The sequence below is a fragment of the Barbus barbus genome, assembly GCF_936440315.1.
Source record: "Barbus barbus genome assembly, chromosome: 32".
NCBI lineage: Eukaryota > Metazoa > Chordata > Actinopteri > Cypriniformes > Cyprinidae > Barbus > Barbus barbus.
Window position 1 is genome coordinate 9395442 of NC_136760.1, and position 72089 is coordinate 9467530.

The 72089-nt window shown below is 38.6% G+C and overlaps 2 protein-coding genes and 1 long non-coding RNA gene across 4 annotated transcripts in view; 2 read left to right on the forward strand and 1 right to left on the reverse strand.

Moving 5' to 3' along the window:
- The first annotated feature begins 12010 nt into the window (after positions 1 to 12010).
- LOC306852258 lies at positions 12011 to 22284 on the forward strand. The gene is made up of 4 exons (XR_013782569.1): positions 12011 to 12323; positions 13059 to 13158; positions 13399 to 13483; positions 19761 to 22284. It is a non-coding gene; the product is annotated as an uncharacterized lncRNA (long non-coding RNA).
- Positions 22285 to 35769: 13485 nt separating this feature from the next.
- mylpfb (myosin light chain, phosphorylatable, fast skeletal muscle b) lies at positions 35770 to 40813 on the forward strand (the record flags this gene model as incomplete). Its single annotated transcript, XM_079388494.1, has 5 exons — positions 35770 to 35859; positions 36500 to 36680; positions 37299 to 37377; positions 37477 to 37525; positions 40709 to 40813. Exons 1-5 carry the CDS (start codon positions 35824 to 35826, stop codon positions 40811 to 40813), a joined length of 450 nt encoding a protein of 149 aa, XP_079244620.1. The 5' UTR covers positions 35770 to 35823.
- A 25217-nt stretch (positions 40814 to 66030) lies between these two features.
- The window catches only part of med1 (mediator complex subunit 1), a 174010-nt gene continuing 167951 nt past the window's right edge, over positions 66031 to 72089 (reverse strand). For both annotated transcript variants that reach the window (XM_079389357.1, XM_079389358.1), the window contains exon 16: positions 66031 to 70460. In XM_079389357.1, coding sequence (XP_079245483.1) covers positions 66719 to 70460 — 3742 coding nt within the window. In that variant the 3' untranslated portion in view covers positions 66031 to 66718. The remainder of the gene's footprint in view (positions 70461 to 72089) is intronic.

Here is a 72089-nt window from a genome sequence, read left to right on the forward strand (position 1 = left end):
CAGTGAGAAAAAGTTGTTTTATGCAATTTTAAGAGTAAAGGCCAAGTACAAGAAATATGTTTCTTTCTTATCAAAGAAATGTTTTTTGAAATGCAGAAGATAGATTTTCATTTGTTAGAGCTTTTTTGCAGAGAAAGTCATTTTTGAGCTCCAATGCACAGAATAACTAGTTTAGAGCTTCTAAGAACACTAATGCTGTGTATAGAGCAACTGAGCAAATGAAGAGAAAGCAAGACCACAGATGCTGAAAAGCTTCTTTCTCAGTGAGAGAAAGTTGGTTTATGCAATTTTAAGAGTAAAGGACAAGTACATGAAACATGTTTCTATTTCATGACATTTAATGTTATTTCCAATACAGAAGACAGATTATCATGTGTTTGAACAATTTTGCAGAGAAAGTGTTTTAAGAGCTTCGGTGCACAAAATCACTAGTTTAGAGCTTCTAAGAACAATATTAATGCTGTGTTTAGTGCAACTAATCAAATTAAGAGAAAGCAAGACCACAGATGCTGAAAAGCGTCTTTCTCACTGAGAGAAAGTTGGTTTATTCGTTTCAAGAGTAAACCTCAAGTATATGAAACGTTTCTTTTTCATGAAATGATATATTAGCAATGCAAAAGACAGATTTTCATGTCTAAGAGCTTTATTCTGCAGAAGAAAGTGTTTGAACTCCCATGCACAGAATCACTAATTTAGTGTTTCTAAGAACACTAATGCTGTATTTAGTGCAACTGAACAAATGACGAGATAGCGAGGCCACAGATGCTGAAAAGCTTATTTCTCAGTGAGAGAAAGTTGGTTTATGCAATTTTAAGAGTAAAGGTCAAGTACAAGAAATATGTTTCTTTCTCATCAAATGAAATGTTTTTTGCAATGCAGAAGACAGATTTTCATGTGTTTAGAGTTCTTTCGCAGAGCAAGTCATTTTTGAGCTTCGGTGCACAAAAACACTAGTTTAGAGCTTCTTAGAACTATACTAATGCTGTGTTTAGTGCAACTAATCAAATTAAGAGAAAGAAAGACCACAGATGCTGAAAAGCGTCTTTCTCAGTGAGAAAAAGTTGTTTTATGCAATTTTAAGAGTAAACCTCAAGTACATAAAATGTTATTTTCTGAAGAAATGAAATGTTATTAGCAATGCAAAAGGCAGATTTTCGTGTCTAAGAGCTTTATTTTGCAGAGAGGGTCAGGTTTGAACTCCAATGCACAGAAACACTAATTTAGAGTTTCTAAGAACACTAATGCTCTGTTTAGTGCAACTAAGCAAATTAAGAGAAAGCAAGACCACAGATTCTGAAAAGCTTCTTTCTGAGTGAAAGTTGGTTTTGCAATTTTATGAGTAAAGCTTTTACAAGAAATATGTTTCTTTCTTATCAAAGAAATGTTTTTTGCAATGCAGAAGATAGATTTTCATTTCTTAGAGCTTTTTTGCAGAGAAAGTCATGTTTGAGCTCTAATGCACAGAATAACTAGTTTAGAGCTTCTAAGAACACTAATGCTGTGTATAGTGCAACTGAGCAAATGAAGAGAAAGCGAGGCCACAGATGCTGAAAAGCTTCTTTCTCAGTGAGAGAAAGTTGGTTTATACAATTTTAAGAGTAAAGGTCAAGTACATGAAACGTGTTTCTTTTTCATGACATTTAATGTTTTTTCCAATGCAGAAGACAGATTTTCATGCGTTAGAGCAATTTTGCAGAGAAAGTGTTTTAAAAACTTCGGTGCACAAAATCACTAGTTTAGTGCTTCTAAGAACAATACTAATGCTGTGTTTAGTGCAACTAAGCAAATTAAGAGAAAGCAAGACCACAGATTCTGAAAAGCTTCTTTCTGAGTGAAAGTTGGTTTTGCAATTTTATGAGTAAAGCTTTTACATGAAATATGTTTCTTTTTCATGAAATGAAAAATTAGCAATGCAAAAGACAGATTTTCATGTGTTTAGAGCTCTTTCGCAGAGCAAGTCATTTTTGAGCTTCAGTGCACAGAATCACTAATTTAGCGTTTCTAAGAACACTAATGCTGTATTTAGTGCAACTGAGCAAATGAAGAGAAAGCGAGGCCACAGATGCTGAAAAGCTTCTTTCTCAGTGAGAGAAAGTTGGTTTATGCAATTTTATGAGTAAAGCTTTTACATGAAATAAGTTTCTTTCTCATGAAATGTCATTTGCAATGCAGAAGATAGATTTTCATTTGTTAGAGCTTTTTTGCAGAGAAAGTCATGTTTGAGCTCCAATGCACAGAATAACTAGTTTAGAGCTTCTAAGAACACTAATGCTGTGTATAGTGCAACTGAGCAAATGAAGAGAAAGCAAGACTGAAAAGCTGAAAAGCGTCTTTCTCAGTGAGAAAAAGTTGTTTTATGCAATTTTAAGAGTAAACCTAAAGTACATAAAATGTTTCTTTCTGAAGAAATGAAATGTTATTAGCAATGCAAAAGGCAGATTTTCGTGTCTAAGAGCTTTATTTTGCAGAGAAAGTCAGGATTGAACTCCAATGCACAGAAACACTAATTTAGAGCTTGTAAGCATACTAATGCTGTGTTTAGTGCAACTATGCAAATGGCTAGAAAGCAAGGCAACAAGTGCTGAAAAGCGTCTTTCTCAGTAAGAGAAAGTTGATTTATGCAATTTTAAGAGTAAAGGTCAAGTACATGAAACATGTTTCTTTTTCATGACATTTAATGTTATTTCCAATGCAGAAGACAGATTTTAATGTGTTAGAGCAATTTTCCAGAGCAAGTCATTTTTGAGCTTCAGTGCACAGAATCACTAATTTAGCGTTTCTAAGAACAATACTAATGCTGTGTTTAGTGCAACTAAGCAAATGAAGAGAAAGCAAGACCACAGATTCTGAAAAGCGTCTTTCTCAGTGAGAAAAAGTTGTTTTATGCAATTTTAAGAGTAAACCTCAAGTACATAAAATGTTTTTTTCTGAAGAAATGAAATGTTATTAGCAATGCAAAAGGCAGATTTTCGTGTCTAAGAGCTTTATTTTGCAGAGAGGGTCAGGTTTGAACTCCAATGCACAGTAACACTAATTTAGAGTTTCTAAGAACACTAATGCTCTATTTAGTGCAACTAAGCAAATGAAGAGAACGCGAGGCCACAGATGCTGAAAAGCTTCTTTCTCAGTGAGAGAAAGTTGTTTTATGCAATTTTAAGAGTAAAGGTCAAGTACAAGAAATGTGTTTCTTTCTCATCAAATGAAATATTTTTTGCAATGCAGAAGACAGATTTTCATGTGTTTAGAGTTCTTTCGCAGAGCAAGTCATTTTTGAGCTTCAGTGCACAAAATCACTAATTTAGCGTTTCTAAGAACACTAATGCTGTGTATAGAGCAACTGAGCAAATGAAGAGAAAGCAAGACCACAGATGCTGAAAAGCTTCTTTCTCAGTGAGAGAAAGTTGGTTTATGCAATTTTAAGAGTAAAGGACAAGTACATGAAACATGTTTCTATTTCATGACATTTAATGTTATTTCCAATACAGAAGACAGATTATCATGTGTTTGAACAATTTTGCAGAGAAAGTGTTTTAAGAGCTTCGGTGCACAAAATCACTAGTTTAGAGCTTCTAAGAACAATATTAATGCTGTGTTTAGTGCAACTAATCAAATTAAGAGAAAGCAAGACCACAGATGCTGAAAAGCGTCTTTCTCAGTGAGAAAAAGTTGTTTTATGCAATTTTAAGAGTAAACCTAAAGTACATAAAATGTTTCTTTCTGAAGAAATGAAATGTTATTAGCAATGCAAAAGGCAGATTTTCGTGTCTAAGAGCTTTATTTTGCAGAGAAAGTCAGGATTGAACTCCAATGCACAGAAACACTAATTTAGAGCTTGTAAGCATACTAATGCTGTGTTTAGTGCAACTAAGCAAATTAAGAGAAAGCAAGACCACAGATTCTGAAAAGCTTCTTTCTGAGTGAAAGTTGGTTTTGCAATTTTATGAGTAAAGCTTTTACAAGAAATATGTTTCTTTCTTATCAAAGAAATGTTTTTTGCAATGCAGAAGATAGATTTTCATTTCTTAGAGCTTTTTTGCAGAGAAAGTCATGTTTGAGCTCTAATGCACAGAATAACTAGTTTAGAGCTTCTAAGAACACTAATGCTGTGTATAGTGCAACTGAGCAAATGAAGAGAAAGCAAGACTGAAAAGCTGAAAAGCGTCTTTCTCAGTGAGAAAAAGTTGTTTTATGCAATTTTAAGAGTAAACCTAAAGTACATAAAATGTTTCTTTCTGAAGAAATGAAATGTTATTAGCAATGCAAAAGGCAGATTTTCGTGTCTAAGAGCTTTATTTTGCAGAGAAAGTCAGGATTGAACTCCAATGCACAGAAACACTAATTTAGAGCTTGTAAGCATACTAATGCTGTGTTTAGTGCAACTATGCAAATGGCTAGAAAGCAACGCAACAAGTGCTGAAAAGCGTCTTTCTCAGTAAGAGAAAGTTGATTTATGCAATTTTAAGAGTAAAGGTCAAGTACATGAAACATGTTTCTTTTTCATGACATTTAATGTTATTTCCAATGCAGAAGACAGATTTTAATGTGTTAGAGCAATTTTCCAGAGCAAGTCATTTTTGAGCTTCAGTGCACAGAATCACTAATTTAGCGTTTCTAAGAACAATACTAATGCTGTGTTTAGTGCAACTAAGCAAATGAAGAGAAAGCAAGACCACAGATTCTGAAAAGCTTCTTTCTGAGTGAAAGTTGGTTTTGCAATTTTATGAGTAAAGCTTTTACATGAAATATGTTTCTTTCTCATGAAATGTCATTTGCAATGCAGAAGATAGATTTTCATTTGTTAGAGCTTTTTTGCAGAGAAAGTCATGTTTGAGCTCCAATGCACAGAATAACTAGTTTAGAGCTTCTAAGAACACTAATGCTGTGTATAGTGCAACTGAGCAAATGAAGAGAAAGCAAGACCACAGATGCTGAAAAGCTTCTTTCGCAGTGAGAGAAAGTTGGTTTATGCAATTTTAAGAGTAAACCTCAAGTACATGAAACGTTTCCTTTTCATGAAATGAAAAATTAGCAATGCAAAAAGACAGATTTTCATGTGTTTAGAGCTCTTTCGCAGAGCAAGTCATTTTTGAGCTTCAGTGCACAGAATCACTAATTTAGCGTTTCTAAGAACACTAATGCTGTATTTAGTGCAACTGAGCAAATGAAGAGAAAGCGAGGCCACAGATGCTGAAAAGCTTGTTTCTCAGTGAGAGAAAGTTGGTTTATACAATTTTAAGAGTAAAGGTCAAGTACATGAAACATGTTTCTTTTTCATGACATTTAATGTAATTTCCAATGTAGAAGACAGATTTTAATGTGTTAGAGCAATTTTCCAGAGCAAGTGTTTTAAGAGCTTCGGTGCACAAAATCACTAGTTTAGAGTTTCTTAGAACAATAGTAATGCTGTGTTTAGTGCAACTAAGCAAATGAAGAGAAAGCGAGGCCACAGATGCTGAAAAGCTTCTTTCTCAGTGAGAGAAAGTTGTTTTATGCAATTTTAAGAGTAAAGGTCAAGTACAAGAAATATGTTTCTTTCTCATCAAATGAAATGTTTTTTGCAATGCAGAACACAGATTTTCATGTGTTAAGAGTTCTTTCGCAGAGCAAGTCATTTTTGAGCTTCAGTGCACAGAATCACTAATTTAGAGTTTCTTAGAACAATACTAATGCTGTTTAGTGCAACTAAGCAAATGAAGAGAAAGCAAGACCACAGATGCTGAAAAGCTTCTTTCTCACTGAGAGAAAGTTGGTTTATGCGTTTTTAAGAGTAAACCTCAAGTATATGAAACGTTTCTTTTTCATGAAATGAAATATTAGCAATGCAAAAGACAGATTTTCATGTCTAAGAGCTTTATTCTGCAGAAGAAAGTGTTTGAACTCCAATGCACAGAATCACTAATTTAGAGTTTCTAAGAACACTAATGCTCTGTTTAGTGCAACTGAGCAAATGAAGAGAAAGCAAGACCACAGATGCTGAAAAGCGTCTTTCTCAGTGAGAGAAAGTTGTTTTATGCAATTTTAAGAGTAAAGGTCAAGTACATGAAACATGTTTCTTTTTCATGACATTTAATGTTATTTCCAGTACAGAAGACAGATTTTCATATGTTAGAGCAATTTTGCAGAAAAAGTGTTTTAAGAGCTTCGGTGCACAAAAACACTAGTTTAGAGCTTCTAAGAACAATACTAAATTCTGTGTTTAGTGCAACTAAGCAAATGATGAGAAAGCAAGACCACAGATGCTGAAAAGCGTCTTTCTCAGTGAGATAAAGTTGTTTTATGCAATTTTAAGAGTAAACCTCATGTACATAAAACGTTTCTTTTTCATGAAATGAAAAATTAGCAATGCAAAAGACAGATTTTCATGTGTTTAGAGCTCTTTCGCAGAGCAAGTCATTTTTGAGCTTCAGTGCACAGAATCACTTATTTAGCGTTTCTAAGAACACTAATGCTGTATTTAGTGCAACTGAGCAAATGAAGAGAAAGCGAGGCCACAGATGCTGAAAAGCTTCTTTCTCAGTGAGAGAAGTTGGTTTATACAATTTTAAGAGTAAAGGTCAAGTACATGAAACATGTTTCTTTTTCATGACATTTAATGTTATTTCCAATGCAGAAGACAGATTTTAATGTGTTAGAGCAATTTTCCAGAGCAAGTGTTTTAAGAGCTTCGTTGAACAAAATCACTAGTTTAGAGCTTCTTAGGTCAATACTAATGCTGTGTTTAGTGCAACTAAGCAAATGAAGAGAAAGCAAGGCCACAGATGCTGAAAAGCTTCTTTCTCACTGAGAGAAAGTTGGTTTATGCGTTTTTAAGAGTAAACAAGTATATGAAACGTTTCTTTTTCATGAAATGATATATTAGCAATGCAAAAGACAGATTTTCATGTCTAAGAGCTTTATTCTTCAGAAGAAAGTGTTTGAACTCCAATGCACAGTATCACTAATTTAGAGTTTCTAAGAACACTAATGCTCTGTTTAGTGCAACTAAGCAAATGAAGAGAAAGCGAGGCCACAGATGCTGAAAAGCTTGTTTCTCAGTGAGAGAAAGTTGGTTTATGCAATTTTAAGAGTAAAGGTCAAGTACAAGAAATATGTTTCTTTCTCATCAAATGAAATGTTTTTTGCAATGCAGAAGACATATTTTCATGGGTTAGAGCTTTTTTGTAGAGAAAGTGTTTTAAGAGCTTCGGTGCACAAAATCACTAGTTTAGAGCTTCTAAGAACAATACTAATGCTGTGTTTAGTGCAACTAAGCAATTAAAGAGAAACCTAGGCAACAGATGCTGAAAATCTTTCTCAGTGAGAGAAAGTTGGTTTATGCAATTTTAAGAGTAAACCTCAAGTACATGAAACGTTTCTTTCTCATGACATTTAATGTTAATTACAATGCAGAAGAAATATTTTAATGTGTTAGAGCAATTTTGCAGAGTTTTGCAGAGATTTAAGCAAATGGACAAGAAAGCAAGGCCACAGATGCTGAAAAGCTTCTTTCTCAGTTAGAGAAAGTTGGTTTTGCAATTTTATGAGTAAAGTTTAAGTACATGAAACATGTGTTAGAGCCACTTGACATCCTCTGGCGGATCCTGATGGGAGTTGTCACAGACAACGGCGATGTGGCTTTCTGGAGACTTTCGATGACATGCAAGATTTTCAGGGACGTTGTCAGCAAGCCCAAATTCAGACAAGAGGCCCACTTTGTATGGCTGGACAGTAAGTTCTTGAAATCTAAGTTGTGAGTACTGTAAAAGGTACTTGGACGGAAAGACAGATTCTCTCATCTATTTCTATCTGTCTGTCTGTGCAATCTATCCATCTATCTGTCTGTTCTTTCTATCTATCTGTCTGTCTATCCATCTATCTCTATCTGCTATGTCTATCTGTCTGTCTGTGTCTGATAGACTGTATTGCCTTCAAAACTTCCAGCTTGAAAACTACTTTGAACTTCAAACTGAAAACCTTCAAACTTTTAAAACTATTTCAAACTTCCAGGCTAGGCTTTCTCAAGCCAACCTAAAGTTTGTCTTGATAAACTTTTTTTTTTCAACTAGTTTATGTTGTTCATAAACAAAGTAAGTCTCTTAGGTACTTTACAGACTAAGCCAATAACACTCAAACATATATTTGTCTAACATCTTCCTATAACATGTTTAAAATATTTTAAAAAGAAATTGTATGACTCTGTACTATGTTAATGCCTTTCTTCAAAATGATTCAATATTGTTTGTTCTGTATATTATCTAAATTAGGTGTTGTGAACTGGAGTGCATTTTCCAAACAATATCAGCAAGAGTTCCGGGTGCCCTACTCATTGACTCAGTGCTTGCACTGCACTGCAATATACAAGGACTGCCCACCTGGGTATGTAGGTGATGGCAGAAGGGGAGTCCTGTGCGGATTTTATTCCGATAAAGAGGTTGAGGGCTATTGCTCGGTTGATTGTTTTTTCAATGATGGAGGGGAATTTCAAACTGAGTAGAGTGTGTGTGTGTGTGTGTGTGTGTGTGTGATATACACATATGTGATTATCTGTATGTGTACATATTTCTTTTGCATAATTATCTTTGTTTTGAAATAAAAGTTATCACTGTTATGAGTTTGGTTTTTTGATTTGGCATGCATAATATGGGATACAGAGATTGACAATGCACTGTATGTAGTTGGTTTAACTTCGAACTACTTTATTGGAATAAATGTTTTATAATAGCCTATATAATGCACAAAAATAAACAATTATTAACTATTACAGAGAAATGATTAAAATAAGAAATATATAAGGTGCCATTAATGTTTACAGTAATTTTGTAATTTAGTGAAATGCAACAGAATAAAACAATTTTATTAAATAAAATACTACAGATATTACATCATATATACTCTGAAATTCAAAGTTTAGCTTAGATCAGGCATAGTTCAAACTGGATGTGCGCTGTACTCCTTTTTGCTGCTTTCATTATTACTTTAGAGTTTTTCTAATACATTAACATTTTTTTAAATGTCAAATTTGCGCATGTGTTTTAAAGACGCGTGACGTCAAAACAAGAGACGTCAGCAAGTAATGCGCATGCGCTGTTCTCCGCGATATGGCGCATGCGTGGTAACACATACGTGACATCACCGTGCTACAGTCTGCAGCGAGGAGTACTTGCAACTACTAAAAAAAAAAAAAAAAAAGTACTTGCAACTACTGGCAAGCAGTAAACTCCGTCTCTCGCTGCGGGTTTCACTGTTTTCAGGTAAATTTAGTCCCTAACATCACACAAATATTACATACAAACGTTCCTGACACGTTTCTTACTACTTATTGACATGTTTCAATTAAATATTTATTTTATAGAAATGGTTTAGTGTCTTTGAAAAAGTCCGTTAGCATCTTAGCTGTTTTCAGGAAGGCTAACGTTAACTCCATAGACTGAGCTCTTGTTTATCAAACTCTGGGGTTTTAATCAAATATTCGTGTGTATAGGGGTAGTTGACAAATAAAAATTGGACTGTGTTCTATGGTGTGACATAGAAAAAATGTAGAAAAGAAAAACTACAAATACTTGAGAAAAATGTATCTTCATTCTTAGAGTTACAAATAGCATGAGAGAAGATTATCTACAATGTTAGAGTTTATTTTTATTTTTTTATTTTTGCTGTCACACCATAGGACACATTGATACGTCAACTACCCATATGAGAGATTTTGATAGCTCTGTAAAGGTTTTGCTGGTGATTTGTCAATATGCTATTGGAAAAGGCTTCTTTACTGAATCAATGACGTCATTTACATGGAGAGTGTAATCACTGAAAACAAGTTTTGATATTTCATGGTAAACAAATATTAATAAAAATTGTTCTGTGATTTCAGGAGGACAGAAAGAAACTACAGAACAGAAGGGAAGCGCCAAAATTTCAACATTTCTGAAGGGAGCTAGAATGTTTAATGTTCACAAATAGATTTAATATCGTGCTAAACAATAACAATTAGTTTCTCAGATATAAAATATCCTTTTTTTAATGGTACAAAGTACATCCTTTTGTAGTTCACAGCATATGTGAGTCTATGGCTGCAGAATCATAACAGCTTCTATAAAATCATACATACTAGACTATATGACTGCAAAATCATAGTTGTTTTTTTCCCAAACTGTAATTCCAGACTACAGTGTTTGAATATGATGGACAATTCATTGTATTTAAATTTCTTACGGCACGATGATGTTTTCATGCTCTATATAAAACAATAAAAGTAATATGAGAGTACATTGTAACATGATGAATGCTACGAGTCTAAGTATGTTTGTTTATTATTAATAGTCTTCTCTGTTCAAAAATAGATTTAAATAACATGCTAAACAATAATAAATAGTTTCTCAGATATAAAATATTTTTTATAGTACAAATTACATCCTTTTGTGGTTCACAGCATACATGAGTCTATGGCTGCAGAATCATAACAGCTTCTATAAAATCATACATACTAGGCTGTATGACTACAAAATCATAGTTGTTTTTTTTTTTTTCCCAAACTGTTGTTTTCATGCTCTATATAAAACAATAAAAGTAATATGAGAGTACATTGTAACATGATGAATGCTACGAGTCTAAGTATTGTAAGAAGAACTGGTCTTAAGTCTGAACGCACACATCTAACAACAGACATCCTGACGCCGTATGGAATGGACATCTTTTTCTCCTGGGCCATAAAACCAGGATCTAATGAAGAAAATTCACGTTTGGTCATTTTGAAAGAAAACAGAACTCATATTCCTGGATTCTAATTTACGTGGCGCCAGAGACTCCCCTGAATCTGACTCCGCTGAGCGCCGTAATTCAAAAAGTAATCCTGAAGAAGACTTTTACGACCTTGCGTATCAGCACATTCCAGGAAAACGCGCCTTTTCTGGGGTGCTATCGAAACAGACAAAGAGAGCCACAGCTTGGCTTAAGGATATTGTGTGTTTAAAAGGGAACAAAAGTTGGTAACACTTTATAATAACGTCCAGTTATAAGTCATTTATAAGTGATTAGTTAATGATTAACTAATCATTTACAAAACATTCATAAGCGATTAATAAGTGATATGCTAACAATTTGTGTATGTTTTGTTAATTCATTTAAAAGTCATTTACAAGTAATTAGTTAATGATGAACTAATCATTTACAAAACATAACTATACATTCACATATGATTAAGTAATATGCTAACGATTTATAAATCTGTCATAAGTTATCTTTATAAATAGCATCATGAAATAATTAAACACATCCTTAATGGTTAATAGTTAATAGTTAATATATTATTAATCACTTTTACAAACCTTCCAGGTTACAGGTTGTTTGTGAATATATATATATATATATTTACTCACACACGACTGGAAACCATAAAGTTTGTAAAACATTTACAACTGATGATTAGTTTACACTTTAGATTAGGGGATGCAGAAAGCTTTGTAAATGATTTATAATGTTTATTGAGATAATAGTACAATGTTAACATTTCAATGATCTATAAGTGATTAATAATATATTAACTATTAACTATTAACCATTAAGGATCTGTTTGATTATTTCATGATGCTATATTTAAAGATAACTTATGACAGATTTATAAATTGTTAGCATATACTTAATCATTTGTGAATGTATAGTTATGTTTTGTAAATGATTAGTTCATCATCATCTAATCACTTGTAAATGATTCAAACCTTATTCTACAAAACATAGATAAAAATATTAACATATCAATTATTAATCATCTATGAATGCATAGTCATGTTTTGTAAATGATTAGTTCATCATTAGCTAATTACTTGTAAATGACTTTTAAATGAATTAACAAAACATACACAAATTGTTAGCATATCACTTATTAATTGCTTATGAATGTTTTGTAAACGATTAGTTAATCATTAACTAATCACTTATAAATTACTTATAGAATCCGAAAAAGGAAAGAATCCGATTGGATCGAGCGCCCGGAGGCGGATCCCAAATTGGCCCGTTAAAAATCGGATGCACAACTGAAAGTTCGGGTTGGAGTTGAAAACTGAAAAGGAGGCTCACGCACGCCTCGCTCGTCTCTCGTTCTGCTCACGCTGCAAAGCGCTTCTGGCCTCTAACATCACGGCAGGGCATTGCAACAGCGATCAAAGTTAAACTTCAAAGAAACCAACACCTGACGCTAAGAGCTAAGAAAGACTTCCTGAGAGCGTTGTTCGGTCATCACGAAGCCATCCAACCACTGAAGAGTAATCCAGTGACGACGAACTACGAGCAGCCAATCCGCGCACGGTCCGTCGCAGACCCGGACAGAACTGAACTCGATTGGAACACAGACAGTAAGATAACATCCCTTGAATCTACTGGAAACTGGTGATATATCTATCTGTTAAGAGTAAAGATAAAATACTTCTGTGTCTATGAGTTCCCTCAGGGTGAAACGAGCATTAAGTTAGAACCTAAGACTCTCTTCAGATCAGAACAATTCATTGCAACGAATGTGTTTATGTCTTTTGTTTTGTGTTGTCTAGTCAGTAGTGTGTTAGAGTAGTGAATAAACTTTGATTTTATTAAGAAATCTCTTGTCTGTGCTATATGATTTTGCAGATCATAATTATTTGCCCAAGATCGCGTTTACCTACGCTCAGCTAAGAAATAGATAACTAAAGTTAACAATTTGGTTTATTTAATCGTTGGCCACGAATGAAATAAAGTGTTAAGAGATAACTTGCTGTTATTAATGCTTGCTGGACAAGTCGTTAACAAGGCATAAGTTGGACATTCTGATTAATATCAATTAATCATATGAAGATCGAATCTTAAGAGTGATTCCCTAAAAGCTAAAATAAATAAAAATAATAATGTGGGATATTAATTATTCCTACAGTATGTTTACAACACGTTTATTATTAATAGCCTACTCTGTTCAAAAATAGATTTTAATAACGTAATAACAATAATAATTAGTTTCTCAGATATAAAATGTATTTTTTTGTGTACGATAGTACAAAGCATGCATGAGTCTATGCTCACAAATGTTTTTTTTTTTGGTTGTTTGTATTTTATTGAATCAGGTACCTGAACCACAGATGAATCCTGATGACTTTCTTCAAGATGTTTTCCTCTGAGAGCGCTGTACCAACATCAGATGGTCAACTACACTGATATTCTATGGTAAAACAAGATCCTTGACTACTGACTGTTTTTTTCTTCTTGAATCCATGGAAATAAGTAAATGTCAGGTATTTGTTTCACTTGTTGAACAGAATCTGTTGCAGAAATGAGTTAGTCTGTTCACATCTCTGTGGTTAGATCAGTGTGCACAATAATGTGTCTTTGACCTTCATTATGTATGTTTTGATTATACTGTGTTGTAAATAAAATACAAATAATTTAAAAACCCCATTTTTTCAGTCTCCTCACACTCTCTTACCTGCCTCAGTCACAGTCACACTGATGGGCCATTATCAGCTTTAGGGGAGGGCCCTTTGTCTCTCAGGTGAGAATCACTTAATATGCAAGGCTATTACCACTCCCTCACATATTGGCTTTCGATCACAAAACATGTCTTTAAAAATTTAAATCAATATATTGTTTTCTGTGAATGAGTAAGCTGAATGATTTTCACATAATTGTGAAGTAAATATTCTAGCCTAGAAGACTGATTACACAAAAGTCTTATTCAGGACGATTTAGTGTGGCTTTTATGGCCTTATTTCAGCTAAATTGTTTTCCCCAAAACTTACTAACCACGCATAATATTTTTTTTCTAACAAATGCAAACATGTACATCCACCTTGGTCACATATTATTGTAGCATAGTTTGTGCTGAATACAAAAAAAATACATGTTGGTCAATAGTATATTATAAGTAGCTGAAATAAGCACACATATCAGGGCATGGCAACACATCTCAAGGGCCCCAAAATTACCTCAGACCCCAGAGGGTTAATTTGTTTCCACTGAAAACAAAGCAAGTGTTTACTGGTGCCTCCATGTCCCGCAGAGCGCGCTTTAGCTTCCACTCTCCGCACAAACTTAGATATAGGCTAGCACACATTATTATTATAGCGCAGGTTTGACGTTTAAACATTGTTATATACTTGAACTGTTTTAGTATATCTATAGATTTTATTTTAGGCAAGTAGTGATATGAGAAGGCTAAATTGATCAAACATAGACTATGATCAGCTCATGCTGCTGGCCGCTTGGTCGTTACTTTAAAAAAACAAAAACTTATAGGCTATTTAACAAACAAATGCCCCAAACGTTTTTCTAAATTAACTTAATAAAAAAATAAACGAAATATAATAATGTTGCCATTACACACAAAACTGAACTATTTTAATAGCCGAAACAGTAGTATAAACTGTTTTAGGGGAAGGGGGAAAAAAAAGACGGTCTCGGGTTGGACTCGGGCCGGTAATTCTGATAAGCTGTACGTCCAGGTTATAAAACCTAGCAAATGTGGACGGCGAGGCCCAGCCGACCTCCGCACAATCTCTGTAATGGACACACCGCTAGACCACGCCCATGAGGAGGCGATGCGTCTAGTAGAATGGGCATGTACCCCAATGGGGCATTGTAGGCCCAAAGAAGAGTACGCCAGCATAACAGCATCCACTATCCACTTAGAGAGTCTCTGCTTCGTGACCGGATGCCCTTTGGCGCGGTTACCGAAGCCAACAAAGAGCTGTTCCGTATGCCTAAAGGAGGCGGAACGCTCAAAGTAGATCCTCAAAGCTCTGACAGGGCATAAGGATAACTCCTGGACCTCCTCAAGAGGAGGAAGAGCGGAGCGTGTAATGACCCGAGCTCTGAACGAAGTCGAAAGTATCTTGGTTACGTAACCATGCCTTGGTTTCAGGACGACCTTGGAGTCATTGGGTCCAAATTCCAGGCAGGCAGGGCTAATAGAGAGTGCCTATAGGCCTCCTACTCGCTTAACCGATGCTAGTACTAATAACAGAGCAGTCTTCAGCGACAGTGACCGAAGGTTCATAGACTGTAGCAGCTCAAAAGGAGGGCCCTTCAGGGTCCTCAATACAGTGGGCAGGTCCCATGTAGGGACGGTAAGGGCCCGAGGTGGATTCAGCCTCTGGGCTCCCTTTTCAAACAGACAACAGAGTTGTATCTGCCCACCGATTGACCTGCTATAAGGGCATGAAAGGCCGCTATAGCTGCTACGAACACCTTGAGTGTGGAAGGGGAATGTCCTTTATCCAGCAGCTCCTGCAGGAAGGACAGAACCACCGCCAACTCAGAGGTAGACGGGTTTTCACCGCGGTCTAGGCACTCAGTGGAGAAAACAGACCACTTAAGGGCATAGAGGTGTCTCGTAGACAGGGTTCTAGCCTCAGAAATGGTGTTTAACACTCGCTCTGGTAGGCTAGTAGGCTCCCGTTGAGTGGTCAAAGGTGGAGAGCCCACAGCTCCTCCGTTCACCTGGGAGAGGAGATCCCGTCTCAGGGGCACGGGCCAGGGGGCTGCTGCCAGCAGCTGAGTCAGCTCTGACAACCAAGGTTGGTTTTCCCACAAGGGGGCCACCAATAGAACCTTGTGTCCTTGTTCCCTGATTCGGCTGATGACCTGTGGAATCAGGGTGATCGGGGGAAATATATAAAGGAGGAGGTTGGGCCAATCGTGGGCCAACGCGTCCTTGACCTTTGAATAATAAATTGGGCAGTGAGAGCTGTCTTTGGAGGCGAAAATATCTATTCGGCCTTGCCAAAGATCTTCCAGATCATCCGAACCGTCTGCGGATGGAGCATCCACACCTCTGAGGGGACATTGCTCCGAGATAACACATCCCCTCCTTGGTTCAATCTGCCCGGCAAGTGCGCCACTCTCAGCGAGCGCAGGTTGAGCTGAGCGAATCAGCACATGGCGTCCTTTTAGGTCTGGCAGGAAAAACTGGCGGGCTCGACATACTGCTAGCATCTGCAAGCAGTTGATGTGGAAGCCCCTCTCCGCTTCGACCAATGGCCAAAGGTCGGTTTGCCTTCACACAGCGCCCCCCAACCTGCGTTGGAGGCATCTGTCATGACAATTTTCCTGTTGCAGATCATTTCCATAACCACACCCCTCTCCATCCATTGTGGGTTCTTTCAGGGGGCCAGGGCTGTCTCACAGGCCCGGCTCACCCTGATATGCAGGCGTCCATGACACCATGCGTGGGATGGAATCCGCAGTTGGAGGGGCCGCATGCAAAGCGGGCCCAGCTGTAGCATTGGTGATGAACGCTTTGAGAGGGCGAGGGAGGCTGCTCTAAGTGGCTGAGGAAGATGGTCCTGTGTGAAAGTAACTCCACCTCTGACTGGGCCAGAATGAGCCAGTCGTCGAGGGGGTTGAGAATGCAGATTCCCATCTGTCTAGAGGGGAAAGAGCCGTATCCATGCACTTCGTAAAAGTGCGGGGGGGCCAGAGACCATCCAAGGAAGGACAGTGTACTGATAAGCCATTCCCTCAAAGGCAAATCGCAAGAATCAACTGTGATGGGGGGCTATCTGGATGTGAAAGTATGGCCTTTCAGGTCCAGAGAAAGAACCAGTCAACTGTGTGAATTAGCGAGAACGACCTCTTTATGAGGGCACGATTCTGGTGTTCTGAGACCAAGGATCGGCTGTCCTCCTCTTCGGAGACAAGGAATGGGAACCCGACTCGCTCTGGGCTGGAAGGACCGTTTCTACGGCGCCCTTTGCCAGCCAAGTCATCACCTCAGAGCACAGGACGTGTCCTTGCTCTGAACAAAGGTGGGAACCACACCACTGAAGCGTGGGGGTCTCTGAGCGAATTGCAGTGATTAATCTCAGTTTATTATCCCCATAACCCAATCTGACACTCCGGGGATGGCCTGTCTTATCAGAATTACCGGCCCGAGTCCAACCCGAGCCTGTCTTTTTTTTTTTTTTTTTCCCTTCTCCTAAAACAGTTTATACTATTGTTTCGGCTATTAAAATACAGGTCCTTCTCAAAAAATTAGCATATTGTGATAAAGTTCATTATTATCTGTAATGTACTGATAAACATTAGACTTTCATATATTTTAGATTCATTACAACACAACTGAAGTAGTTCAAGCCTTTTATTGTTTTAATATTGATGATTTTGGCATACAGCTCATGAAAACCCAAAATTCCTATCTCAAAAAATTAGCATATTTCATCCGACCAATAAAAGAAAAGTGTTTTTAATACAAAAAAAGTCAACCTTCAAATAATTATGTTCAGTTATGCACTCAATACTTGGTCAGGAATCCTTTTGCAGAAATGACTGCTTCAATGCGGCGTGGCATGGAGGCAATCAGCCTGTGGCACTGCTGAGGTGTTATGGAGGCCCAGGATGCTTCGATAGCGGCCTTAAGCTCATCCAGAGTGTTGGGTCTTGCGTCTCTCAACTTTCTCTTCACAATATCCCACAGATTCTTTATGGGGTTCAGGTCAGGAGAGTTGGCAGGCCAATTGAGCACAGTAATACCATGGTCAGTAAACCATTTACCAGTGGTTTTGGCACTGTGAGCAGGTGCCAGGTCGTGCTGAAAAATGAAATCTTCATCTCAATAAAGCTTTTCAGCAGATGGAAGCATGAAGTGCTCCAAAATCTCCTGATAGCTAGCTGCATTGACCCTGCCCTTGATAAAACACAGTGGACCAACACCAGCATCACTGACAGTGGGTACTTGACACTGGACTTCAGGCATTTTGGCATTTCCCTCTCCCCAGTCTTCCTCCAGACTCTGGCACCTTGATTTCCGAATGACATGCAAAATTTGCTTTCATCCGAAAAAAGTACTTTGGACCACTGAGCAACAGTCCAGTGCTGCTTCTCTGTAGCCCAGGTCAGGCGCTTCTGCCGCTGTTTCTGGTTCAAAAGTGGCTTGACCTGGGGAATGCGGCACCTGTAGCCCATTTCCTGCACACGCCTGTACACGGTGGCTCTGGATGTTTCTACTCCAGACTCAGTCCACTGCTTCCGCAGGTCCCCCAAGGTCTGGAATCGGTCCTTCGCCACAATCTTCCTCAGGGTCCGGTCACCTCTTCTCGTTGTGCTGCGTTTTCTGCCACACTTTTTCCTTCCCCAGACTTCCCACTGAGGTGCCTTGATACAGCACTCTGGGAACAGCCTATTCGTTCAGAAATTTCTTTCTGTGTCTTACCCTCTTGCTTGAGGGTGTCAATGATGGCCTTCTGGACAGCAGTCAGGTCGGCAGTCTTACCCATGATTGCGGTTTTGAGTAATGAACCAGGCTGGGAGTTTTTAAAAGCCTCAGGAATCTTTTGCAGGTGTTTAGAGTTAATTAGTTGATTCAGATGATTAGGTTAATAGCTCGTTTAGAGAACCTTTTCATGATATGCTAATTTTTTGAGATAGGAATTTTGGGTTTTCATGAGCTGTATGCCAAAATCATCAATATTAAAACAATAAAAGGCTTGAACTACTTCAGTTGTGTTGTAATGAATCTAAAATATATGAAAGTCTAATGTTTATCAGTACATTACAGATAATAATGAACTTTATCACAATATGCTAATTTTTTGAGAAGGACCTGTATTTTAATAGCCGAAACAATAGTATAAACTGTTTTAGGAGAAGGAAAAAAAAAAAAAAAAAGACAGGCTCGGGTTGGACTATCTTTTGAATAGACTAGAGCACTTTGTTGGAATTAGTGGAAGTGCCTTAGCATGGTTCAAATCGTACTTATCTGACCGCCATCAATTCGTAGCAGTGAATGAAGAGGTATCATATCGATCACAAGTGCAATACGGAGTACCTCAAGGCTCAGTACTAGGGCCGTTACTTTTCATACTTTACATGTTACCCCTGGGAGATATTATCAGGAGACATGGTGTTGGCTTTCACTGTTATGCTGATGATACGCAGCTCTATATTTCTTCGCGGCCCGGTGAATTATCGGACCTAAAAACCCCACATGTAATAACCTAGAACACTAACACTTGACGGCTGCTCTGTCAATTCTTCTTCATCAGTTAGGAAACTAGGTGTGCTGTTTGATAGTGTTTGATAGCAATCTTTCATTTGAAAGCCATGTTTCTAGCATCTGTAAAACTGCGTTTTTCCATCTCAAAAACATCTAAATTGCGACCTATGCTCTCAACGTCAAATGCAGAAATGCTAATTCATGCATTTATGACCTCAAGGTTAGACTATTGTAATGCTTTATTGGGTGGTTGTTCTGCACGCTTGAGCAATAAACTACAGCTGGTCCAAAATGCAGCAGCTAGAGTTCTTACTAGAACCAGGAAGTATGACCATATTATCCCGGTTCTGTCAACACTGCACTGGCTCCCTATCAAATATCGTATAGATTTTAAAATCTTGTTAACTACTTATAAAGCCCTGAATGGCTTAGCTCCTCAGTACCTGAGCGAGCTCTTATCACATTATAGTCCTCCACGTCCGCTGCGTTCTCAAAACTCTGGCCGTTTGATAATACCTAGAATATCAAAATCGACTGCGGGCGGCAGATCCATTTCCTATTTAGCACCCAAACTCTGGAACAATCTACCTAACGCTGTTCGGGAGGCAGACACACTCTGCAGTTTAAATCTAGATTAAAGACACATTTCTTTAACCTGGTTTATAGATACACTAATACGCTTCTATTATTCAAATCCATTAAAGGATTGTTAGGCTGCATTAATTAGATCAGCTGGAACTGGGAACACTCCCCATAACACACAATGTACTTATTACATCATAAGAAGAATGGCATCTACACTAATATTTGTCTGTTTCTTTCTTATTCTGTTTCTCAGTCCGTGTCCGGATCAGATGGTGAATCGACGCCGGGAGATGATGTCTCCCTGATGAGCCCTGGGGACATGATGTCTCCCTGATGAGCCCCCAGTGAAGACCTCGACTTAAATACAATAAAACTAAAAGTAAAAGAAAATAACTAAAAATATAGCTGCAAGCAGCAATTTCGGGGCCAAGCCCTTTGACAGTTTTTCACATGCTTGAACATTAGAATTTTTCATTAGGAACTTTTTGAAATTTACATTGGTTCAGCACTTCCTCCACTTCCTTCACACTGAATTTAATTTATCACTCAAGGATATAGCCTTTTGCATTACACAGTATATGCTGCTCATTGACTATGGTTTGTTTAAGTTTATAGAGACTTCAGCTGTTAACGGTAGAACTTAAGCAACTGGCTCCAAGTGACACAACATTACACGCAATTTTATAAAGATGCAGTCTGGCCATGTGCCAACCGGGATTCGAACCCACAACCTGAAAGGTCCAGGGCCATTGGCTTAGCAGAGTGCGCCACTCGATCGCTGCACATTTGACAGGCTGCTGAGGAGAGGTTTAGGTGTGAAAATTAGCTGACAAAAAGCTATTTAGCATTTTAACCAGCGTAACACGTAAAGTAAAGTTAATTGTAAAGCAGCTTATGGTTAATTTGATAGCAGAAGAGTCACATTAAACAGAATGGTAATTGTTTAGCCTGTAACTTATACTAGTAATCTTAGCATTCTACTAAGTCAACAAACACAGACAAGGTCATCTTCCGAGAGGTATTTCTCGGGAACTGTAGTGAATATCAAAAATCTGTCCAGTCTTTTCTGTGCGGCTCGGTCCAAAGATCGTATGATCAGATTTTGGACAAAATTGAACTAAATATGTAGGAAGAGTAGCAAAAACACTTTTTCATTTGCTCCAATATGGTGGACAGACAACATGTTGGAAAATGAAAAATGAGACATCGTCAGAATCGGCATAACACAGGGAACGAAATGACATAAAATGACACCTTTTGGACAACTTTTTCAAAAGTTATATGTTTTTGTTAGAATAGTTATATCTCTGGAACACGGTGGCGCTGTCTTCAAACTTCTGGGGAACCTCCGGGACATGGTGTTGTTGATCCCTACCAATTTTTGTGCCGATATGTCAAATGGTTCAGAAGATATTGCAATTTGTCAAATTTCAAAATGGCGGACACATGGTCCAGACAATCCTGGCAAAATTGACATCCTCTTATTCGGCATGACCTAGGGAATCCATAGACACCAAGTGTATAATTTTCTGAATGACTGTTCAAAAGTTATAAGCGAAAATGTGAATTTTTGGTATTTCCTGACCCATTGGTGGCGCTGTCCCCAACTTTGTTATGGACCCTCAGATCATGGGGTTGATGAAGCGTACCAAGTTTCATTTCGATTGATCAAAGTTTGGCCGAGATACAGCCTCTCGGCCAAAATAAGTAAACAATAAATAAACAATTATCTCCTGGCCAGAGGAGAACTGGTCCCCCGACTGAGCCTGGTTTTTCTCTCAAGTTGTTTTTTTCTCCATTCTGTCACAGAGGGAGTTTTGATTCCTTGCCACTGTCACCTCTGGCTTCCTCAGTTGGGGACACTTAATTTCTAGTGATTATCGTCAATTTGATTTCGCAGATACTATTTAAACTAAACTGAGCTAGACAATGACATCTCTGAATTCAATAATGAAATGCCTTAACTGACAATTGAGAGTTTAATCTTATTTTTATACATTACTGACACTCTATCCTCCAATTTGATACTGTTTAAGTGCTTTGACACAATCTGTATTGTTAAAAGCGCTATATAAATAAAGGTGAATTTACTTTTATTTTTAAAAAGCTGTTTTCTCTTTTAATACATTTTAAAATGTAATTTATTCCTGTGATAGAAAGCTGAATTTTCAGCAACCATTATTCTAGTCTTAAGTGTCATATGATCATTCAGAAATCATTCTAATATGCTGATTTAGTGATTAAGTGAAGTGAAAGTGAAGTGAAGTGTGAAGTGAAGTGACATTCAGCCAAGTATGGTGACCCATACTCGGAATTCGTGCTCTGCATTTAACCCATCCATCGTGCACACACACAGCAGTGAACACACACACACCGTGAACACACACCCGGAGCAGTGGGCTGCCATTTATGCTGCGGCGCCCGGGGAGCAGTTGGGGGTTCGGTGCCTTGCTCAAGGGCACCTCAGTCGTGGTATTGAGGGTGGAGAGAGCGTTGGACATTCACTCCCCCCACCTACAATCCCTGCCGGCCCGAGACTCGAACCCGCAACCTTTGGATTACGAGTCCGACTCTCTAACCATTAGGCCACGACTTCCCCACAAAGATTTCTTATTGTTATTAGTGTTGAAAAAAAGTTGTATTGCTTAATGGTTTTGTGGAAATCATGACTTTCAGGATTATTTGATTAGAAAGTTATTTGACTGAAACTGAAATCTTTTGTAATTGTTTTACTGTCACAAATGAATGCATTTTTCATAAATAAAATATTGATTTCTAAAAGTATGACCACCTGAATATTTTAAAATACATAATATACATAAAATATAAACATTTTCTCTATGGATAACTGGACTTAATGGAATTCTCACTGATGTTTGACATCAGTTTGACATTATTAAGGCTTATCACTTAAAAGCAAAGCACCCAAAAGAACTTAACTCTACTGGATCTCGCCAACATAAATTACAGAGGTAGCCATGTTATTTGTGTGCAAATAATGAGATCTGTAAGTGATAAGGTAACGAATGTGGCTGTTTTGTTACCATTTAATGTTTCAAGTCTTGTTTTTATTTTTGAAGCTTATCTCTATGCTTTTCTTTATATGGTAGGGGCCCCTTTAAGAATCTTAAGTTTCGGTAAATTGTGACCATTAATAGGAAGTGAGCAAGCATTTTTTTTTTTTATTTAATTTTTTTTTTTCACACTTATTTACAAAACACAATTTACAAAATCTCTCATTGGGAGACTTATAAGCAGAACATAAGTAAACACAATTAAATGGAACAAATTTCAATAAAGAAAATAAATACAAATAAATGTAAAATAAAATAAATTAAGCAAAGGCACTTCAGTCCATATGGCATGTCAAAGTTATTCACATATATATATTGACCACAGTCTTCATATATTCTTAAAATAAAGTTACATGGAAGCTTTACAAGTTACAATGACAAATATTTTGAGACATGTTCACATAGAGAGTAAATATTGTCACTGGAATCTTTCAGAAGTTTCAAAGAAGCAAAGTATTCCCTCAATTCAATTTTAAGCACCATTAGGGATGGATTTTTGTTTTGCCATTTACATTTATGAATATGGTATTTACCCATAATTGTTATGATATTGTACATTCTAAAAAGTTCCTTGGGAAGGTTTTCATTACCAAAAAGAATTTGCTCTAACTTTAATTGTGTAATTCTCTCCATTTTTGTTTCCAGCCAACTCCTGACATCTTGCCAGAATATTTTTATCACTGGACAAGAAAAAAACAGATGTTCAATAGGTTCATCTTCCTGGGAACAGAACACACATGGCTCCACTTCAAAACCAAATCTCTTTTTAAGCATATCTGCTGCTGGATAATATCTATTTATAATTTTGAATTGCATTTCTTTGATTTTAGGAGGTATAGGCCATTTCATGATGTTTTATTAACAAAGTTCGGGAGGAGCTCGTTCAGATAATTAACACAAGTGGAGAGCACTCAGCAATCAATGGTAAGAGGTATATATACACTCAGCAGTCTCACCTCATTCCATTGACAGTTTGCAGCATGTCTGAACGTCCAAGCTCTTCCTCCGACGAAGAAGTAAACTTTGCCAGGGATGCCCCTGCGCATTCCACCGGTCCCACGATCATACCTCCTACGCCGGACATCACACCTGAGCCCCAGGCTTCTTCACGCGGCCGCACACCGGCCCGGACAGCCCTGCGCTCACCAAGACGCCGTGGCCAGTCTTCACCGCCCCCGGCAAGACTTCCATCATCTTCTCCGGCTTCCTCCTACCGCTCGGCCGTCCCGACGATCCCACCTATCAGGAATTGGACCGTAGCAGGATTAAAACAAGCACTGGGGAATTCAGACGTACAAGCTTCGCGGAAAATTAACAAGGCGGAGCTGTATGATCTGTACGTTTCCCTACAATCAACTCCCAAGACGACCCACAGGCAGAGCAAAGCCCGCAGGGCCCAAAAATCGCCTGCCCAATCACCACCGTCATCTTCCCGCATAGGATCCGGATCGCTTCGCCCATCAAGACGCAGCAACAAGCCTTCAGCGAGCCTGGGCCGCGCACCAGATTCCGCCATGGCACCCCCAGCTCTCAATGAGGCCCAGCCCTCCACCACGGCTTCTGCTGCCACAGCGCCGCATACAGCCGGGCCCAGCGGTCTCCCCACAACCACTCAGTTTCATACTCCCGCTGTTTATAACCCTTTTCCTTTTCAGTGGCCTCCAGCTCCTGTCACAGACACTAGCGCGAGGCTATCACCGCTAGCAGCACAGGTCCAACCACTCCAACAGTTTCACCCAACAGGTTACAACCCCGCCCACTTTCAGTGGCCTGCAGCTCCAGTAGCTCAAACAAGCACGGGCCCGCCTCCGCTTGCAGCTCAAGCTCATTTTTTATCATATAATCCTTCCATTCCTCCATATCCTCCAACTAACTTTCCTTTTCAAACCACAGCAGGTCATCCAAGCGCGAGGCCGCCGCCGTCATTTGCAGACCCGGCTTATACCCTTCCCAGTTCTGTTTTACAACATAAATCACCTTATTCTCTGTTCACAGCAACACCGATGCCCGTTCCGTCCAACGCCGTCGCTATGGAACCACCAGCAGTATCCCAAAACATCCGCGCACAGATCCTCTCAGGTGCGGATGTAGACCTTTCCTCTCTTCTCTCTCTACTCCCCGCAGCTGAACCAGACCGCCAAATAGATTGCGGGGATTTCTCCGTTACCCTAAAAAACACAAACACTCACTCATCTCGCGTTCTTTCATTTTCTGAATTTTCGATTGCTTTTTCCCGTTACACTGAAATCATCTGTTCAGCTTTCCCCCACAGGCGGCGCGAACTGAATGATTATCAAGTAATCATAGCCGAACTTGCGCTGTCCTATGGGGGTGGGCATTTCTTCACATACCATAAACTGTTTTCAGCCAAAAGTGCCGTGCGAGTCGCACAGTGGAACCAGTGCACATACTGGGGCGCACTCGACCAGGATCTCCACAGCAGGGTGTTTTTAGGTTGCAAAAACATTTCTTGCGCGGTCTGCAGGTCAGTAGCGCACACTCTTCCCTACCCGGGATCAAGCACCTCTAAATCCACCAGCTACGTGCCTCGTGCAGCAACCACCAGCGCAAACCAGGATTCCGCTTTCGACGAAAGCAGACATCCTTGTAACCATTTCAACGCGGGTAAATGTAACAGATCGTGCTGCCGGTTCATGCACATTTGTAGCTTCTGTGGCGGCGCTCATGCCCGCATTGTATGTCCAGTTTACAAATCTGTGAATAAAAAATCAAAAAATTATTTGGCGACTCCTGTAAATACTTCACGCATGCAATTCGAACTAGCTCATCACCCAGACGTTGAATTTACTCATTATCCGTTTAAAACGGATTTAAACCCGGCTTAGAATGCCCGCTCTCCCAAAACATCACATGCAATAATCTTCAATCCGCCCTCATAGAACCTGAAGTCGTAAGCAAACTGATCAAAAAAGAAGTTGAGTCAGGCTTCATGATTGGTCCGTTTGACAATCCTCCATTTAATCTGTTCCGTATTAGCCCCATCGGAGTGGCTACAAGAAAATTCTCGGGTAAAAAACGCCTAATAATCGACCTGTCAGCCCCGCACAATTCCCCGTTCCCAAGCATAAACAGCTTGATCCCTCTCGATGAATTTTCACTGAAATACCACGACATAGATCAGGCCATCGACATGATCAAAATCGCAGGTCGGGGTGCTTGGCTTGCAAAAATCGACATTACAGCTGCTTTCAAAGTAATGCCCATCCATCCAGATTCATGGCACCTATTTGGAGTTCGCTGGCTCGGGAAATATTATTTTGCAGTGCGTTTAACTTTCGGATGCAAAAGCAGCCCTAAAATTTTCGACATGCTATCAGAAGCCGTCTGCTGGATTTTGTCGAACAACTACGCCATTCCCCACCTCATTCACCTGCTAGACGATTTTTTAATAATCTCGTCTCCCAATGCCATCCCAGCCGCGCACATCCTCACGGTCCAAAACGTTTTTTCTGAGCTAGGAATTCCAATCGCAAAGGAAAAAACCATGGGCCCTGCAACATCCATTGAGTTCCTAGGAATTAATTTGGATTCAGACAAATTCCAAGCATCCCTGCCCAAAGACAAAATTGATCGAATAATTATCGTCTCTTCTACTCTACTTAAAAAATCAAATTGTTCAAAACGCGAACTCCTATCCCTGCTCGGCCATTTAAACTTCGCAATGCGCATCATTCCGCAGGGCCGCCCCTTCATATCGCACCTCCTCTCACTCGCGTCCTCCGTCCACTCGCTAGAGGACCTCATTTCTATAACTCAAGCATGTCGCGACGAACTTGGGCTATGGTTAACATTTCTAAACCAGTGAAATGGCCTATCCTTTTTCTATAGCAACCTTGTTTCGTCCCCGACCGATATCCAACTGTTTACAGACGCCGCCCCCTCAATCGGTTTCGGGGGATTTTTTCAAGGTCGTTGGTTTGCGGCTCCGTGGCCACCGCAGCTCCAGGATATATCCCAATCCTCAGCTCTATTCGAGCTTTACCCTCTCGTAGTAGCAGCTTTTCTGTGGGGGAAAGAATGGGCTGCTAGTAGCATTTTAGTGCATTGCGACAACGACGCAACAGTGTATTGCATTAACAAAGGCCGTTCCCATTCACCTGCTCTGATGCCACTCTTAAGGCGTCTCACCTGGATTTCAGCTTGCAACCAATTCATCATAATTGCTAAACACATCCCTGGGTCAGAAAACCAAATCGCTGACTCCCTGTCTCGTTTTCTGTTTCAGAAATTCAGGACGCTGGCTCCAGAGGCGGATCAATTCCCAACTCCAGTACCTCGCTATTCAGAACTAATATTCACGTAACCCACCCGTTAAAACCCCTGCTTGACGCATCGCTCGACACTATCCTCCAAGCAGTTTCTCCCAGGACCCTCCAATCCTACGTGACTGCTTGGAGATGTTTCAAAACATTCCATGTCTCTTATAACATGCCTTTCCCTGATTTTTCTCTTCTTTCAATCACCTCTTTTATTTCCTACCTTAATAGCGTTAAGGGCCTTCAAGTCGGGTCCATCAAAGGTTACTTGAGCGGCATCCAGTTTTTCCATAAATTGATGTACGGCACTCCTTCCCCTGAGATAAACAATTCACAAACCTCCCTCCTGATCAAAGGGATTCAAAGATCCCAGCCCACCCGTCCCGACGCCAGACAACCCATAACGCTAGACATTCTCACCAAATGTATTCACGGCCTCCGCACAGGCTACCAGCCCATCAGTATCGCTCGCACACTCGATGCCATGTTTATCCTAGCCTTTTTTGGTTTTCTTAGATGCTCGGAACTCGCCATCACTTCCAAATTTGACCCAAAAATCCACCCCACCATCTCAGACTTATCAGTACTAGATGGTGAAACAATTTCATATTTGATTAAACAAAGTAAGACCGACCAAACCAAAAAAGGTCATTTCATCTACATCTTTAACCTCTCTTCGCCAATCCAACCATACCAGTCAATCCTGGCATATTTGCAATGGAGAAGCTCTCAGGCTAAAACTCCTCTGGAACCCCTATTCATAGATGAATCCAAAAAACCTGTGACACGTTTCTGGTTCCAGAAACACCTCAAATCTGTTCTCCAACAGTCAGGCATTCCAGTAAAGAATTTTTCAAGTCACTCTTTCCGTATTGGGGCAGCAACTTCAGCAGCCCAAAAAGGCCTCTCCCAACAGCAGATCCAAGCCCTTGGGAGATGGTCCTCAGATGCTTTCCAAAGCTATATTAGGACCAACCGATTCCACATTAAAAAAGCTCACCAAACCCTCATTGATTAAAAACCCGGGGTTAAAAAAAAAAAAAACATTTGGTCTCACAGCGGACGCAGCGAGAACTTTCCCGGTAGAGCAGTTACGTTTTCTCTTCCGTCCAGCGAGCATTAGTCTCACAGCGGACACAGTGTGAGAAAATCTCCCGGTCAAGCTCTCATTTTCCTGTTTCCTCTTTCTGTCCAGCGAGCATTTGGTCTCACAGCGGACGCAGCGAGAACTTTCCCGGTAGAGCAGTTACGTTTTCTCTTCCGTCCAGCGAGCTTTGGTCTCACAGCGGACGCAGTATGAGAAAATCTCCCGGTCAAGCTCTCATTTTCCTGTTTCCTCTTTCTGTCCAGCGAGCATTTGGTCTCACAGCGGACGCAGCGAGAACTTTCCCGGTAGAGCAGTTACGTTTTCTCTTCCGTCCAGCGAGCTTTGGTCTCACAGCGGACGCAGTATGAGAAAATCTCCCGGTCAAGCTCTCATTTTCCTGTTTCCTCTTTCTGTCCAGCGAGCATTGGTCTCACAGCGGACGCAGTGTGAGAAAATCTCCCGGTCAAGCTCTCATTTTCCTGTTTCTTCTTTCTGTCCAGCGAGCATTTGGTCTCACAGCGGACGCAGTGAGAACTTTCCCGGTAGAGCAGTTACGTTTTCTCTTTCGTCCAGCGAGCATTTGGTCTCACAGTGGACGCAGTGTGAGAAAATCTCCCGGTCAAGCTCCCATTTTTTCCTATTCCCTGTTTCCTCTTTCTGTCCAGCGAGCATTTGGTCTCACAGCGGACGCAGTGAGAACTTTCCCGGTAGAGCAGTTACGTTTTCTCTTTCGTCCAGCGAGCATTTGGTCTCACAGCGGACGCAGTGTGAGAAAATCTCCCGGTCAAGCTCTCATTTTCCTCTTTCCTGTTTCCTCTTTCTGTCCAGCGAGCATTTGGTCTCACAGCGGAGAAAGAAGGCGCAAACTCTCCCGAACGGTCGCTCCAAATTACAACTGCTCCCCGTTGCAGGCCAGCAGGGCCCGTCAGTCCAGGCACAGTGAGCCACCATCACGGGCCCCCCTGGGCAAACATCCAGACCCTTTCTCGAGATACCAGCCCGCCAAACTCGGCACTCATTTGGGGGGGTTTTTGTTCGGCGGCTGTCCTCTGCTGTTTAGCCTTTTGGGGGGAGTACTCTGGGTTCGGGCCGAACTCCGAGCTCGGAGCCCTCCCCCCGGACAGCACGCCAAATACGCATTAAACTTACCCCTTCAAATTATATGTAAGTGTGAACTCGTGAAATGAATTTGATGTATTTATTCGTTATTTTGTCATCATAATGCCTTATTTTTATATTTTGGTCAAAATCATGAAATAGTTTACATTTGAGTATTTTGCTAATACACTTGTTGTTACATTTTTTGCTATTTAGGGGAATTTGGTTTAGTTGCAGTTTAGGCAAATTTATTTGACTTTTGGAATAATGTAAATAGTTTTGTATCATATTTAATAGGGCTATTGGTATTGCTTTACATACCTTATTATAATCCCTTATTAAACTTTGTATATTAAATTTTGTTTTAAAATCTGTAAACCTAAGAAAATTACCTTGTTCATCTAATATATCTGTGATGAAAATGATTCCCTTTTCAAACCAATTTCTGAAAAAAAGTGTTTTTCTACTTATTGTTATCACTCTGTTGTTCCACAAGGTGGAGCCATGTGGTGTAAAATTATGAGTAAATACCATCTTCCAGTAGTGGAGAACTTGTTTATGATATTCAAATTGGTATCCAAATTGTTTTAGTGGCAATTTGGATACCTCGAAATCGCACTTTAAAAGAAACTCTAAGCCTCCCACTTTATCAAAAATATTTTTGGGAATATGATACCATAAAGAATCAGGTTTATCTAAAAAGGCTTTTACCCAGTTAACTCTAAAAACTCCAACCATAGATTCAAAATCAATTGTTTTTAATCCCCCTTTATTATAGTCCTTTACAAGTTGTGATTTTTTGATATAGATTTTTATTACGCCAGATGAATTGGTAAATTATAGTGTTTGCTTTTCTTATGTTTTGTGAACTAATATAGAGAGAATAGCTTGGGTAAATTAATTTAGAAATCCCTTCTGATTTTGACAATATGTTCCATCCTAAAATAGTTAAGTCTCTTGTTAACCAAAGATTTAGGTTTCTTTTTATTTCTTCAATTTTCTCTGTTATATTTTTGGATTCTCTTATTGCCAAGTTTTTAGATAGATGAATTCCCAAGTATTTAACATCATTCTTAACTGTAATCATCTCCAAGTCTGTCTCAATGCAATTATACAAGGGTAATAGTTCACTTTTTTTTTTTGATTAAGGCAAAGACCAGATGCCCTTGAAAAAACAGAAATCACATTTAAAGCCTTCTGAAGAATTGATTTGTCCTTTAGAAATATCACTGTATCGTCAGCAAATTGGCTCATTTTCAATTCGGTATCACAAACTTTTATCCCTTCAAGGTCTTTATTATTTACTACATAATAGGCCAAAAGCTGCGTACAGAGAATTAATAATTTTGGTGAAATTGGGCAACCTTGTCTTATTCCACAAGAGACATTAATTCTTGGAGTGATGCCTGATTGAAGTGAAATATAACTGTATATTTGGTCATAAAACATTCTGATTACCTTACAAAAGTTGTTGCCAAACCCAAAAAGTTGGAGCGATTTCAGTAAGAAGTCATGTTCGATAGAATCAAATGCCTTGAAAAAATCAATAAACAATATTAAGCTTTCTGTGTTAATAAGGCTCTGGTAATCTAACATATCCATAATTAATCTCACATTGTTATGAATATGTCTACCTTTAATAAAAGCTGACTGAAATTCGTCTATTAAATTGTTCAAGACATTTTTTACTCTATTAGCATATACTAAAGCTAGTAATTTATAATCATTGCAAAGTAGAGTTATAGGTCTCCAATTATCTAATAGTAATAAGTCTTTATTGGGTTTGGGCAACAAGGTTATCAGACCAGTTTTCATTGTAGGGGATAACTGACCATTTTTTATGCAGTCGAGATACGCATTAAATAATAAATTTTTAATATCTGTCCAAAAAGTCTTAAAAAATTCTATAGATAAACCATCAATGCCCGGTGATTTACCATTTTTCATTTGTTTTAAAGCTGTTTCAATTTCTGATAAAGTTACAGCTCTTTCTAGTAAAAATTTGTCTTCATCTGTTAGTTTTGTTACATTTTCTTTTACACTATTCATAAAGGCATCACAATCATCACTCTGAAATTTTTTCTTATATAAGTTGCTATAGAATTGACATACTTCATCTGTTATTTTATTTATGTCTTGAATAATATTTCCATTTTGGTTTAATTGTGTTATACATTTTTTTAGTCTGTCTCCGTTTTTCAAGGCTATAAAAATATGTTGAGTTTTTTTTCCCCTGCTCAATCCAAATGGCTTTTGATCTTACAAAGGCGCCTTTTGCCTTCTCAAAGTATATAACATCTAATCGGTTCTGAAGCATGTGTAACTCTTGTGTCTCTTCTACAGTTATGTTAGGTTGTCCACATAATAAACTTATCTTTTCAACTATTTCCTTTTGTTTACGTTTACGGTTGTCGGCTATTTTCTTACCAGTTTCAATAGCTTGTTGCTTTACTCGAAATTTAAACCACTCCCATTTACTTATATCTGACAAATCCATGTCATCAGTTTCAAGATATATTCTTCTAATCTGGCTACAGAATTCTTCGTTCAGCAACAAGGTATTGTTAAATTTCCAAATATTGTTTGATTTTTGTTTTTGTTTGACTGTTGAGAGAGACAAACCAATAAGACAATGATCCGTGAGGGGAGATGATTGAATATCACATTTTGGTGTAAGAGTAGTAATATTTGGAGACACAAGCCAATAATCTATCCTTGAACATAGGTTAGCATCTGCTGGGCTGATCCAAGTAAATTGCATTGTGTTAGGGTGTGTCACTCTCCAATAATCTACCAAGTTATTGGATAAACAAAAATTATTTAACATGTTATTATATTCTGGTTGTAACCCCTTGGGAGGTTTCCTGTCAAGCCAGGAATTAGGTGCTATGTTAAAATCACCTCCTATTATTATGCTATCCGTGCCATAAGTTGCACTCCATTCCCTGATAGCTTGAGTTAACTTTAACATTATATTTTTATTGAGAGACCTGTTGTTGTAGTACCCATATACATTAATCAAAATAATTTTAAAATCAAATACTTCAACCACAACCATTAGCCAGTGACCTGCTTCATCACTTTTATAATCAATCATTTTCCCCACAAACCTAAAAAATAAAATCATCACTCCTGCAGAGTGAGAAGTTCCATGTGAATACAAAATATTGTCTCCCCATTGTTGCTTCCAAAATTTTTCATCGTCCTTATTAGAATGTGTCTCTTGTAGCAAAATAAGGTTGGCTTTGACTTCCTTACAAAATAAAAAAATGGCCTTACGCTTAATGTTATTCTTTAAACCTCGAACATTTAAAGAACTAAAAACAATAGACATACGAATGAAACAAAATACACGCTCTTAGATGCGCTTAGAAAATAGGATTTAAGGCAGGAATGAACAATCTGTCATAGATTTCAACATCAAGGTGATGACACTAAACTTAACCTGTGAAAGGTGCCTCCACTCTTTTTCCGTCTATAATAGCATACCCTTCCTTCAAGTACGCTTTCTTCCCATTGCGTCTGGCCTCCTGTACCGTCGGATACAACTTTGCCCGGGCTTCACAATCTTCTTTTGACCAGTCCTGTCTAAATTGAACATGCAGCTCCTTGCAGACTCTGGCCTCCCTCGACCTCCTCCAGATCTCGTCCCTCGTCGTCCGCATACCAAACTGCATGATGATTGGTCGTGGTCTCATGTTGAAGGTGGGATCATCTTTTTTTCCCAGACGATGGACAGTATCAACCTTGTCTCGTAATTGTTCCACTGAAATCGGAATCACTCTTGTGAGAATACCGATCACCATCTCTCTTGTATCCTCGTTTTCCTTCTCCGGTAGCCCGATCAATTTGAGATTCCATCGTCTTCCGTATCGCTCGATTTCCCGGCATCTTTCCTTCAGCTCCTTGTTCTCTTTTGTCAGTCTATCCGCTTGTGCTTTGAGTTGAATTATTTAGTTTTTATTTTCTGTCACCTCTTTTTCGCTATTCTGGATGCGCTGTTCAAAGTTTTCAAACTTTCTTTCGAACGCATCCAGTCTTTCCTCAAATCTTTGTGACAGAGTGTGAATAGCATCGTATATGCTTTCCATGCTTATTTCTTTTGATTCATCTCTCCTTTTCAATTTTTTTGGATTTGGACCCTGTAACGGAGTGTGGTTGCTCAGATGTTTTGCCCTCTGCATCTCTTCTTCAACAAGTTCGTCAAAACATGCCTCACGTATCCCGTCCACACTGTAGTCATGATCATTGAGGCTATCTTGGTCCTGAGTATTAGCCTTTTTTTTTTTTTTTTTTTTCTAGTGTATTATTTTGTGCGTCTTTTCAAAAAAGTGACTCACTATAGTCTTTTAAGAGTGTTGTTTACCTCACAATAGCTTAAGGGGTGACTGTTGTTCAAAATTAACTGTTCTGGATGTCAAAATCACTTTTTCTGTCGGACCCTGCGATTTTTACGACTGCTCACTCCGCCATCTTGCTCCCTCCGATTGAAAGTGAGCAAGCATGACTCAGAGTAGTATGTTTAGTGTATCTGAAGCTATACTGAGATGGCTGCATACATCTTGCGTCTGTTGTAGCATCGTGGGTATGTATTGACTGTTTCTAACAATATCTACGATTGCAGATCATTGTTTAGGGACAGTGTTGCATTTTATGGAGCTGATTGTTAGAAGCCTATTATTATCTAACTACCTCACTATAGTTAATGGGCATTTCGTTCTGGTAATGGTTATACTGTTCCTAGACCATTAAAAGTTGATATTAAGGAATTTAATTCATTTTATTTTGATTATATCTGTTGATTATGCATTTTGTATGTTTCAGTTTCACCTTTCCTCACAACGTCAATAAACCTGTGGACGAGGAGTCTGTCTTCAGAGTCTTGATGTTAGGGAAGAGTTTACCTGGCTGTCAAGTTATATACAGTACATATATCAAGGGCAGCACAGTGGCTATTGGGATAGCAAAAAAACTGCCGCCCAATTATGAGAGATTGCGATGAACTGTAATGGCTGTGATTTTAAAGGAAAGGGCTCTTTGCCTGCTTTCTGGAGGAGTTTCCCCCCAAACATTTATTTTCATTGCTGCCTAGAATAAATACTTAAAGAAAAAAAAAATATATATCAAAGCAATCTGTAGACAGGTTCAAGAAATGTGTTTAAGGCATAAGAAATTGCTATAAGCAGTCACCCGAAATACAAATAAAAAAGACCATAAGAGCAAGCTCCCTGCCGAGAGGTAGTGTCAGTTCCCACAACCCTGTTTTTGAATACATACCTTCAGTGTTGGGACCATGATAAATGTCCAGCTATGGATGCATATATGGTGTGAAGTGGGAGGGCTGCAGGACACTGTTTTGGACTATACCAGGAGCCTATAAGTTCCCCAATATAGAGCCCCAGTACTTGAAAAATGTTTAGTCATCAAACTTCCCTTACATTCAGCCATTTATCCATATAATACATACCATACAATACAGCACCTTTATCACTTGCCAATATGTCAATATGTTGTTAGTTAGCCACTGTATTGAGCAAATCTTAACTAATTTACATTTTTTATGTTCAAAAACGTATTTACATTTACTCATGTTTACAGTTAGTGACTTACACAAGGATTACAAGAGGAGTGAAAAACATAGAAACACAAAAAAGGTTATGTTGGGAACAAAAGCTAATCTAACAGTTAATAAGCTACATAAGCTTATATGTAAACTAATATAAACTACATAATATAGTAATATTTTACTTCCAAGACTGATAGAGGTATTAGCAGGATATGTCATTATTTATGGGCAAAGAAAAAGGCTCTCTTACTGGACACACAAGAAAGTGTTATATTGCTTATATTGGATATTTCAGACCTTATAGACTTTTAGACCTTATGCCACAAAGCAAACAAGGTCTTATAAATATTCAAACTCACCAAATGGTTAATAACTGTGATAGTAGTAATGTGTGTCTCTAATAAAGAAGCTCAGTAGTTTAGATCTTTTGAATAGGTGAATAACACTAACTCACAATCTCTTGTTTGCTCTTTAGTTACATGATAATATGATTAGGATATTAAGTAGTTTTCATCACTGATAATAAGAAATGTTTCTTGCTGTAACTGTTCAGTCTTACAAGACAGAGTAAATAATATGAAAAGAAACCGAGCCCTTAAGTCAAGCCAGCAACAATCTCTTGGGCTTGCCATATCTGTCTGCAAGTTAAACAAAACTATTGCCAAAATTACTGGACAGAATTCATCTCATTCCAAGGCGTGCAAATCCTATTTTGGATCAGGAATGAAAAGTGACACCAAAGCACCACATATACCTCCTCTTTTGTACTTTCACCAGCTCTCACTTTCCTAAACCTGATGTTCAGGCTAAAGTTAGCAAACCCAGGCCGGTATATAAGACCCCAGAGGGGAACTACGAAGATGTCAGTCACATCAGCGTGGTGTATACTTCCCCTCTTTTGACCATCTGCAAAAACTTTCAGAGATGGTGAGTTTTTTTTAGAAGTTTTCCACAAAAAATATAAACACTGCTTTTTATAATGAGATTAATTGATGAACATTTGATGAGAGATTAATCTGTGGCAGTAGATAGCTAGCTAGCTAGATAGATAAGGAGGAAGTGCCAGTGCATGTAACAACCTAACAACTTTAATATTGAGCAGCAAAGTATTTTAGCATATTTTTGTCACTTTTCATGTATGTTTTTCCCTCTAGGCACCCAAGAAGGCCAAGAGGAGGCAGCAGGCAGAGGGCGGCAGCTCTAATGTATTCTCCATGTTTGAGCAGAGCCAGATCCAGGAGTACAAGGAGGTAAATTTCTGCTAAACCTAAGTCCAATACATTAACATTTAGAGGAACTTAAGAGGATAGTTTTAACATTAGTCAAATCAGTAGTCATTAATTACATCCTCCCATGCTCATGTTTTTGAAAACCTTGAAAATTTTAGATTGAAGATTTCTATGTGTTAACTAGTAACTCAGAAAGTGGTCGATTTTAGAACTACTCTATGACTGGAAGAAAGTAATCACAAAGTGTAGTATTGATTTTATGTTCAATAACCAATGGCATGAGCGTTAACTATACAGTTTATACTTACACTTCCAGTTTTATAGCTATTGTAAGTAGTAAGGAGGAGTGGTAAAGAGATTTGTTGGGGCTGGCAAATGTAACCAATCTCCCCTCTTTAAATATCCCCAGTCTTGTTGTACATTCCATGACATTTTAACCGCTTAGAAAGACAAGTGGGCAGCAGCTGCCAAGATACTTCTTGGTCTCAGTTGTCATCTCAAGTTTCATAGATGTTCTGCAGAAAAACATCAAGACCTGATGCCAGAAGGGAAACATTTCATAACTACAAAAATATTTTTTTCTTGTGTGAAGACAACATGTGTATCTTTCGGGACCTATGATGAAGTTAATTAACTGTCTAACATTCTCTAAAACAAACAGGCTTTCACAATCATTGACCAGAACAGGGATGGTATTATCAGTAAAGATGATCTGAGAGATGTGCTGGCCTCAATGGGTCAGCTAAATGTGAAAAACGAGGAGCTGGAAGCCATGGTGAAAGAGGCTAGTGGCCCCATCAACTTCACTGTCTTTCTCACCATGTTTGGTGAGAAGCTGAAGGGTGAGTCTAAATATTTTCTGACTTAGTTTATTCTTGTAATGTATGTTGCTAATACTTTTGGTAATGTCTGTTTGCGAATACTTTTTGTTTGGTATTAAACTTTGTAAACTTTACCTGAACACATAACTCTAACTTGCTTGGACATTTACATGCATTTGGAAGACACTTTTATTTAAAGATTTACAGTGCTTTAAAGAATTTTATCACTTCATGAATTTCTTTAGGAATCAAACCTATGACCTTGGTGTTGCTAGCGCCATGCTTCACTGTTTGAGTTACAGGACGATGACAAAAATTGCAAAGCAGCACCTTTAGACTTACACTGACTTACAATGAAGGAGAATTCTAAATCTAGAGACCAGAATATCATAAATACTTGTTCATTGGCACTTTTGACTTAAGTGAATGAGCAACCACCCAGAACAATCTCTGCATAACAATGCCCTGGAAACATCAAATATCTTAGATTTTTGGCAGCACGTTTTTCATAGACAAAAAACATTTTCATTTTCTCCAGAAATTGTTGAAAATATAGTTTTATATTTATATTACATAATTGAAGTGTTGACATCTCACATCAAGCATTCACAACATTTATTCATCAAACTCTTCATTTAGGCGCTGATCCTGAGGATGTAATCTTGAGTGCTTTCAAAGTCCTGGACCCTGAGGCTACAGGCATCATCAAGAAGGAATTGTAAGTATCTTGACCTATTGGTATTCACACTAGACAATTAATAAACAACTATGATGAAAGGCCATTTTCAAGAATGTAACACTTTATTTTATTTTCTAGCCTTGAGGAACTCCTGACCACCCAGTGTGACAGGTTTACCGCTGAGGAGGTTAGTTGTAGTTGGATTATTTTAATTATTGGTGTTTGCTAATTCAGGAATCACAGTAACAGTTTCTTATACTTTAAGATTCATGTATGTATATTATCCCCCACCATTAATGCTACAGCCATAAATCGAATTAAAATTGTGCGGTTTTTTGTGAAGTGGGTAATTTTTGCCTGGCAAGTGATAAAAGTGAAAAATATCCCTTAGACATACAATTACACTATTGCCAAGCTCCAAACTGATAAATGTGATACACGTTTATAAATTCTTATATAATCTTTATAAATAGATTTTTATAATATCAAAATGTGCATGAATTTCCATTTAGCGACAAAAAATTAAGCATTAAAGCAAATGTAAATTTTTTTTTTTTTACCTTGAGATTTCAGTTTAAAATCATTCTGATGTTACACTGACTTCTAATAAGGCAAATGGCTTTTGTTTCATTCCTGTGTCCCTGCAAATGTCTGCTCTGGGAGTCAAGTTTTGGTTAGCAGGTACGAAATTCCACAAAAAAAAGGTTGTGTTACAGCAGCAACAAATGTTTGTGATGTATTACAGTGATATATTTGCTGTACACAAATATATCACTGTCATATCACTGTAATATATCACTGTCAGCTATATCCACTGTAATTAAATCAGTATCAACAAAATTCAGAAGCTTCATCTGAAGTAGCATTTAGACGTATTTACACACTGTTTAATGCAGGACATGAATGCATTTAACAAATGTAGAAATAATGTTTTGATATAAGACATAAAATGTTAAATAATTGAAATTATATAAAAAAATTTATTCAGGAATGAAACACCGTCATGTTGCTCAGAGATGCAAAAGAGTGCAGTGGCTGTGATTGGGATTATTTTTGTTGTCGAAATAGAGCAAAAACAGGCAATATGTCATCTAAAAGGCAAATCTCTTAATTTCTTGTTTATTGAACTGTTGTTAAAAAAAATCTATTTGTAATCATGCTGTTTTTGGAGAAAAACGGCACTCTTCGTGTGATATTGATTTACTACATGAAATTATATAAATATACATTTTCTGCACCTATATCTTAAATTTTGTGATCATTTTAAATGCATTTTAACAGACTGAATCACGCAGTGAAAGAACACACTCTAAATGCACGCGCGCACTAGTCTAATCTAATAGACTTCACACATGGTGGGAGTTTTTTTGTTTGGTCTTTGGCTAAATACTGATAATGTCAAATCGCACATTGTTAAAAAAAATTACGATATTGTCGCAGACAATATCGCACACCTTGCACCACTGTCTTTTTGGCTAATTTGTGCAAAACCTTTTGCTAAACTGCCTAAGCTTCATTTTAACCACCAATGCAACAAAGTATTTACCTCATCTCTAAATGCTTTTGCGAAGGGGTATGTCGAGATTTTATAAGATGGTAGTTTGGTCTCCCTAGGCACACACAGTTTACATTGCATAATAGAGCATAAACATGGCCAGGGGTTCACTTCATTTCCTTCCTAGTTAAAATTCAGCAGAATACGACGGGGTTTGGTTTTCAGCTGGGTCTGCACCACTAACGCTTATCTTGTCCGTCTGCATCTTTCGTGAGATTTTAGTGCTAGTTTGTTCTCCTGCCCATTTCCAGGGAGCGTTTTTTTTTTACTCAGTAATTAATGTGTTTTAAAATGTAGCGAAGTACAATACTTCAAACAAAATATACTTAAGTAAAAGTACAAATTTTAAAAATTACTTTAAAAAGTAGACGTACACAAAAAAGCTACTCAATTACAGTAACGCGAGTAAATGTAATTCGTTACTTTCCACCTCTGTGCATAAGGTATTATACATTTGCTTTGAGACTATGGCTACGTTTAAATGCAACCAAATAATCCTTTTGTAATCAGATTGATGGCTCAGTCAGACTGAAAAGCCTTCATGTAAACATCTTAATCGATCCAATTGAGCTTGATCAGAATGAAATTTCAATCGGATTGAAGGGGGTGGTTTATTCCTTTTCTAATACGATTGAGAGTGCATCTAAACCAGGGGTGTCAAACTGCATCTAAACCAGGGCTGCGCCCCTCCAGGAACTGAGTTTGACACCTCTGATCTAAACACTCGATTGGATTGAACCCCAAAACTGAAAGGACTGCACATGCGCAATGACGCCGAAATAGCGTAATGACGTTTCACATGCTGAACGAGCGGTTCTTCCTTTTGAATTAAGGCTGTTTCTCAAACGGAAGGCTACATCCTCTGGAGGTCGCATTTGTAGGCTGCATACGTCATAAAGAAGACCTTATTTTACAATATTAACTGTTATAAATTTTATCATTATTCTTAGTCAAGTCAATTCACCTTTATTTATATAGCGCTTTTAACAATACAGATTGTGTCAAAGCACTTAACAGTATCAAATTTGAGGATAGTGTCAGTAATGTATAATAATAATAAGATTAATCACTCAATTTTCAGTTAAAAGCATTTCATTATTGAATTCAGAGATGTCTAGCTCAGTTTAGTTTAAATAGTATCTGTGAAATCAAATTGACGATAATTGCTAGAAATTAAGTGTCCCCAACTGAGCAAGCCTACAAATGCAGATGCAGCCTTCCATTTGAGAAACTGCCTAAGTGTTGTATAAATGCATGTCCTGTCATTATAAAACTCTCCTTTCACTTGCCATCTGTGAAGTGGAGCATGGAAACCTCCCACCAGTCCTTGTTTCAGATTCTCATCCACAGGCAACCCATTTTGGGCGCAGGGACGGGCATTTTTACTACGTGATAAATATGAGCAGCACGGCACAGCGGTTTATATGTATATTTATATATGTATGTTTATATTATTTCTGCTGTTAAAAACAAATAAAAGAAACAGTGTAGGAGAGTGGTTATTATATGCAAACACTCTATATTTGAGCAGTGTGCGCATGTCAAAAAAATCAATTCCGATTTGAAGTTTGTGACATAAGCGCACACATCAACCTGATCACTTTATTTAGCATTCATGTAAACACTACATTCATATTCATCAAAACAAAAATTGTGCATGTAAACATACTGAATGTGTATTATGAAAAGCGTTCTAAATTGAAGGAGTGAACTGAGCCATATATGAAGACATGGGATTTTTTCCCCCATGTGTAGAAAAGCATTAAACCATTTACTGATCAATTATTTAATATCTTCTGATTATTTTCTTTCTAGATGAAAAATCTTTGGGCTGCCTTCCCTCCAGATGTGGCTGGCAACGTAGATTACAAGAACATCTGCTACGTCATCACACATGGAGAGGAGAAAGAGGAAGAATAATCTCAGTCCATCAACCATCTCTCTATCTCCTCTAATTACAACAACATCTTGTTACATTTTCAGTCTCCCCATGGTCTATCTGTCCTCTCAAAGAAAGACGTGTCTAAACCGGAGGTCTGTTAGAATTTGGGCTGTCTGAATGTGAGTCACATGGAGCTAATGTGATTATTTAATAAAATCAAAAATCAATAAAATAATCTAAAATCACAATCTCTGTTCTCTCTGCCATTGTTTCCCTTCATAAATGTATAAGCAGAGGAGATGTTTAAAGAGATGGTGCATCTCTGTAACAGAGTGCCAACCTCTCTATCAGTGTCTCCCATTTGTTTTCTTGGAGAGACAGAAATATTAAGAAAGACATTGAGCACTAAGAAAACACAGAGGATAACAAAGTGAGGATGAAGAAAAGAAACAAAAGAAAACATCTTTGTTTTTACACCCCCACCCCCTGTTTACTCCTCCATTCCAAAGTCCTATTTTCTTGCATTTTTCTTTCCTTTCTCTTAATTAATCTCTCTGTCATCAAAACCACCTGTAACTCAAATATAACACAAAGAAAAGCACCTAAATCTTTCATACTCCTTGTGTCTGTTCTTGTCAATTTCCCGATTCTGCAAGTGAACCAATAAAAAATCTTTTACAATAAAGGGGTCATAAACTGCATATTTATGTATGTATGCATACATACATTCTGTCATAGATCAGGTCCATGGACTTCCATTCGCTCACCCCACCAGAGGTCACTCCTCCATCACATTGACTTTCACATTGCACAGACGTTTCAGATTTACTACATATTTACTACCCGAACTACATTTCCCAGCAGCCATTTCACTAATCACACGCTCACACCTGAGAACTATTACACAATCATACACCCTATATAAACCATGGACTTCCTTGCACACATCGCCGAGTATTGTTTAGCGTTTATCACAGTCTTTGCTGACAGCTATTTTACGGAGCCTTTCGTAGTTTCTATATCTTAGCCTGTTTACCTGTGTTTTGGATTGCCCTATCGTCTTGCCTTTTGGACTCTGTTTGCCCCTGTTTGGATTACTGCTTGTGTTCTCAGATTACCCCTATTGTCAAGCCCTTTGGATATTGTTTGCCGATCGACGACCCACGCATGCTCTCGGAATACTCTTGTGTCTTGCCCTCAACATTTCTGTCTACTGATGTTTGACCCTGCCTGTGTTTGACCATGTTTTTGAATAAAAGCTTGCAAATGGATCCGTACGCTTCACGTCTCGTTGGCACCGTTACAGAATACTCGGCCACACAAGGATCCAGTGGCTTTTCCAACAAAGAAGTTATGGACGCAGCGATCTTGTTGCTAGCGCTCAAGCAGGGCACACGATCACTCGAGGGTTACATTGCGGAATATTTGGCTCTGGCTAATGGCATAGAATTATCGGACTGTATGTTAATAGACTTTTTCTGTGATGGCCTTAACAAAAGTGATTCATAAGGGTCCTTGTTCGTCACTGAGTAGTTTTCTGGATTATGTTCTGTGGACTGTTGGTTGAGCATTCACTGTGGGTGTCGCGGAGGAATGCGAAACCGCACTCACTAGTATGATAGCAGCCGCACTGGAGCACACCCACAAAATGGGAGCAACAGCTGAGCCGTTCACAAAATGGTGGCCACAACAACACCCCGTCATGTCATTGCTGCCAGTTATGAGTCAATTCAAGTCACAGTTGATGTTAAAGAACCAAGTCAAGTCACGGTTGATGTTAAAGAGCCAAGTCAAGTCACAGCTGATCTTAAGGAGCCAAGTCAAGTCACAGCTGATCTTAAAGAGCCAAGTCAAGTCACAGCTGATCTTAAAGAGCCAAGTCAAGTCTCCGCTGTTCTTCCAGAGTCTCTTCACGTCTCCACTGATCTTACAGAGTCTCTTCATGTCTCCGCTCAGCCAGCGTTACGTCACATCACAGCTGGTCATCCAGAGTCACACCACGTCACAGCTGGTCATCCAGAGTCACACCACGTCACAGCTGGTCATCCAGAGTCACACCACGTCACAGCTGGTCACCCAGAGTCACACCACGTCACAGCTGGTCATCCAGAGTCACACCACGTCACAGCTGATCATCCAGAGTCACACCACGTCACAGCTCATCATCCAGAGTTACGTCACATCACAGATGAGCATCCAGAGTCACACCATGTCACAGCTGATCATCCAGAGTCACACCACATTTCAGCTCATCATCCAGAGTTACGTCACATCACAGCTGGCCATCCAGAGTCACACCGTGTCACAGCTGGTCATCCAGAGTTACGTCACATCACATCACAGCTGATCATCCAGTCACATCACATCACAGCTGATCATCCAGAGTCACACCGTGTCACAGCTGGTCATCCAGAGTTATGTCACGTCACAGCGGATCATTCAGAGTCACACCACGTCACCGCTGATAATCCAGAGTCTTGTCACGTCCTGTCCGTCACACCCAGATATTCAAGGTCAGTGCTTTGATTTCCCAGTCTGGTATCCAGTGTAAGGGATGCACCGCTGGTGTCTGCAAGCGCAGCTGGTTTCCCCAAACCCACTCATTCTAGCCCTCCTGTTCCCGTACTGATTCCCCTGTCTAAAGTGGCGGCTGAGGCTGCAGAACCTCCGGAGGTGGTGGCGCTCGCTGCTGCATTCCCCGAAGCGATGGTGCCCGCTGCAGTTTCTCCAGAGGTGGCGGCGCATGCTGCAGAACCTCCCGAAGCGGCGGTGCTCGCTTCAGCTCCTTGCTTGGTGGTGGCGCCCAGCAACGCACTTTCAGCCTGTCAAGTCACAGTCAAAGGAACCGTAAATGAACTCTTCCTGTATTCTGATGATACTACCCACCCACCTGTCAGTTAGGCCCACCCAATCATTGCTAGGTACGGCAGAGATTGCAACTTCAGCGATTGCCAGATGCCTTTAAACATGCCTTTGTCCATATTAGGTGTTTCCTGGCACTTCATACGTTACTTCTATGAGTCCATTTTTGTACTTTGTGCGCGAGAACGCCCTCCGACTTTAAGTATGAATGAAACATCATAAGCTCATGCCGCTCCTCCCCCTCCCCTTCACACCGAGCACATTTCACAGTGGGTCAGAAACAAATTTCTGTAAACAAAACCATAAAATCAAAATGATTTCTTACCATGTCAAGTTTTTCTAGAAGCCTGGGGAACTCCTTCAAGATCTCTGGGATGCTTGAAGACCCATTGCTGCGAATCCACCATTTCTCAATTTTTTTTGGAAGGCAAAACAGATTCTGTAAAATAAGGATGAAAAACTGGGTTAAAAGCTAGCAAAACCATACAGTATGCCAGCCTGGAAATCCAGGGATCTGCCTATTATTCATCAATCTCTAATACAAATTATTTCTAACAGTAACATATAAAGAACACGTTACATGGCCTCTCTAACTTACTGTTAACCTGGATAAACCTCTTGTATCCTGATTAAAGCAATAAGATTAATATTACATTTACATTATTAATACAATTTAAGAATAATATTACATACCGGTAATATCATGGTTAAACGTTAAGGGTAGCCCGTTGTGTTCCCGGTCAAAAATGACCGGACTCCAAACAACTGCTTATAAATCTGTCATTATGCTATATTATCACCAAATATTGGATTCAATCTTTTTGTCAACTTGTTTTCTTTCATTTAGGACTGGTTTTGTGTTTCTATTTGCTTCTGATTAATCGTAAGCCTCATTTATCTGAAAGTAGGTGCCTCATTTTTTGAGTGAAAAAATATTTTTTTATGAATAGTTTTCACAATATTAAACAAAAAATTATAAAAATGTGCACTGTTTCTCACACTAGTGTACTTTAATGTTTAATCAGGAAGTTTGCTTTAATTTTTTTATTTTTTTCCACAATATTTTTATTTTATTTTCATTTTTTAAACACTTTGAAACACAGCTTTTTACAATCGTACACATTTTTCCAAGTTCCATACATCCGTAAGATTGCTGCATTTACTTTACAAAGGTAAATCAACATAACAAACAAAAACAAAAAGAAAAAACAACACTGAACAAGAATGCTCCTCTTGTTTTAGCCCATGGTAATCTACTCAAAATTGACTTTTATAATCATACTGAATACAAAATGAAGCAAATATTTGTTGAACAATTTATCAATCTACAAGGTCGGAACTGCAAAGATTAGTCATCCACATCTTCTTCTGTCAAATCCAAATCTTTAATATAAGTAATGAAAGGACTCCATATGTTTTCAAATACATACTGTTTAGCCTTTAATATGTAGGTTATCTTTTCTAATGGAAGGCTTGACAACATCTGTCTTATCCATTGAGTAGTACTTGGTCTATGTGTCTTTGTACACATCAGAGCTATACATTTTTTGGCATAAAGCAAGCTGAGGTCTATAAATGTTTGTTCACTTCTACTATAATTTTGTTTCTCTGGACATTTTAAACCTCCTCTATCAAATGGTAAGTACTACAAAGACAAGCGGAGTCTTGCCCTCCTATTGTTCCATATAAATCTAACAAACATAGTTTTGATTTTTGAGAACAAATCTGAAGGTTGCGGTGATGGAATATTTTGAAATAAATAAAGTAGTTTGGGTAATATATTCATTTTTTAAATATTAATTTTCCCAATTAAAGATACTGGTTGTGACATCCATCTATCAGTTGACTCATTAATTTCTATCATTAAAGGTTCATAGCATCAACAATGTTTTCCAATCTTGGCACAATCTGTACACAAGTATTTAAACTGCTCAACAACATTAAATTGAATTACCTCTAAAATTGGATTCCTTCTTTCATTTGAATTAAGCAGTAATATAGAAGATTTTGTGTTATTTACCCTATATCCCGAAATATCACCAAATGTTTTAATTAGCTGTAATAGAGCCGGAATTGATTTACTTAAATTTGACATGAATAGAATGACATCATCCGCATACAAAGATATTCTGTGTACTGTCTGTCCTATTGTTATTCCACAAAAATTCTGATCTGAACGTATTCCAATTGCAAGAGTTTCAATTGCTAGTGTGAACAACAAAGGAGAGAGTGGGCAACCTTGTCGACATCCTTTACTGATTTTGATTGGTTTTGAGATATTTCTATTTGTCAAGATTTCTGCAGTTGAGTTTTTGTATATTACTTTAATCCATTTTATGAAGTTATCTCCAATTCCAAATCTTTCTAACACACTGAAAAGATAGGGCCATTCAACCCTATCAAAGGCCTTTTCGGCATCCAATGATAAGAGTGCTGTATCTGACATTTCTTTGTTAGCATGAATAATATTCAATACCCTTCTTACATTATGGAAGCCCTGCCTTCCCATTATAAATCCATTTTGATCTTTGTTAATAATATTTGGCAATAATTTTTGTAACAGTTTTGCTAAGTTTACATATTATCTTCAGGTCAGAATTTAACAAACTTATGGGTCTCATATTTTCACACTTGTTAGAGAGTTCACCTGGTTTTGGGAGTAAAATAATTAGAGCACTATTCATAGAAGGTGGGAAACTACATTCTGAAATGCCCCCAGAAACATTTCCACTAGTGGAGTTAGCAGTTTATTTTTAAATTTTTTATACAGATCTATTGGAAGACCTGCCAATAGATGACCTGCCCTTTTTCCAGCCTTCATGCTATCGATGGCATTCCCTATTTCTTCTTTGTTAATTTCCATCTCCAGATCATCTTTATGTTCATCTGGGAGATGAGGTATAGGTAGATCATCTAAAAACCTATTTAGATTTTTAGAATTAATCTCATTTTTTGTATCATATAATTCTTTATAGTAGCCTCTAAAAGCATCATTAATTTCTATGGGATCCAATGCAACCTTTTCATTAGTTATAACAGTTATGATTGGTGTTTTGATCTCTAATTGTTTGATCTGCCATGCTAATAATTTACCCGATTTATCTCCTTGTTCAAAGAATGATTGCTTTAGTCTCATAAGACTGGAGGCGGCTCTGAAAGCAGACAACTTATCATATTCAGCCCTCAAAATCAGTAACTCGCTTTGCATTCGTGGATCATTTTTCGCATAAACTTTTTCCTGAAGAGTCCTTATTTTATGTTCCAATTGTATTCTCTCCTCACGTACCTTTTTTGACTTTGAGCCTGTGTAACTAATAATGTGTCCTCTGAGGAAAGCTTTAAATGCTTCCCACTTTGTACATGCAGAAGTTTGTGTAGTATTCATTTAAAAAAACTCTTCTATCTGTTTCTCTATATATTTCACAAATTCTACATCTTGTAGCCATTTATGCTGAAAATGCCATCTAGCCGGATCTTTTGTTAATTTTCTATCCACATATTCTATACAACATGGGGCATGATCTGAGATCACAATATTATCATAGAAGCTGTTATGAATTTTGGACCGTATTTCTGAAGAAATTAAAAAATAATCAATTCGAGAATATGTCTTAAATATATTTGAATAGCAAGAATAGGCTTTAGAATTTGGTTTCAATTCTCTCCAAATATAAAAAACAGACTAAATTCGTTGATTAAACGATGAATAACTGTTCTACACTTATTATGTGACTGATCCACTCCTGTAGATCTATCCATACAGGGATTCATCGTACAATTGAAATCCCCTGCTATTACGTATAATCCGGCTAATGTTAAAAGAATAAGGAACAAATCTACAAAATACATAGAATCATCTATATTGGGGCCATACAGGTTTACTAAATTTAGATTTTCAGATAAAAGAGAACCTTGAATTATTAAATATCTCCCAAGCTTATCTTTGAGTACTTGTTTCACTTGAAATGGGACTGTACCATGAATGAGGGTCATAACTCCTCTGGCCTGGGATGAGAACGATGTAGAGAATACACTACTCTGCCATCTCCTCCTTATCTTTATAACATCCTTTTCTAACAGGTGTGTTTCTTGTAAAAACACTATTTTAGAATCCATTTCCTTTAATTTATTCATGACTTGTTTAACTTTTCTAAGTTGTTGTAGACCTCTACAGTTCCAAGAAACAAAATTAAGAGATACTCCTTGAGACATCTCTAACAAATATAAAATTAAAAGTAGATTACCTTGCGATATGAAAAAAAAAAAAAAAAAAACAGGGAAACATGGCAAAACTGGATGCTTGAACCCACATCCAACTCCCTGAACATGAACTACACTTTTCCCACTTCCGTGAGATCCCCCCTAAAAATATCCTGACTCCCAGTATCGCTAAAGACCATTCCACACCTAGTGAGGATCAGTCAAACCACCCTTTTTTATCCTTTTAACTGAACACTCGCTGCCGCTCTATCTTATGACAACAAACACTCATCTGCAACGTATGCAACACGTTTACTTTAAATCTATTCCACAAGTTTCTTCTTCTTTTTAACTATAATATTCCACATGCCTAGTATAGCTTAATCATAAAGAGTATATCTGACAGTATTTTTTCCTTATACCAGAGAATGGCCTCTGAACGTTAATGCTCTTTTAAAGTGTCATTTTATTCAAATGTTCTACCGTTTATTTTAACTCCCGCCAGTGTCTTCTTGGATTTTCTTTTTAAAACACCTTGCTTCCATTGGTGTTTTAAAAGTACGTGTTTGTTCTTTGTAAGTTACCAACAGTCTGGCAGGATGAATCACTCCGTGTCGGATCCCTAAGTCACGCAGTTCCTGGCGGATTGGGTCAAATTGTTTCCTCAGTTGGTGTATTCTAGAGGCCAAGTCAACATAAAACCGTATTTGCTGGTTCTTGTACCGAATGTCTCTTTTAGCCCGTGCAGCTGCGATGACTGCCTCTTTATCCTTGTCATTCAGGAACTGCATTATCAGCGTTCGCGGCGGCGCCTTGGAGTCCTTCATTGGTCCGATTCTGTGTGCTCTCTCAATAATACCGGAGGAGGGCAGCGTCACACCATTCAGCACCTCTGGAATCAGCTTCTCCAAAAAGGAGCATGAATCCCGTCCCTCGGCACCTTCCGGTGGGCCCACCAGTCTCAAATTGTTTAAACGGGATCTGGTTTCCAAGTCCACGAGTTTATCCTCCAGAGTCTTGTTTTTTGACTCCAACTTGTTTACTTTAGCTTGCAAAGTGAGCTACGTCGTCCTCCGCGTTTGATATCCGCAATTCCGCCTGTGACATTCGTTCAATGCAGTCGTTCATCTCCTTATTCATACTTTGTATCACTGCCATGATTGCATCAAATGAAAACTCCGTTTTAATTGAATTTATAGCAGCTAGTATTGCATCCGCCTTCACTCCTTCAAATGTCTCCTCTCTGCTGGACTCGTCCTCCACCACATCTTCATTACCTTTCTGTGTCTCACCACAAACGCGAAAATCAGTTAACTTCAGCTGCTTTGTCGATTTATTACTTTCTTTACTTGATTTGCCAGACTTCGACATTGTAGTATTCACACCAACGCTATGCTACCACTTATTGTTGCAAATAAGTGTTTTTAGTATAAATTTATAGTAGTCACGACAGAGCGGCGTGAGACATGTCTTCTCAGATGGCCGCCATAACCGGAACCCCCAAGTTTGCTTTTAAATGCTTTTATTTTGTACAAAATTGCAAAAAGTCACACTCGTGGTGTTCCCGGTCAAAAATGACCGGACTCCAAACAATTGCTTATAAATCTGTCATTATGCTAGATTATCACCAAATATTGGATTCAATCTTTTTGTCAACTTGTTTTCTTTCATTTAGGACTGGTTTTGTATTTCTATTTGCTTCTGATTAATCGTAGGCCTCATTTATCTGAAAGTAGGCGCCTCATTTTTTGAGTGAAAAAAAGCATTTTTTATGAATAATTTTCACAATATGAGAGAAAAAATTATGAAAATTTGCACTGTTTCTCACACTAGTGTGCTTTAATGTTTAATCAGGAAGTTTCCTTTTAAATGCTTTTATTTTGTACAAAATTGCAAAAAGTCAAAAAGTTGCTTGACCATCTGACGACGAGACGAGTGAAGAATCCAGAAAATTCGATGAAGAGGAAAAATAAACAAACCGTTTGGGTCAAAATAATCAAACCCAGGTGTTCAGTGGTGAAAGAACCCCTTGCAGTCCATTTGATGTAGCATGAGCAACCCAACTGTGTGTTTACAGAACCTCAAACAACCCAGAATTATGACCCAACACAATTAACCCAACAGATAGCAAGAACCTTTGGGCCAAATGTGGCCGATAGCTGGCACATATGGCTTAGATATGGCATGGCTGAACCAAATTGTTACCATATATGTTTTGCCATAAGTTTAGAATTTGCGGGAAATGCTTGCTTGGTTCGCTGCTCCTTTTGAGGTATATGGTCCAGATAACAACAAACACATAAGAACCGAGTAAGGTTTAGCTACGGCTGACATTGGTAAACATCGACTTCTAGCTAACATTTGGATTACACTTGGAAAACACATCAAGTTTGGCGGATGTCCAGCAGGCCACATCTCGGTTGCTACGACTACCGTGCCAATTTGACCGAAAGGCAGCTTCTTCCCTCACGGATTTTCCGTGCATCAGGTAAGTGATATTTTTGCATTTTTAAGTCATTTTATTTATGTATTCATCATTCTGTGTCAGTAGTGGGAGTTATTAAATGTGTAGTTATTTGTTTAATCGAGAAAAGCGTCGAGTTAGATTTAACTTAATCACGCAATTCGGGTTTATGCTAAATTACTTATTTTAGATAGAGATTGATTTGTGAAAACGTTTACAAAGCATTTTGTCACGTTTCAGTGTTTTTCACTGCTCTGTGGTAACATTAAAACACAGGCTGTCCTGACCTAACGTAAAAGGTCGAAGCCATTAGAAAAATCTTCTTATAATTCTAAAAATGGCATATTTGTAACTTAGTTTGTCCCGATTTCAAAATATTTCCCGTTTGTTTTTAACCATTTAACGTTAGTTCAGCAGTTTTCAAGCCCTAATGTAAGAGCCTGTAATAACACGGTTTGACCAATGTGGCGCTGCCTGCAGTGCAAGACCTAACAGATTCAGAGCTCCTGGATGCAATTCAAAAGAAGAAGAGACGCAGCGCACATATCATACACATAGACATAATAAATACCTATGTCTATGATCATACATATCTGTGGCTTTTATGACAGTCGGAGCGTGAGAGCGGCGGTTGCATGTAAATATGTACTGCGATATTAGACATTTTGATTGTATTTTTTAGCACATTACCAATTCCAAACCACATCATCTTTATAACTACTATACTGATAAACAGTCAAACCAAAATTTATTCAGACAACTTCAGCTGTTCAAATACCAGGACCTCAATCCTTTCAGGCTGAGACACACACCAGGACGGAGAATATAGTAGGCCTGGCTCAAAGCTCTCTGGAATTGAACAACGCAACCAGAACTCTAGCTTCAGTACTACATCAATCAAGACTGGAGCCTCCAGTATTTATGAATGATGGAAAAGTTCAGCCCGATGACTTGCTTCTGCTTGTTGATGCTTATTTCACAGAGGCAATCCTCCCTCCAGAAGATAAGTGTGCCTCAACCATGTCTTATGTCCCCACCTGAAGCGCTTGTACTTGGTCATGTGGAGGACCGTACTTCTCCTTCATTTTGGAATACACCATTTATCATTAAAGTCAACCTCGGGAAGTCGTGGCCTAATGGTTAGAGAGTCGGACTTGTAATCCGAAGGTTGCGGGTTCGAGTCTCCGGCCGGCAGGAATTGTAGGTGGGGGGAGTGAATGTCCAGCGCTCTCTCCACCCTCAATACCACGACTGAGGTACCCTTGAGCAAGGCACCGAACCCCCAACTGCTCCAAGTGCTCCAAGTGGTCGGAAATCTCATCCGAAATCTTGAAGAAGGCGGCACGAAGGAGGAACATGTTGTTCAAGACGGTCTGCTTTATTTTCAGGACCCCAAAGTAACCTGTGGTCTGCATCCTATGAAGCAGTTTAAGCTATTGGTCCCAACAGTTCTTCGACCCACTGTGCTCAAATACTATCATGACCATCCTACTGCTGGCCATCTCGGTGTGACAAAAACTCTGGCCAGGCTGAGGCAGAGGTTCTTTTGGCCAAAAATGGCAGCGGACGCAAAAAGATACGTTATCTCATGCCCTGTGTGCCAGTTAACTAAACCGAGTCAAAGAAAACCGGCAGGCCTGATGGTTCCGATCAAACCACTAAAGCCTTGGGAATACAGAGGAGTGGACTTTGTGGGTCCGCTTCCTCGTACTCAGAATGGAAATTAATATTTGATTGTCTTTGTTGACTACTTCTCTAAGTGGGTGGAAGTGAGTGCAGTGCGGTCAGCGACGGCTCAGGTGGCAGCAAGTAAATTTCTTAGTGAGATCTTTGCCCGCCATAGCACACCCACTTATCTCATTTCGGATCGGGGCACGCCATTTGTAAGCAAGCTCTTCGAACATGTGATCGCTGCCCTTGGTACTGAACACCGGTTGACAACGGCGTACATTCCACAAACTAACGCAACCGAGAGAGTGAACCGCACATTGAAGACTGTCATCCGTGCATATGTGGGGGATAAGCACACTTCGTGGGACAAATATCTTCCACAAATCTGTTTCGCTCTTCGTACTGCACCCCATGAGAGCACTGGTCACTCTCCAGCAATGTTGTTATATGGCCATGAGTTGGAGACGCCTCTTGATTTGATAACACAACCAAGTGCTATGGGAGTAGACGATCCTGACATACTATACCCTGAGAGTTTGAGAGCTTCCCTGCAGGTTGCTCACGATCATGCCAGAGCCACTCTGGAGGCGAGTCATACAAAAAGGAAACATTATTATGACCAGAAGCGTTGCACAGCCTCTTATGCTGTGGGTGACTTGGTCAGGGTCAAGACCCACCCCAAATCTGTTGCTGATGCAAACTTTACGGCCAAGCTGGCTCCAGTATATGCTGGGCCATTTGTCATCTCAAAAAAACTGTCAAGTGTCAATTACAGACTTTCAAATATAGACACTGGGGGAGAATTTTTCAAATGTAGACACTGGAATTTTGTTTATTCCTAAACTAATGTGCACTGTACTAACATGTATGCTTGTACTATTTGTGCATTATTTATTCCTCCACCCTTTTAGCTTTTCAACTCAGTCATGTATGAAGAGTTGTTAAGTGGAAGTGTTTCTTTTGCTGTGTACGGCTGAGGGCAGCCTTTTTTTTGGCCGGGGGAAATCTGTAACGAGTGAAATAAGATGTGGCTCTTTTAAGAGCTGAGCGTCATTCTGTGAGTAGTCTGCAGGGAAATGTGCCACGAGAACCGCATGTGTGCGGGTCCGATGGTCTTATTTTCATTTCTGTTGCTCCTTTTAAGTTTTTCTTCAAGTAAGTGACGCTGTTGTCAGAGGAATAAACCTCAAGATGTGGAATGCGACCCGTGTGAGCTTAGACTTATTTTCTGCAACTTGAGTTAGGCGAGCTATCCTTCACATTCAACCTAACTCAGTGCGTTACAACTGTCTCACAAATGAATTAGTTTGAATAGCTTTCAGCTGTTAAATTAGATTATACCAATTTAGGTCTAATTACCAAGCAATGCTTCATTTTGTTCAGTCTGTGGTAAAAAGAATAAACACTTAAACAAATCTTGGTTAGGTCAAAGTGTCTGAATATTTTTTTGGTCCTAGTTTTTATCAATTTTACTGGTAGTCCACTGTATGAAGAATTTTTGGTTATAATATGTCACAGTTTTCTTTATTTTGCTATCTTCACTTACATTAATTATAGTGTCCTGCACCCACAAGTAAAAAAAATATCAAATTATATCTGGTGTCTGAATAATTTTTGGTTTGACTGTAGTTCAGTTTCAGAGATTATAACCCTTATATCATTAACCAATAGACAATTTAATAGCCATATAATCAACAATGCTGTCTGTATTTTTAAAGGTACTGAAAATTCTCTCTCAATTACACACCAACGTTGTGCATGTCCCAAAGTCATTCCAAAGAACCAGCAGACTCAGAATCTGTTTTGAGGAGGAACCAACAACTTCACAGTATGTTATACAGCTGTGCAACTTAAACGTTAGCATGTTTAATATTGTTGTTTAAAAAAGCAGGGTAGGTAATTTGGTTCAAAATTATTTTTTTGTAATGCTGGTTGAAAATTTTGTCACATCCCGATAGTCATTACTAAGTTTAAGTTTAGTCTTTCTAAATTTATTTATTTGCAATAGTGTGACACAAATGTTTTCATCAGAATAGTACGCACATGCCGTACACACTCCACCGGATTTTTGTAACTGCAAATACAGTATAGATGCAGCTCACACATGCTTTGAATTTTTTTTGGTCTGGGCTTGAGAATCACATTCTTTGGACCTGTAACATTTAGAAAATGTTATATTGTACTTTTCTGGAGAATTTATGTTCTAATGTAAAACACTGACTGAATGATGGGCCAGGCAGTTAACATTTATGTTCATTTCTTGCAGTTTTACTGAGAGAGATTTTGACAAAACAAGAAATGCTTCTTGACCAGCAAAATACAATCCTTCGAATTCTACAGTCAACGCATCGCCCAAGCTCTGAAGTCCATGATGGGGCCAAATTCAGGCATCGTCTTCCTGTGAAAGATATGGAGTCTCTCCAGTGCCTAGAGGCCGAGCTGAAGATGAACCCTGATACTAAATCAGAATTGGTAATAATTTTAATACCTTTATCTTTACTTGAAATGATTTTTAAATATTAACAAAATTCCAGCTACCCTTTGTATTTAGGGCTAAATATCGAGACAAATTTTGCGATTCTGTCAATAGGGTCTGGCTGCAGACATGTACTTGCATTTTCAGACATTCTCAGGCTTGCAGTCTTACACCTGCCCTTCCACAAGTGATGCCACTTGCAGTCTTTGTTTTATTAAATTTTTTAAACTGAATCTCTCAACATTTTACACAAGTACCCAGGTGGTGAAGACAAGAAAAAGAAACTAAATTACAAAGTCACTTGCAATCGCTGCTTGGAGTCTTCGCTACCTGTGACGTCACTCGCAATCCACACAAAACCACGCATGTTGCCAATGGAGACAAGACGCTGTGGTGTTTAAATTATTACAATTAATTTAATACTTTAACATACAGGGTCCTCCAAGTCATCTGTAGGAGAAAAAGACAAGACCCGCAAATCCTCGGCCATAGAACAAAAGAATATGAACGCAGTGTGCAAAGCCTCTCGTTAAGCGCTTTTAAACCTTCCGTAAAAATTAATAAATGAAAATAAAAAAGACTTCAAGTGGTGTATTCACACCAGCGCTCTCTCCACCCTCAATACCACGACTGAGGTGCCCTTGAGCAAGGCACCGAACCCCCAACTGCTCCCCGGGCGCCGCAGCATAAATGGCTGCCCTCTGCTCCGAGTGTGTGTTCACGGTGTGTGTGTGTGTTCTCTGCTGTGTGTGTGCACGTTGGATGGGTTAAATGCAGAGCACGAATTCTGAGTATGGGTCACCATACTTGGCCGTATGTCACTTCACTTTGATACGGTTTTGTTTCTTTAACGAAAATGGTTCCAATCAAAGCTGGAACAGAACATTTATGCGTCTCAGATCATTAGCAATATATGACAATATTAGCTTGTTGTCAGCAATACACAGGAATGTGACACTTGTATGTTTTAATATATTTCGTTAACATTGCTATTGTTTTGATTTAGTATTATTATTATTATTATTATTATATGATGTATAATTAAATTAAATACTTTTTAATATAAGTACTTTTTAAAATTAAAATGTCCATATTTGATATTTAAAATCAGTAAACTCTAATTAATAAAACAAAAATGTCGATCAAGAATCATTTTTGGAATCGATAGGGATTCATAGAAAACAGAATATTATGAAGGAAGATGGCGGCGCGATCGATCGCTGCGGCTGCTCCGGGTCCCAAAGACGGTGCTTTTATGTCATTTAATGTCATCTGTTCGTCTCCAAATAGTGTCAGTTTACCGCTAACTCTTAAGGAAATCACCCCAGAATTCATCTATGATCGCCAAAGTCTTTTGGATATCAGCAACGCTTACGTACACCAACTCTCGCCGGCGGCTACTGAGAAGCTACGAGGCCTTTGTCTACTGCTGGAGCCGGACCTCGAGACCGCGGCCTCGCCTACTGACGCTACCCGCACAAGGCAGCGTCGCAAGCGGTGTGAGAGAGGACGGGAGCGCGGTAAGCGCGGTAAGCGCGGAGGTATACGAGCTAGGCTAAGAGCTAACCCCTCAAGACCGGCTCTTCCAACACTCATGCTCTCAAACGTCCGCTCTCTGGAAAACAAACTGGACTTAATTCAACTCAGTCGATCTACACAGCATGAGGCAAGGGACTGTTGCGTGTTTGTTTTCACCGAAACATGGCTAAACGACAACATCCCGGACTCCGCCATTCAGCAGCACGGGCTAACCAGCTTCCGAGCGGACAGAGATTCATCACTGTCTGGTAAGACACGCGGAGGTGGCTTGTGTGTTTATATCAACAAAGTCTGGTGTAACAATGCTGCGATATTATCAAAACACTGTTCATCGCTGGTGGAGTTTATGGTTGTGAAGTGTCGACCGTTCTATCTGCCGCGGGAGTTCACGTCCATTGTTATCGTTGCGGTTTACATCCCCCCGTGTGCAAACGCTAAGGACGCGCTTCGTGAACTGTATAGCGCCATCAGTGAACAACAAACAAAAAACCCTGACGGCTTTTTCATCATAGCCGGTGACTTCAACCACGCAAACGTAAAGACAGTTTTGCCAAAGTTCTACCAACATGTGAACTTTGCAACAAGGGGAAACAACACACTGGACTTTGTTTACACAAGACACAGACTGGAATATGTTTAAAGAGGCAGCCACCTACAACAACCACACAGACCTGAATGAGTACACTGAAACTGTGACTGTTCACTGTCCAGCGGACAGTGAACACAGCTGCAAAGATCATCGGTGCCCCTCTCAGCCCGCTCCGCCAGACTGCTCAACAGCTTTTTCCCCCAGGCTGTGAGAGCCCTGAACTCAAACCACCCCGCCCCCCTCTGAAACCCCATGCAAACCCCTACCTCCTGAACATGGACCACCCCCCACCCCAAACCTTACCACACCAAAGAAAAACTGTATGGAACTTTAATAATTTTTTTTATTTATTTTATTCTTATTTTTCTTTACACTATGGACACTCTCCTCTATGTGCACTATGGACACTTTACACTATGGACACTCACACTTTACACTATGTGCACTATGGACACTTACACTTACACACACTGCTGCGTGTGCACAATCTCACAAAAGACTCAGCAATATATGTATGTTTACATGCTCATGCACTACAAATCATCCTGCACTGTTCCCCAACCAGCTGCTGACTCAAATGTCTCTCTTTGCACATGTACAGTATTTGTGAAGCATTGTATAGTTTGTATTTTTTATGTTCTATTTTTTAGTTTGTATAGGGTAATATTTATGTGAAGCATTCGTATAGTTGTATTTTTTGTCCTTTATTCTTTTAGTTTGTATAGGGTAAATACTTATATATAGTATACTTATAGTTAAATCTGTTAGTAATGTATAGGTTTATAGTGTTTTTTTTTTAACTTCATTGTTGTATGTCTGTATTTATGTAGCACCGTGGTCCTGCGAGACACGACATTTCGTTCCACTGCATGTCCCCACATGTAGCGGAATGACAATAAAGCTCAACTTGAACTTGAACTATTAATAGCAAGGTGTCTAAAGACTTGTAGGGGACTTAACTTGAATTTCATATTGCATTCCTACAAAATGGTTTCAGAATATTTGGAGCATCCTGTAGTGTATAGTCACGTGGCCTACTGTATTTAATATATTTTCTTTAACAGAACACTAAACTATTTAAATACACACTGTCACAATCCATGTTTTTTTTTTTAGATTTCCTACCTGGGCCTGGTTGGTGGCTTTGACCTGAGAGACACTGTGTGGAGAGTGTTGAAAGCCACTTTCACAACTGCTGTGGCACGTGGTATGAATTGGAGAGGAGTTAATGTCAAGATCTGTGTCCAACGACTGGTTTTGAAGGAAGTTGTCATTGGTAAAAACTAGGGATGCACGATATGAAAAATTTTAACCGATACCGTGTAGGATATCAGAGACTGAATCAGACAATTTTAAGATGCATCAGGACACTGAAACCTGAGGAGCTGGAATGCAGAGAGGCCTTAAGGAACAGGACGCCATAAATCGGATTCCTGCCTCCTAACCAGCGAGCCTCTTTCACCAAACAACTTGCAACACTGAAACAAACGAACACTTATTGATAATTCCAATTCAAGAAGGAGACTGTCAAATTTGTTGCAAGTAATCAAGACTGATGTTCACACGTAAACCTGTGATAGAAAATCATTAGCTACAGACTCTTTCGGGCGTGTCTCCACACATAAAAGACCGTCCAAACCAACATTCCTTCTCTAAAGAACATGCATTCGTTCTCCTTAGAACTATACAAAAACTTTCTTCTCCATATGCACATAAAATCATCCTAAAAGGACATTTTTATGTTGTACCCACATATCATGTTTTAATCAAATAATATGTATGTCTTTTTAATAAGTATTGAATAGCTCGAGCCTTAAAGATAAATATTGCATGTTTAGTATCTATGAGTTTGAGAATTCATGCTTGAAATGTTTCTTCCGGTCAATTCTTTGTCAAAGGCATCATAGTCTTATTATGAAATCATGTTCAAAAAGGTATACTTTGCCAAAGCCTGTAAAATTCGGACCATGTGACTGATAACAAGCTGATTTATGATGTAAAGAACACACCCTAGCTAAGATAATAGCCTATCTAATTGGTCAAGACGTCCAGAGGGGATGTGTGCAGAAGCGAGTTTAAAACTCTTGTCCGCTTTCTCCTCCCTCTCTTACTTTTTACGCCCCTGCTCTCTATCTCTCGTCCCTCTCACCGCGTGCTCTGGCCCACGTGCCGTAATGAGAAAGAAAACAACTTAGTCTCGTTACATCCTTTTTTTTTAATTCTTTTACTTTAGTTTATTTTCTTTCCGTGGAGTTTCGTGTTCTAATGTAAGTTTGCTACAAAGTCCAGCTCCGACCCGCTTCAAACTTCAACCAGAAAGAACTCCGCATCCTCAGCCAACGCCCAAGAGACATCACTTCAAAGACTACTGAACTTCCAGATACTTCGGGAAACCCCCTGTCTGCAACGAGGACACAACCCCGTTACACAGGCAAAGCAAGCAACACACACCTCCAGATTCTAACAGGTTCTAATTGGTGTATTTAATATAAATTTTAGCCTCATTGAGAAACTCAAAGCGAGGGTTAAATAAGTGATTGATGGTTCTTCAGGTCTATGCAATTGAACATATTGCTGTGAACTTGGGATTTCACATTTCCATTCTCTTAAACTCATCCTTTCCTCACTTTCTCTCTTTCTGCAACGTGTGAATGTGTGAATGCTTGTGTTCATGTGTTAGATTAGTTTATGTCTTAGGTTTATATAAATAAAATCTGATTTATATTTTAAAAGAGAAGTATCTTGTGTGTTTTCTGCTCACAAGTTAATGCCTTAATCTGTCGATTTCGTTACTGTGCTATTTAATAGTGTTTTCACTATATTTTGGATTTTAATATCCAGTACAGAGTTTGTCATACGGCTCGTTCAGTGAATCGCCGTAACACTGATTCTGTTCAAATCCCTATAAAATCATAAATGATTCCCTTTGAGCTAAGTTAAACTATTTAAATTAATAAGTTAATATTTTTATATTTTTATATAATAATTTTCATATAATCTGCAGTTTGTGCACCCAGGAGAATACAAAATCTAAGATTCACTGATTAAACTGATATTTTAGTAGCTCTGGCCTAACTATAGCAAACATCAGTCCTGACTCTTCAAATGTTTTTTATTCAAATATTTCATGCATAAAGAAATGCATCTATTCAATGTTTTTAGTGCACGAGGATGAGAAAGTTATATAGTCTTTAAGTCACGTGTTTTCAAATACATAATAAAAAAAATGCATTGACATTTGTCAGCCTCGAAAAAAACAAAAAACAAAAGTGCATGCTCACCAAAAATAAAGTGCATCCTCATACCAAGGTTGTTAAGTCACAACACCGGTTATCACTTGCCCACCGCAGCACCGTCCCTCACTGTCATTTTGATTTTTTTAATAGTAATAAAAATCATTTAGTTCAGTTAGAGAACAGACACTACAATTAAAACTGAACACGGCTGCTCAATGCAGCACATAGTAAACAGTTTTCACAGTAAACTTTTTTTTCAAAACAACTTATAAAGTTAAGCGATTTCTGAGAAATTCTGTTGCTATAAACAAATACAGGTGCATCTCAATAAATTAGAATGTCGTGAAAAAGTAAATTTTTTCTTGTAAGTTATTTCAAAAAGTGAAACTTTCATATATTTTAGATTCATTGCGTGTAAAGTAAAACATTTCAAAAGTTTTTTTGTTTTAATTTTGATGATTAGAGCTTACAGCTCACAAAAGTCAAAAATCAGTATCTCAAAATATTAGAATATTTACATTTGTTTCAATTAATGACCATCCCTACAGTATAAATTCCTGGTATCTTTTGTTCTTTCAAACTACAATAATGGAGAAGACTGCTGACTTGGCAATGATCCAGAAGACGAACATTGACTTCCTCCACAAAGAGGGTAAGTCACAGAGGGTCATTACTGAAAGGTGTGGCAGTTTACAATGTGCTGTATCAAAGCAAATTAAATGCGAAGAAAGATTTTGGGTAGGAAAAGGTGCACGAGCAACAGGGATGACTGCAAGCTTGAGAATACTGTCAAGCAAAGCTGCTTCAAAGAGACGGGGGTAGCTGCAGCCTGGAGCAATGGGCGTGCTGAAATGAGGCGTTCCGAAAGGTGAATCAGTACAACAAAATCTACCCCTAACCCTACCCCCACACCTTGACAGACAGCTTTGTCGACCAATCATTAAGACCTTTCTCCACTCCCCTACCTTTTGGCACCCCCTAACCTTTCGCCACGCCCATTGCTCAAGCCTGCAGTTATCCCTACTTGGATTCAAACACTTGTGAGAGCTTCACAAGGAGTGGACTGAAGCTGGAGTCAGTGCATCAAGAGTCACCATGCTCAGACGTCTTCAGGAAAAGGGCTACCAAGCCACTTCTGAACCAGAGACAACGTCAGAAGCGTCTTACCTGGGCTTTGCTCAGTGGTCCAAAGTCCTCTTTTCAGATGAAAGTAAATTTTGCATTTGCATTTTGGAAATCAAGGTCCCAGAGTCTGGAGGAAGAGTGGAGAGGCACAGAATCCATGTTGCTTGAAGTCCAGTGTGACGTTTCCACAGTCAGTGATGATTTAGGCTGCCATGTCATCTGCTGGTGTTGGTCCACTGTGTTTTCTGAAGTCCAGTCGACGCAGCCATCTATCAGGAAATTTTAGAGCACTTCATGCTTCCTTCTGCTGACAAGCTTTATGGAGATACTGATTTCATTTTCCAGCAGGACTTGGCACCAGCCCACACTGCCAAAAGTACCAAAAGCTGGTTCACTGAATTTATTTAATACACGAGTTTCACGATTTGAGTTGAATTACTCAAATAAATGAACTTTTTCACAACATTCTAATTTATGGAGATGCACCTGTACTAGAAAATTGGGAAAAAAATCTAAATATTTTACATTTAATTTGGGTCTTGTCAGGTCAATTCAGAAAAAAAGCATGTTTATTTAAAATCACCATAGACCTGAGGATACTAATGGAAGTCCTGACCTGTCTTTGAGACAGTTGTCAAAGTTTTGAACCTAAACGTGTGCTCTGGTTGAACATCAAACTTGCAGATCCAAGTCGACTCTTGATAAGTTCTAGTGTAACCTGATGTTATTGAAGGTAAATATTTTTAAACACAAGTTAAATATAGAGCAGTATCTGGTTGAATAATAAAGATCTGATACAATCTGATCAAGATTTTATCGACTTCAGCAGGGCTGCACAATTGGAAGAGCAATAATGATTACCATTACAGCTTCCGTGATGACCTAATTAAGACCTAATTGTTATCGATTACAGCATTATATTTACTTACATTACAGGTTACTGCTCATGTTTTTTTCCATCCTTAAGCACATGAATGCAGTGGCCAATTAGATTCAGATTTAACCGATGTTAGTAATTGCAATTACAGTACCAAAGGAAAATAACTGACCATCAGTGCTAGGTAGAGTACCTACAAATTGTAGTCCATTATTGATTTAAAAGTACATGGCAAAAATTGTAGTGAAGTAATCCATTACATTACACAATACGATTTTATTTATTTCTTTTGATCTAACTCATTTATCACATTTTAATAGGATAGTATTGGATCATACTGATATAAAAAATACAAGAAGAGAAAGAAAATATATTACATTCAGTGTTTTTATTAACGTGAAGTGCATCACATCAAGGTTTTCCAAACTGGGGTCCATGAAGGAAAACCTAGTAAGTAATTACTACTAAAAATGTAAATTGATAAAATTGTAAAATAAAAAAATTATAAATGTAATAATTTTTAAAGTAACCATTAACACAAAACACCTACTAAAAAATATTACATATTTTGTTTACCTGTATGTCATGTGGCCATTAACCTCAGAAAACCAAACACCAAATTATTTATTTTATTTTATTTAATTATAAACATATCACCTTAAAATCTCAGGGGTAGTCAAGGAAATATATTAGAACAAACACAATAGGCTGACAAAAAAATGGGAATATCTTGGTCATTCAAGTAAAAATGTATATGTTCATCAGTACTTGATCCAATGTTGAGAAAATACTTTGAAATTTGAAATAATTTTTGTAATTTTGTAATTCAAGTCAAATGCTGTATGGCCAGGAGATAAGCATAGCCTAGTAACTGGTATTTGTGTGAATGTCCACAAAACTGGAAGACTTCATATTAGCAGTAGGAAAGGAAATTTTAAAGATGAAAAAGAATTATGCAGAGTCATGAATAATTTGTTACCACTGTGTCAATAAAGTGTAAAGTAAAAAGAAACGGAAAATGTATTTGAAAATGTAACAAATTACATGTATTTGGTTATCCCACACTGTTGAGCATTTAGATTTTTTTTGTGTAATCCTGCAGCTCTACCTTTTAGGTTGCACTGCTGATAACAAAATTTAAATTTCTCTTCACTCCAGGTGCTGTCCGGCAGAATCCCCTCTCTGGGAGGGCTTCAGATAAAGACATTGAAATTCACTTTATAAAGTGGCTGCACCTGGCTGGAGACCGAGATGGTGGGAGGAAGGAGAGAATGAATAAACAACAGTGCATTGCTGACCCTAATTAGACTATTCGAGTGTTCACAGGATTACTAACAGCAACACACTTTCAAGCAACACACTTCTCAAGTTTAATGTTATGTGTTCTTAAAAACTGACCAACTCAAATTTGTCCATTTAATAATTTTTGTTATATTTTTAAAAACGGATTCCAACTCAAATTTGTCTGTTTTGTTTGAATGTTAAATGTATGTTTTCTATTCTTAAAAACTGATTCCAAGTCAAATTTGTCCACTTAATATTTTTTTTTTTGTTTGAATGTTAAATGTATGTCTGTTGTATATTTATTAAGAACTTTTCTAACTTGATACTGAATAGCTGTTAAGCACATTTAACCTGCATTGACAAAAGTAAATTATTTTATTTAAATTTTTGTAGTTGAGCGTGTGATTTATTCTCTAGTTAATAAGACTTTTTACATAAAGCCTACCATCAGCCGCATGTGGGCCACATTAGGGCAGTGAGGTCGTAACAGAACTCAGCCTTACCAAAATGAAATACAAGGCCCATATATGGGCCACATAAAAATGTATTACTTGGTTCACGATAGGCAGAGATATGGCACTGGTTTGGTTCAGTTCTGGCTAAAGAACATGTGGGCCAATTTTGGGCCAGCGAACATACTAATCTGGACCACACTTTAGCTGCAGATTTGGGCCAGATCTGTGCCGAAGGAAATTTGCTGACTGGATGTTTACAGAAATAACCCAGCAATTTTAAGAGTGTACACTTTATGTATTTAGAGTATTTTTCTCCATAAGTAAAATGAACTGCTGAGAAAATCTGAGATAAAATCTGATTTGTGCTTTCTCATTTAGAGCAAACCATCTTCACCAAGTTTAAGTACAGGCCAGTGAATGAAGAACTTACTGTGGATGGTGACAACCCTCTACCTACCGCTGTTAAGAGTAATCAGCCTCTTACATTAGCGCCTGCAAAAATGCCTTGCCTGTTCTGTCTCACTAAATGCTCTTGAAGAATATTCATGATTGTCCAGTGAATGCAGCACATTGGTCCTATTCATGCTTATGAGGCAAATTTGTCAATAACACGTGGTCAGAATGACTGTCTGAAAACATTTTCAAATTATGAAACCTTTAGATGTCATGTTAGATGTCAACATACGGCGTTACAATAGACTGTGATTGATGATTCTCTAACTCTGCTTGTGGAAGTTAAAGAAGAGTGTCATAATGAAACTGCACACAGAAATAATCACAACATAAAGCAACAATGTGAGAATGAATAATGGACTGTTTTCTCTCCAGGTGAGGAGGATGATTATCATGCATTCGATACAAAGTTATTTATAAGCACTAGGTATTCTTGCTGAAGACAAACAGCTTTATACTGTAAACCTCAAAATGTGCTGTACTTGATGTAGCCTATTTAATAAGGTTTACATCAATGTTAAACAGTAAATTTTTATTTGTATTTGTCCGACTGAATTTGTAATTACTTTACAGTATAAAATAGGGGTGGGAGATATGACCAAAATCTTATATCACAATGAGTAATTTTATTTCATAATTCTTGTCACCAGGGTCAGTATCACAAAAAACAAATATAGCCTAAAAAAATAACAACAAAAAAAAAACTAGAGCACAGAAAGGTCACATGAGCGTGTAACTGCAATAGAGACAATAGTCCAAAATCTCTACTGGTTGACATATTTCTACCGGTTAGTCATGTCTACCGGTATATCGCCCACTTTAGATAATTTTAGATAATTAAAGGTTTTACTGTTTTAAATGACTGCTTTATGCTTTGAGTATGTTTATTAATGAGTAATGTCTGATGTGTTTGTCTGTGCACTGAACATCTTTTCTTTTGACACTTGCTGTACTAAGGTGTGATGTAATTAATTCTCTTTGTAAAAATAAAATTGGATTAACTGTAAGCCAATTTCTGAAGTATTATTTATTTAGCCTCCCCAAGGATGAAAGGTACAATTTTGTACCTTTGCAATGGCCCTTAAATGGTACAAAGTTATAAGGTACAAAATGGTACCCTTTAGGATACCACTCCAGTGACGGCCACTTGTACCCTAAAAGGTACAGTATTGTACCTTTCTTTCTGAGAGTGTGAGGTACACACAGTTGTCTTTTTATGATTATTTTTCTGTTTACATAATACACTTAGATATTATTTTTCTTTTTGCAATGCAGATACTTAGGGTGTACACACATTAGGCATAAGTGTCTTATCTAGCAAAACATTTGGTATCTTGCACTAGTTCAGTGATGCGCATCTACTAGTTCACGCATTATGTAATCACATTGGAAAGGTCACACGTGGTTAGTCTGTGTACTCCGGTTCAAAAACAGTGTAGGGGAAAAAACTCCATCTCATTTTGACTTAGTCTTTACGTTCACTTTGTAAAGTGAACATGTGACCTTTCCTATGTGACTACAAAGTCGTGGATGCAGAGCTAGCGCAAAATGAGCATTTGTGGTTAAAAAGTAACTAATTAAAAAAATATTTTTTAGAAAATGACCGATAGCTTCACCACATAAGACCCTCATTCCTCGGCTAGAATTGTGTAGAGCCCTTTGGAGCTGAATTGAAACGGCAATTTGGACTTTCAACCCATTGATCCCCATTGAAGTCCACTATATGGATAAAACACCTAGAATTTTTTCCTCAAAAATCTTAATTTCTTTTCAACTGAAGAAAGAAAGACGGAACATCTTGGATGACATAGGGGGACATAGTAAATGATCAGGAATCAGGAAATGTTAATTCTGAAGTGAATTTCACACACGCACAGGTTCTGACTTCATGGAGTGTTTGATTAAAATAAGTTTTAAACTACAACAAATATGATCTATAGTAAAGTGTAAAAATACTTTAACTCGTGTCATTATTATACTGCAGGCCCAAATAGGCAAGATGCAAAAAGATAAACAAAAACTTGGCACTGACATTTATTTCAGTCTTGTAAAACAATCCATTTTACAGAAAAGACATACATTAGTCTAGCAGTAAACAGAAGTGATAGTAGAAATGTAAGATGTAAAATAAGTGGACATTTAAAATATACTCATATTTTCTAAGATTAAAAAGGTGGTTTTCACGCTTTTTTAATAATATCCTTCTCTCATTCCTTTCAATTAGAGTTAAACAGACTAAAAAAGAAATGAAGCTTTCATTTGATCATGTGTTCGACAATGCATCCAGTTTATCATGTATTTGACAATACATCCATTTAACAAGCTAAATACCTCATTAAAAGACAAGACTATTTTAAGTTTGATTTCACAGTGTATATACTAATTTTAAAAAAGCAAAAATAAAGCATACAATTGCAAAAGAAGAAAATCCACATACATAGCCATTTAAAGTCTTGTACCAATATTCTATATATTGTCAAATTATTTTAAATGGATGACTTTTTTTTAAGAATTAAAATTGATAACCTTATATTTTCCCTCAAAATAATAATCCCACTTTAAAAACAGCAATATTTATACATAATACAATTGTCATAAAATACTTGAAATATTTTTTTCCAATTGTTAAAAAAAGTATTACAGTCTAAAAAAAATCAGTTCCATTTCTTTGCCTCTACAAACTAATTTATTATTATTATTATTATTTTGTAATTATTTGAAAGGTTCAAGATTGCCTGTCAAGGCAGAGTCCATGAGGTCGTCATCCTCTGTATGCATATATACAGGACTTGGTCGTGAGGAGCGCTCAGAGCTAAGCAATGACATTGAAGTTTCTGAAGATATAGGGGATCTGGACCAGACATCTGTCTTTACTGGGTGAGAGGAGGGTCCACAAGGCATTGTTGATTTCTTCTTTTCTTTTTCTCGATCTCTGTCTCTTTCCCGCTCTTTTTGCTTCTTCTTCTCTTTTTTATGCTTCTTGTGTTTTTCACTCTGGCTAATGGACATGGAACTCATGTAGTCTTGAATGGGTTGGTGTGGTCTCATAGTTTGGTCATCTTCGGAGCTAGGACTGTTCTGATGAGATTTTTCAGCAATTGAACTGCTACCAGACTCACTCTCACTGTCTGGATTTATAGGCGTGTACCCAGGGGAACGGCTATGGCTTGGAGAGTTGCGGTCATGTTTTGGTGTAGAGCCACTGAAAAGTGGTGATGCTTTGTGGCCTGAGTGCTGGGAACGCATGGCACCATCTCCAGAACTTTCTCCAGGTTTCTGAAGAGTTACTTTAGATTTTATGCTTGGAGAGCCCCCTTCTGGCTTACTGATGATAATTTTTGCCACACCAGTGCCTGTCACAGCACTACTTTTGGAATCAGTCTTCCTGTCACCAGAATTGCCCCCTGATCCAGACACCTTGGACTTGCCATCTTTGTCTATCTTGTCTCTCTTGCTAAGAAACTCGCCTCCCAGGGTGGACATACCATGCTTGGAGGATGTAGGAGCAATATTTTGCGGCACTACCCCACCTGAACTGCCACCACAACCTTCGCCCTCCTCTCCACCAATTCCCCCACTACCCACACTCTTCAGTTTGTCTATGACTGCGGTAAGAGATGGCTTTTTGTTTCGGCTTGGGGACTTGCCTTTTGCATTAGGGTTGTTTACACTTCCACCACCCCCTCCACCACTGCTCCCATATTGTGACTGACCATTTGAAGAAAAGGGTATGGAGCCAGATGATGAAGAGGAGCTTGCAGAGGAGGTAGAGGATGAAGAAGTACTTGTGGATGAGCTACTGCCTAACTGTTTTTGGGTACCTATTCCACCACCTGAAGAAGACTTGGACCCTCCTGAACCTCCACTGCCTGAGCCAATAGGGGATTTAGCCTTCGAAGAGGGTGGAGTTCCAGGAACCTGGCCTTGTTGAAGTTTCATTGGAGAAGACAGCTTGTCAGAACTTCCAGAACGAGAATGTGAGGGTGATATGTTGGGCTTGATGTTGGGGTTCATGAGTGAGCCAGGCGGCTTACCACCTTGGGGCTTAATTTTATTTCCACTTCCTGTTCCACTGCTGCCACCACTGCCTGAGCCTGACAAACCGTGCTTTGTTATGGGAGAAGAGGATGGCTTGCCTACACCCATCCCCATGGAAGATCCTTTGGATTGAGACGGCATACCACTTCCAATACCTGCAAAGCTTGATGATTTGGGGATATTGCCTTGCCCAACAGAGCCTTCAAGTTTACTACTTTTTATCTTCCCTGAAGAAGAGGAGTGGGAATGGTGACTTTTGCTACTGCTTGTGCCACTGGTACTACCAGCACCTCCACTTGCTGAGCTACTTGATGTGTAGCCTCCATGAGATGATGTTTTTCCTCCAGTTAAAGTCCTGGGTATTTGTATAGTGATTTTGGGGATTGGTGGAGTAGCACCTCCCGGTGGAGTCTGAGACCTGCCTGAGCTCCCAGGGGACTTGGATCCACCTGCACTTACTAATCCTCCAGAGATGGCACTCCCACAAGGAGGAGTGTATGGCCGACCCCCTGAGCTGTGTGAAGGTGACTTGCCATCTGGATCTAGCTTCTTACGTTTTGGTGGTTTGTCTTTTGATCTGCCCTCACTTGAAGGAGTGCGACTGCGCTTTCCCTGCTTCATTTCAGAAGAGCATACATTCCCCATTCCTATTACAGAATTTCCTCCCCCATTATCCTCCTTTGCCCTCATCTGGTGCAGTTTTCCCTTTGCGTCACTGCTTTTAAAATCATTACCTGCTACCACACTGCCCATCATGAGTGGACTTTGGCCTCCACCAGTATGTGGAAGGTGTGAGTCCGCCATATCTGATGCTGGACCTAGTACCGGCTTTCCTCCACTACCATTCCCACCAAAAATACCTATTTCAAAAGGGTCTTTTAATGAAGCCTCTGGAGTATTTTGGCCATGTGAGGCAGGATTCTGAGGTGTGCCTGTAGGAGTGTTCTGCTGACTTCCCCCACTGAAACTTTTAACCAGTTCAAGATCTGGGTCAGGGCTGGGGGAGCTGTCTTCAAAGTAGGTCTGTGAAAAACTTCCCTGTCCTGGTAATAGCTCTGGGTTGAAGTCTGTGTCTGGGAAGAAATTAGTTGAGGAAGAATCACTATTGGGTGTTGCTGCAGTAGCAGCTTCTGCAATCAAGTCTGCTGCATCAGTAAAGGGATTTTCATTGCTGTTTGCGTTAAACAGGTCTGCCTCAAAAACTGCACTACCTTGGCCTGAGCTGGAAGAATCCCGGAGTGGAGTGCCCAAGGAACCCCCTTCTTCACCAGCCATGAGGTGCTGGCCATGACTGCTGTTGCTTCCTTTGTTGGCCTGTTCAGGAATATCAGACAAAATGTCATTGATATCAGGCCCAATACTGTCAGAGCTGGAGAGGCGGACCATACGGGGTATGGATCCTTGTGGCTGAGACTGGACTTGTGTCTGGGGTTGGACATGACACTGAGAGTGGTATGGCATTCCAGGACCTGAAGGTGGTGTTCCACACTGACTTGGAGCTGGAGTGATACTGTGAGGGGTGTCAAGTCCATCACCTGGAAGACTAACATCAAAAATAGGGTTCTGGGAGGCATCAACATCCATAGAGAAAAGCTCTCGGTGGAAATCATCTTCAGAGTGGTGTGTGTGATGATGCTGTTGGGTCATGCTTCCCACTTGCAGCTGAGATTGTTGTTTCATGCTCATTCCACCACCTGCTCCCATTACTCCTTTATCAGAGCCTCTTGGACGCTTTTTCTTACCCTTGGTGCCAGGGCAAGACTGCCCTTGGTTATCTGTTCTTGGGGAGCCAGATGAATTCTGTCTTTCTAAAGGGCTATTGCCATACAATGTAGCAAAATCTTGTGAGGGATTATCCTTCAGTAGGTTCATTAGCATGGGGTGGTTTTTGGTGTTGTTTGCCGGTGAGGTGGTTGGTGGGGGGGTCTGGTGGGGCTGAGGTGGCTGGGGAGTAGGACTGGACCCAACACTGCCTGTTATTTGTAGAAGGCTGGTTAAGATTGGATTCTGAGTGACTTTACTAAAGTCATCTGAACCATGGCTCTGAGACTGCTGATGCTGTTGTTGCATTGTTTGCTGTTGGCCTCCACCCTGTCCAATGGTGTCCACACACGAGCCTCCCTGAGCAGTACGACCCATGTTAAAAAGTGAGGTGATTGGGCCTTGGAAAGAACCACTTCCTCCTACACCCACAACATTGTAGCTTCCTGCAGAGTTGGCTCCAGGAAGACCCATTGGGTTGCTACCATCTGGACCTGTACCCATTCCCATGTAGCCCGGGCTGCCAGTTGGGGGCAAGTTCTTCTTCACCATAATTTCCACAGTTTCAGCTATAAGGGACAATGCTGGAGTATCTGCCTGAATGGTCTCTGCCTTGCATCGGATGGCACGCATAGTCACAGGAATGGACATGCATCTAGGGAGGGAAAAACAGAAACAACATCTAATAGGATTTCTGACACAGTTAAACACATTTTAAATTGACATTTTACCCAAAATGAAAAAATAAAATAAAAATAAAGTGCTGAACCTTATGTTGCTCCAAACCTGTATGCATTTCTTTGTTCTGTTAAACACAAAAAGACATATTTAGAAGAATGTTGGTAACTAATCAGTTGCTAGTAGCAATTGACTTTATACACACACACACACACACACACACACACACACTTCATGGCTACCAGCAACTGTTTGGTTACCAACATTCTTAAAGATATCTTCCTTTGTGTTCAACAGAAGAAAAAAAACTACAGGGGTAATTAAATAATGACATAATATATTTTTGGCTGAACTACCCCTTTGAGACCACAATTTTCAATACTTTCCAGCAAGTAGTCATTGACTAAATTTATCCAAAGGGTGATCCCCTATCAACCAAATTTCAGAAACTTCCTTGACTAAATTTTTTGATTTTGTTAATGTTTTCTGAATAAATACAAACATAAATAGTGATAAAAACAAAAGATTAGGGACAGGTTTGATGGTATGATTATGTTTAAATATAAATACAATGTAAAATCATATAAGTACATTATATCAAATGATTAATTTAAATGTACGTCCTAGTAGTTAAAGAAACTTAAAGACAGTAAAAGGGTCAGATATCTCAATATGATACTAGAGGCTAAAGTTCGAAGACGAAATTTGATGTTGGCTTGACAAAGCCAGTGTGGGCAGCCTTGGGGCAAAAGAGCAAGAGTACTGCAAAGCTGCAAAAAAGTACAACAGTTATAGTTTTCAAAATATTTTTCTATGGACCCTTGCTATTTTCTATTCTAATAAAAGCCTATTAAGCTATGACAACTGCTTGGACAGAGTTGGCTTTATAAGTATTGAGGAGATTGCAGTTTTTGCACACTAATTATATTGGGCTTTCTTAAACTTAATGAAAATAAAATGAATTTATATGCAATTATTACATAAAATTTATATTCAATTATTACACGTAATCAATAAGTAAATTTCTTGAATTATTTTCAGTCTTTGAGCTGAGATCTTTGGATTTGCTATCCTGTGGCTCCCTCGTGTGGACAACATTAGTATTATGGCCTTCATCTCTGAATCACACTAATATAAATGGCTAATATTTTTTTGAATGATTACAACTGTTTAATGATTACTTTACTGATAATATACCCACATTAAACTCAAATTCACTGATTCTGTATCTTATTTAATGCTTTAAGAGTTAAATTTTCAACTGACATTTTAAGCAGTAATGATTATGTCACTTGTTAAATGGTTATTTAACAATTCTAATATATAAACAATATAATTTAGCATTTGGACCAATCCGACACACAATTGTTCATTAGATTTAACAAATGAATTATTCATTAGATTAACAAATAATCACAGACACCTAACCCAATAAACATACTGGGTGCCAGGATGTCTGTGAAGGACCCCAGGCCCCTGGTTACCATGGCATCCAGGACACCTCAGCCAGATCAGATAAACTTTATGACCTAAAAGTATGTAGAGAAAATCTTCCCCCCCACTCAATTCTGTCTAAAACAGACATATACTGCTATAAGAAATGACT